The 72089-nt window shown below is 32.6% G+C and overlaps 4 protein-coding genes and 1 long non-coding RNA gene across 5 annotated transcripts; 1 reads left to right on the forward strand and 4 right to left on the reverse strand.

Annotated features, from left to right (window-relative positions):
• Positions 1–1100: 1100 nt before the first annotated feature.
• LOC140433514 (uncharacterized) lies at positions 1101–2502 on the reverse strand. The gene is made up of 3 exons (XR_011949998.1): positions 2373–2502; positions 1378–2185; positions 1101–1302 (listed from the first exon to the last, which is right to left on the reverse strand). It is a non-coding gene; the product is annotated as an uncharacterized lncRNA (long non-coding RNA).
• Positions 2503–7874: 5372 nt separating this feature from the next.
• LOC140433515 (charged multivesicular body protein 6-A-like) lies at positions 7875–14957 on the reverse strand. The gene is made up of 2 exons (XM_072521498.1): positions 14745–14957; positions 7875–8603 (listed from the first exon to the last, which is right to left on the reverse strand). Exon 2 carries the CDS (start codon positions 8593–8595, stop codon positions 7957–7959), a length of 639 nt encoding a protein of 212 aa, XP_072377599.1. The 5' UTR covers positions 8596–8603; positions 14745–14957; the 3' UTR covers positions 7875–7956.
• A 2629-nt stretch (positions 14958–17586) lies between these two features.
• LOC140435091 (large ribosomal subunit protein mL63) lies at positions 17587–18462 on the reverse strand. Its single transcript, XM_072523795.1, has 2 exons — positions 18210–18462; positions 17587–17791 (listed from the first exon to the last, which is right to left on the reverse strand). Exons 1-2 carry the CDS (start codon positions 18381–18383, stop codon positions 17648–17650), a joined length of 318 nt encoding a protein of 105 aa, XP_072379896.1. The 5' UTR covers positions 18384–18462; the 3' UTR covers positions 17587–17647.
• Positions 18463–18470: 8 nt separating this feature from the next.
• On the forward strand, positions 18471–25156 carry LOC140435090 (transient receptor potential cation channel subfamily A member 1-like). Its single transcript, XM_072523794.1, has 2 exons — positions 18471–19364; positions 22233–25156. Exon 2 carries the CDS (start codon positions 22251–22253, stop codon positions 23838–23840), a length of 1590 nt encoding a protein of 529 aa, XP_072379895.1. The 5' UTR covers positions 18471–19364; positions 22233–22250; the 3' UTR covers positions 23841–25156.
• Positions 25157–31536: 6380 nt separating this feature from the next.
• LOC140433516 (phenoloxidase-activating factor 2-like) lies at positions 31537–43987 on the reverse strand. The gene is made up of 4 exons (XM_072521499.1): positions 43727–43987; positions 35472–35696; positions 32942–33089; positions 31537–32308 (listed from the first exon to the last, which is right to left on the reverse strand). The coding sequence occupies exons 1-4, from the start codon at positions 43897–43899 to the stop codon at positions 31772–31774; spliced, it is 1083 nt and encodes a 360-aa protein (XP_072377600.1). The 5' UTR covers positions 43900–43987; the 3' UTR covers positions 31537–31771.
• Between the last annotated feature and the right edge of the window lie 28102 nt (positions 43988–72089).

The raw sequence follows: 72089 nt of genomic DNA on the forward strand, positions 1-72089 counted from the left end.
GTGCCATAACAAGGTTTGCAGTTTCTTCTGATTTGTCAACTTCATTTATATCAATGATCATTTTATCTATAAAGTATCCTAATATGTTATATGAATATGAGATTAGGTAAGTACAAAATGTTATTACAAAAAAAAATAATAAGTTTTATTATGCACTATTGTAAAGAAAAACATAATAAAATTGTAAGTTTACCCACCTGACAAAACTTCTTTGACTTCTTTGCAAATACTTATGTATACATATATTCCACATAATGCTACAGTCTACACATGTACATGTATAACAGTGAATACACACACCACATTCACTACATTCAAGCTTGCATGTACATTCTGACTGGAACTCTTCCACAACATAAATTTCATTACTTGAAGCTGATGGCAATATCCAACCAACATCTATTGCATCAACTTTACTTATATCCAGCATTTCACTTGTTTTATGTCTTTGCCTTAATTCAGATAATTTAGTGCTCACTTTCCCTTTATGAACTACAAGTCTTTCAAAAATTTTGTCTCGCACAAACTTTAGACAAAGCCATCAGTGCCATATTAATCTTTTAACATATTTTTCATTAAGATATATGTGTTTAATGGTCCTATGCATCCTCTCTTATGCATGTTAGTATTAAGACCACTATAGAGTCTAAAGCAATATGCCCAATGTTCTGCTTTATTTACATAATGTTGTTGAAAATAGTCAGCAAATTCTATAGATTCTGGGCTTCCTTGGCAAAAGTCCAAAAATTTTTGCATCAAGATATTAAAAGTGGCTATATCTCTTTCTTGCAACAACATTCTAAGCATTTGATAAATGAGAATCTAAAAAATATGTGTTTTAAGTCATATTTAAACACATTTAAGTATCTTTACCTTTTTTTTGTAAATTTTCTGCAAAGCCCTATCTACATGCCAGGAGCAATAAAGTCTGAAATAATATTAAAAACTTAATAAAAATTATAAAATTGCAAATTAAGTATACCTAAATTCAGCAAGATGCATCACTTGTAAGCAAGCATTATAATAGGCTTCAGCCATGGACGTATAAACACAGTCTGTGTTTATACGTCCATGGCTTCAGCCATATCTGAGATGAAGACTCGAAGCTTAATTTTTTTCCCAATTTGTTCTTCAGCACATGAAAAAAAGATTTTCATTATTTCAGCATCATTCCTATTAGAAATTAGAAATGCACTTGGATAGCCTTCTCTAAGATTATCAAGTACAAGTATTGTATGAAGGTCAAATCCATATCCATTTAGCCCATGGGTTCCATCCATACAAATACAATCATCACCAAACCTTAAAAAATAAATTATAAAGATATAGGTAGAAGTACAGTTTACAAATATGTCAAGATACTTAAAAAAAACAAACCTTAATAATAATTCCTTTTGTCCTTCAGTCATTACCATTAGCAAACAATTTTCTTGCTTCAGTTGAGGGTACTCATTGGATAAACATTCTTGTGGCTTATAAAATAGAATGGATCCACTAACTTGAAGCTCATTTACCCAAGCATCAACGCTGATGGCATCACTTGCATGACGAATAGCGCAGATGTTTAGGTTAAATGCTTTTTCAATATTGTACAGGTTACTTGTAGTACTTCGTCTAATATAGACTCCAATGGTATTTTGGATGCAATATTTTGACGATCTGATGTTGACAGAAAAAGATGCCCCATATCTTCTTGTAATTTATGTCCAACATGAGTATTACAAAATTGTACTGTACATTTAGTAGCCTTAACTGTCACTAGCCATTTTGTTACTCCCTTGTGTTTTAAGAGATCTAATATTTTTCCCTCTTGTTCTAATATTTCCTGATCTATGACATGTATATTTTATTTTTTTGTAGTTTATACTCTTCTTAAAACCATGCATATTTACAAATAAGGAGAAAGTTTGCTTTTCAGTAGTCATTTTCCACTCCTGAAATTCCTCAAATGTTTGAAATATAAGTGTTTAAATAGCAACTGTCAAGGAATGTTCTGTTTGGTAATGGGTAATCAGATATTTTGAGGATGGTCCTGTAAATTGACACAATGGACACTTTAGTTCCTTTTTGATTACTGCATGCTGTGATCTTTGGTGCATAATTAATTTTTTTAACATGTCAAACTCAGCATTACATTGTTTGCAATTAAATTTTTTCTTAGCAGGAACTAAGTCTCGCAATTTCTCTAAAAATTAAACAAAATAAGTAAGTAGGACAGATATATGATAAGGTAGTTTATGGCCTGATACACTGCAACCTTTACAGATCTATTGGGAACTGTTTGGCCTGTCTCTGTCTTGGCATATTTCTCCACCACTCAAGAGACTTGTAATTAAGTAGGAGTATATAGCAAAAAAATATTTGTATTCTACCTGCATGTTTTTGTTGTACATGCATTCTTAAACTACCAAGCTTTACAAATGTAGCCCTACATTCTTCGCATATAAAAGTTCCATGTCCACCTTTAACTTTTGGCGCCAATATATCAATTTTTTCTAAAAGAATATATAACTTGTAAAAACTTAATGTCTAATTATGTTATTGGCACTGTGTTCTTTCTTACCTAGAAAAGTTATTATCAAAGAATATAGACGCTTAGCGTCTATATAAGCGTCTATATTCTTTGTTATTATGTTATTATATTAATAAATATTATGAAAAATAACAAAAAACTAAAATCCCTAAAGACCTACTCCAAAAATAAATGAATTTGACATTTGATACAAAACATTCGCACAGAAAATCTGGACACCAAATCCTTAAAGTGTGCTTGCGCGAAGCGGGTGTACCCACGGTTCCGGAATGTGAACAACATTCTGCAGTTCGTTGTATAATTTTCTTACCCCGATTTAGGTTTTCACCATGAAAATTTTGGAAATATTTTTCTATCGTCATTACTTGGTCTACCCATTCCGATGATGCATTTATGAGTCCACGAAATGATAAATGTTGTACACAGGATGATACAGAATCATTGTGAACATTTATATTTTGTTCCTAATAAGTATGTCTTCCTAGATTTGGGAATTGATTTTTATATTTAAATGCTATGAAACCAGTAATATATATCAACCCATCTGTTTCGGCTTCTTTTGTTATATTAGCTATTTGTGACACGTCTGAACTACTGCTACTTTTGCACACAATTTTAGTGACAATATTAATTACTAGAGCCAATAACCTGTTTTGTTCTTCCAAAATGTTCATTCCATAAGGTTGTTTAAATGTAGTTGTAGCAGATGTAAAGGAATTCATTAAATCAAACCAACTATTAATAAACTCCCCAAGTTTTTGTGCTGCGATTTTTTATCTCTGGCTGCATCTTAAAAATAATGTTTTAAGGCTGTTGCAGCTGTATGAGATAGTAATTCTGCAGCAGGTGCAACGTTTTGTCTCCGCATTTTTTTTACCTCTAAATGATCTGAAGTTAGCTTGTATATGGAACTGATTTCTGTTGTTGCAGCTTCAATTAGTTCTTTTAACAAATCTTTTGTCAATACACTTCCATCTTAAAGTTCAAATCCTGTGTCGATTAACCAGTTTCTTGTTCATTTTAGGAGATGGGGAGCATCAGCAAACATGTAGATATTTGATTTTGTGACTGGATATGTAAAATGTGTGATGTTAACTGAAATATTCAATTTTTTCCAAAATCCTTGATTGCCTCCCCCGCAATCAGACACGCATGCAACTACATTATATTTTACATTGTGCAACTCAGTAATTATTGTAGATAAAATATTATCAGTCATACTTGTATCAAAGCCAATGTAGACTGGTTGCTTTCATTTATCACTACTTGCATGTACCTATGGGCCCCATAGTATGGGGACCAACTGCTTCATTCTCTTTTTGGTCATTCATACTGGGCACAGACTTTCATTTCATCATATGACAAGACGGTTACTCTTTGTAGTTCAGTTTTTGATTTTACAGCAATATACTTACATCACCTGAAGTACATCTCGTAGGAGACCAAATCTGAGATTAATGTGTGCAGCCCATTTTTGCAAAATTGATATTCCAGGTAATGGGTATTTCTTAGATATAGGTAACATCTTTTACTAAAATATCTTATTGTGAATTCTTTTAAAATTTCTTCTGACGGCCAACATGCTCTTTTTTCACAATAATTTCAATTTCGTTTTTACTAAACATGTGACCAAAGTGTTTTAAAATCTTTTGCTCACTATCAATAGTGAGATTCTTTAATTATTTTATTTAATTTTACAATCCTCGTTCTGGTAGTACACAAATCTTGTTAATTTGTTCTAATTTCTCTTTTAGCTTTTTGTTTTCTTTAAGTAAGTCCTCGTATTTTCGTTTCGAAATATCTACCTCCGATTCTTTACTTGTACCGGATATATAAGACAAATCAATGGTTACAAGATTTGTTTTTTCCCTTTTATGTGAATGCACCCCTAATTAGTCTTCAATGATAGCTGTTTGTCTAATTGCTACAAAATCCTAGTTCCCATTATTCGATCATACAATTCATCCACAAAATCATCCTTCTTGAAATGATTACTACTTACTCTAGCAGTTTTTATTTTACTGCTTTTATACTTTCACAATATTTTTTCTAATTTTGTATTTTTGGGAAACGTGAAAAATGCTATTTGTTGATCAGAATCAGCAGATTTCTTGTTTTTATAAAAATTATTTTATCAGGAGACCACACTACAACCTGTGTCTGGCATTCTAAAATTTGATTAATATTATTATAACGTAAGAATATCTTATCATTATAAACAGATATTCTTATGTAAGGTACTCTACAAGAGATACGATGTACAACTACAATAAATAACTTTTTTTTGATAATTCAAAATAAGTTTTTACAGGAAACAACCCCAAAATTTCAAATACAAAAATATAAAGTAAACTAAGATATTTAAGAAACGATAAATAATAAAGCAAATAATAAACTCAAAGATCATTACTACGAACAAACTGATAGTCTACGAACCGTTGAGTGTACCTAGATCCTTGTCTAAAAAATGAGGTTCAGACATCTAAGTATATAATACCATCGAATTATTATTATTCGAAAAATCTATACAATTAAAGGATTTTATTTTGATTTACTGCAACACTTTTGGGAAAAAAGGAAGTTTTCTTTTTATGATAAAACACACCCCCATTTACGCTTAACGACTTTCAATTTAAAGATGCTCTATGCAGAATCCTACAGACTAGACTGCAGATATACCGAACTCCATCTTAGTATAAAATTGGATGGTGTTGAGTAATCACTTAGGCAAAATGCATGTGGAGCGTCTATAACCGCTATTACACCAAAAAATGTTAAAATGATCCATAGCTTCTTAGTACACGACCGTCGGTCGACCACCTACAAGATGGACTGACGATTTAAGAAGACTCAATAAAAACTGGATAAGAGCGGCGCAAGATAGACGGGGTTGGAAACATGAGGAAGAGGCCTATGTTCAGCAGTGGACTCTTGAGGCTGGATGATGATGATGACACGACCGACTTGTAATTCTTAGTCAAACAATTGAACACACTTACTGGTTTTTGTTACCATGTGATGCGGTTTATTAGTCAAATTGAAATTAATTTAAGAAGGCTATATCTTATAGATTAATGTTCGTTGGAACCCGAAATACCTGAATCCTAGCAAACAGCGCAAGTTCTATCACTCTTAAAAATGCGACTAGAAGTATCAGTCTATTTAATGCAATGTATAAAATATACTCAAAATTTACTAATAATAGATTAGATTATTAATAGGGTCCTCAAGAAGGCAAATCTATTAACTATAATCGTTTGATTATAAAACTAGTTAATGTAGAACGAAATGAATTTGACATAGAAAGGCCTTCTTGATAAAGTACTCGACCACATCGTTAAACGCTTACTTGCGACTGAAACATGAAAAAATTGTCTGCAAGATGGGTACCTTCTTCTTCTTAGAGTGCCATATCCCTACGGAACGTCGGCGACTACCATGCTTATAATATTTTTATACTGATCACTGCCGCAAATTCCTCAACCAAGAGAGTTTCTTCCGTCCTATCCATTTCTTTCCTTCGATTTTACCGTTGAGAATTAGCCTAAGGAACTCATATCTTGGTCCTCTGATTATATGTCCAAGATATTCTAGTTTACGCCTCTTAATAATATTTAACAGAGTTCGTTGATGTCCCATTCTTCGAAGAACTTCTTCGTTTCTAGTTCTGCTAGTCCATGGAATTTTTAGTATCCTTCGATACAACCACATCTCAAACGCCTCGATTGTATTCATGATATCGGCGTTTAAAGTCCAAGTTTCACATCCATACAAAAGTACAGATCACACGTAACATCTTGTAAACTTTTCACGGATTTCCAAATTTAATGAGTTATTGGATAATAGAGGCTTGAATTTTTGAAATGAGTTTCTTGCCTGTTCAATTCTACATCGAATTTCGAAGGATGGATCTAGATTTTGGGTAATCCAACATCCAAGGTATTTGAATCTCTGAACTCTCTGCAGCGGTTGTTGGTTTAATATCAGTTGGGTTGCGCCGATATCCACTTTACTGGTCACCATGTATTTAGTTTTATCGATATTTATCGACAGTCCCCAATTTGTGCATTCCATGTCAACTCTATTGATTAGCTCCTGCAGATCGTCGATGTTTTCAGCTAGAATCACAGTATCGTCGGCGTACCGTATATTGTTAATTATTTCTCCTCCTATGATAATTCCTTTTTGATCTTTTAAAGCTTCCCTAAATAGATTCTCAGAATACACGTTAAAGAGGGCGGGAGATAGTATACAGCCTTGTCTTACGCCTCGTTCAATACTGATTGGCTTTGATTCTCTGTTGTTGGTATTAATAATGGCTGTTTGGTTCCAGTAAAGTTTGGCAATAAGTTTGATGTCTTTCTCATCTAGTTGGATGCTCTGCAAGGCGGTAATTAGTCTGGTATGCTGAACGCGATCAAATGCCTTTTCAAAATCAATGAAGCACATATATACGGGTTTTCTTACCTCCCAACATCGTTGAAGGAGTGTTTGCATAGAAAATAGTGCTTCTCTAGTTCCAAGGCATCTCCGGAACCCGAACTGCTCTTGACTAATTATTTCTTCGCACTTGTTGTTAATTCGGTTTAGAAGAATATGCAACAGTATTTTAACGGCATGGCTCATTAAACTAATGAGTCTACAATCGCTACATTTCTTAACGTTTGGTTTCTTAGGTAGAGGAATAAAGATCGATTTTAGCCAGTCCGATGGAATTTCACTGGTATCATATATTTGATTGAAAAGTACAGTGAGTTCTTTTATATTGTCATTTGAGAGTAATTTTAGCCATTCGCTGTATATTTGATCTGGTCCACTGGCTTTGTTGTTTTTGGCTTGGTGTATGGCTTTTTCCACTTCAGCGTTTAAGATTGATGGTCCTGTATTTGCACTTAAGTTAGGTAGTGATCCTCGATCATCCTTGAGGGGTACCAGGGTAGCACAAAATAGACGCACACAAGCGAACTCGAAAATAGATTTGCAATCGTCTTATAGACAACACAAAGATAATTGTTTTGCAAAAGATTGTTGACAATATATCTATCAGTACGAGGTAGAGACCAAAATCAAGAACATATCAAAGTTCACCATGACCAAAAAATTAAACTTTCTTTAAATATTTAAATCTAACTGATTTTTTTTTACACACTAAATAAAACTAGCTTTGGTGACACTGCTTACATTTAATTAATGTTACCACTGTTAAAAAACCTCCCAAAAAGAAATTTTTTGTGTTTAATTACCACTTCGTGCCTATATCTTAGCCATATAAGATTTCTCAATATGTATATCCAGTTTGATCTTCCTACTACCTTTGACCTATCATAATAAAACAAGTAAATATATGTTTTGTTTATTTTACTAATAAATAACTTAAGAAATTTACATACACGCTTGAAAAATACCAATAAAGTAACAATTCGTTAGGCCATCACTGCTACACGTTCCTCCCGTTTCTCCTTTTGTTTTGGTTTTTCTTTATTAGCTATCTCCTCTTCATCTTCCTCTTCTTCCTCATTGACTTCTACTCTAGGTTCTTCTGAAGGCACGGCAGGCATCTCTTGCTCAATCAGACCAGCCAATTCTTCTTCTACAGCTGCCTCATCTTCATCTGTTAATTGGCCACTAAGAAGTTCGTTAATCTCATTCTGTTTGTCAATCCCTTCTCTTGTTTCATCTAATATACGTTCAATATCTTCAATTTTAAGGGAATCATTAATTTGTTTCAAAGCTTCATTGCCTGCCTTTAGACCACTCACTACTTGAGTTTCTAACTGGGCAAATTCTATATCACTAGCCATCTTATCGAGATTATCAAGTTGTACATCTAGCTTGGACAACAGTTGTTCTTGATACCTCTTCTTCTTAAGTAAAAGTTTTGCCCTGTCTCTTTGGCCATTGTTAAGTAACTTCTTAGCTATATCTTTATCTTTACCAAGTGAGAGTTCAACTCTCTTTTGATATTGTCTCAATTTATCTCTTTGTTGTTTGAGCTGTAACACTGCTTTATCATGTTCTGTCACTCTGGAGGGAGGCTTTTTTTTACCAAAAAGGATACCCATTTTATTACCTAGAACAAAAAATAGGTATTTATTATTTATTTAAATGTTTAAAATACTGAGACTATAATATTTTTTATGAAAACTGCAAGAAAGGTAATTAGGATTTTAAATATGTACCAATCTCCTCTCCTCTTGAAGTCTCCTGTAAACAATGTTATTTTCTTTCTTGCGTTATTTGTTTTTAATGGATTTTAAATGGAACTTTTAGATGCCGGGAAATTATTATGAGGCATTGATGAAATAAACAAGGATAAGTTATTATTTTATATCATCTACATTATCAACGTCTACTAAAACCCATCTAATTGATATGGATGTACAGTTAACGGACATCCACATTCCACATACGAACATACAACTTCGCGCATGCGGCGTGAGCCGACTTTACCCGAAGAGGTGAACAGTGGTGTGATTACTTATACTTTTTACATAATTAAACGATTTATCAAAATTTGAAATGGGAAATTTATATTTAATATGTACAAACATATTAAAGACTTATTTATATTTAATACCTTCAAGAAACTTCTTCTTCTTTCTTGTATGTAGGCGTTAAAGCCTGTTTCTTCTTCAATATTAGCCTCCTAAATTGTTTAAATTATCGCACCATTTTTTCTTGGTCTGCCAATACTTTTTCGTCCATTTGGTGACTTATCTCGTGCTATTCGTACTATTCTATCCTCTGCCATTCTAATGTGTTCGTTCCACTCCTGTTTCCGTTTTGTCACCCATCCATCTATATCTTCTATACTGCATGCTCTTCTTATGCTTTCGCTTCTCTCCTATCCAACAGACTTTTCACTGATATTCGTCGAAGTATTTTCATCTCTGTTGTTTCTAGTAGTCGTCTCGTTTTATATGTGTCATGTCTTGTCTCCGCCGTGTATGTTAATATAGGTCTAATTGCTGCTTTATAGATTCTTGTTTTTGTGTCTTGTCTTAGGTGTTTGTTCTTCCAGATTTTGTCATTAAGAGATCTCGCCGCTTTACTTGCCTTTAAATTTTGTTCTTGTACGTCTTCTTCAACATCTCCGTAACTAGTTATATCTATTCCCAAAGATCTAAACGTTGCTTCCTGCTTTATTATTTTCACATCAATTTCGATTTTACAACGTAGTGGGTATTTAGATGTCATACATTTTTTTTTCTGCTGATATTATCGTATTGTATTTCTTGGCTGTTGTATTGAAGATGTGTGTTAATCTTTGGAGCTCGTTTTCTGTCTCGGCGATTAATGCGGCGTCGTCTGCATGACATAACATTTGGATTTCTTTGTTCCCCATTCTGTAACCATGACCTGTTGAGTTTACCGAAAGTACAAGCTGAATATAGCCGCAAATGTCAACCAAGAATTAAAATACTTCGGTTTGGCAGTGTTGGGATGTTTTTAGAATGCATCTGTTGTATGTTTCAAATATAAAGAGAGAAAGCTTTTAAAAAGTACATATCGATGGACTACATTTGTTCGTCAAATACTCAACGGACTTGTCAAGCAAATCGAATAGAGTATAATGTTTTAAATTACCACAGTAAAGTTCATGTAACCTTCTGGCTCAGGTCTAGTGTTAGTTAGGTCCCTAGTCGGCATCGTTCCCTCAGAAATACGGCGGCGACACAGTTAAATTAGAAATTTTTTCCATCGAGATAGCGAAACAATTTTTATAGGATATTAATCAATCATTTATCATTTAGTATTGAAATTTTGTCAAGTTGCTCTATCAAACATGTCTAAACACAATTATCACTGTAGGAAAACTTCGGCTATTCGTTTTTTGTCCGTATCAAGATTATCCTATTATCCTTAGTGAACACCCTATTTTTTAAACGTTTAAATTGGATACTGTAAAAACGTACAGCACAGTGTTATATGAACACGGCGTTGCGGACTATACCGTCAAAAATGTTTCCATTTACGGTTACTCCAAATCATTTTGATGAGATTAACATACAATAATATAAGAGGATTTATTAACATTTTGTTTTGTTTGTTAGACCGGTTCCGTGAATAAAAAACATAGCGTTATTATCATCATCAATCTGTATGCGTCCACTGCTGGACATAGGTCTCCCTCAGCTCTTTCCATCTGTTTCTGTCACAATCCATCTAGTTGGTGGACGTCCTCAGCTCCGTATTGCTTCTTGCCTTGGTCTCCACTCTAAAATACGTTTTGTTCATCGATTGTCTGATAATCTGGGGACGTGTCCTGCCCAATTCCATTTTAACGACGCGATCTTTTTGATAGCGTCTATTGTTTTTGTTCTACGATGTATTTCTTCGTTTTGGGATTCGGTCTCTCGGAGAGACACCCAACATCTGGCGCTCCATAGAAGTCTGAGTCACGCGAATCTTATTAACTACCTTTTTTCTGAGTGTTAATGTTTCCGCTCCATAATTGAGTATAGGTAACACACATTGGTCAAAGATTTTCCTTTTGAGGCATATGGGTAGATCCGATTTAAATACATAATTTTATTTACCAAACGCTGCCCAGGCTAATCCTATGCGATGTGGGAGCTGACATGTCTGGTTATCTCTGCCCAACCGAATTTCATGTCCTTAGTACTTATACGATGTAGTCTGCACAATACCCCTTCCATCAACAGTAATATTTCGATTTAACAGCAGATTAGTCATTATAGCACCAGCGTTATTATAGCGTTATTATAGCAACGGAGAATAATTTATTAGAAATATCAGTGTACAGTTTCATGTTAAAAAGCCAAACCAGTCAAATTTGAAAAAAAAATCAATAGAAACATAAGAAATAGACTATCGAGCCATTATCAAGGAGGATAATCTACCTGTATTTGAGGAGGGTAAGAGGTAAGCAGATTTATGACGAAAAAATTGGATTACAAGCTTCAAAAGTGGTAAATTTTCCTTTTATGATGAAGACTGATAAGAAGGACATTTATGTGTTCTGCCTTCATATCTTTACTTCTTAACAGATGCGCAGCGATTGTTCCACACATTGTATTGCTCTTTTCATGCTGTCTCTCCATCTATCCCTATCCTGGATTGCACGCACCGCATTGATGAAGTTTGTGTTTAATTATTTTCCCACTTGTATCCGTCTATTGAGTTGGCGATGAATCCTGAGTTCTTTTCCCTCCGGTTTCGTTGCACTAATAATCTCTTCATATGAAGAACGTTAATATTTAAAAAAAAACGAACATCAAGAAGAAATGTATGTTTTTCTCCAAGATATATGAAGCATTTTTTTCATATATCACATCTCAAATGCACCGATTACTTTCCTATCTGTTGTTCAGATGGTCCATATTTCACAGTTATAGTTCAATATTGAGCAAACCAATGTTTGTATAAATTTGATCTTAGTGTTTTTCCATGTTTTCGTGAGGTGGAACATAACAATTCTACCCATCTATATATGCTGTCCAAATTCCTGTAGACAACTCTCATTGTTATTGCCGGTGCTACCTAAATAAGTAAAACTGTCCACTACTTCATACCCTAATCCTTCTTGATTTGTCATTGCTGCCTTAAAATCAGTGGCTTAGCAATACTTTTGGTTTTGTAACGGAAATGGAACCTAGATCGTTCAGCACCAAAGATAAATGCACTAAGGTTTGAGCTATCTACTCTGCAAGGCTAAGTATAAGTGAGTGAGTGAGTGATATGTTTTAATTATCACAGCAGACTGTTTATAACTGGTTAGTAAATTATTTGTAAATATTCGTGGTGGTTTATTTACAGAATAATAATAATTAAAATCTCAGTTATGATAGTTCAGTAATTGAATTGCTATATGCAGAAACAACACATGTTCAAAAAACGAATTTTTCAGGAAATGTAAAAACATTATATTGTAAGCAAAAATACATTTTCGGTAAATTTGATGGTTGAAAATGGCAAGTAAATGTATTTTTAATCCCGCACAATAATGGTTGTATTTTATAAATAAAATTTGTATTTTCAATGATACATTTTTTTAAGTTGACATATGAGCTTCTTGCATAGCATTGATAAAATTATAGATAAATTTTACTCACAAGCTGAATTTTATTCATAAACCGTACAAAAAACTCTCAACAGTTATCAAGTCAGTCTCAATTATTAGCAGTAGTAGGCCAAAGAAGTATTAAATAAAATTATTTTTATAATTCTCCAACAAAAACAGAACATTTTTTTATGTCTTCCAATTTTTTTTTAATTTGATAGGTACTGTTGTAGCTAAAATGTATGTTTGAAGGAGCCATTTATAAATTCGGAAGCAGTAACAATTCCTCTTTTTCCACCCTCATAAATAAACTGAAAATTTGCTGATATTGAAGTGTCTTTTTGCATTGCATGCTGTACTTCTGGAAGCAGTTTCTTCTGATATGCAGTTTTTCTTAAATAAAGTAGGCCGCCAATCTTTACAATTAATCAGACCTTCTGTTTATACTTCTTTTACCGAAAATTTTCTTATTGCTAATTATAATCATTTAGGTTATTTGATGGACTGTAAAAATTCTTTCAAATTTTCTGACGTTTCTCTTTACAGTTGCAAAATCCCTATCACAGGGGAGAAGGGAATCTCCTCTAACTGGAAAATAGTTTATAATTTTCAAAAATCTAGCACTGTTTGTTAGAGAAAGGATCATGCGATTTTTATTTTGTCCCCAGCAGTTGTCAGTATATAAATAAAGCTCGTTTATATTGTCTGAAATTTCCTTTAGGTAATCCGAAAGAAATGAACAAATTTCATTACCAGTTCTTGGTAATTAAACATTCTAGCAGTATTGTCTTTGATATTGTAGATACAGAATACAGAGACTGTTAATTATTGTTGATAATAAAAGAATTCCCCTAGAGGCATTTTTCGCAAGTGAATATTCTGCATAACGTCGAATGCTAGTGCTAATATGTTACCATTGTTGAAACCATCACTTTCATTTTTCAATTTGATTTTTTACCCAGACGCTTATGGACCATAAGTTCTGCCACTGTTGCTTGTTTAGCAGTTTCATTTAAATTGAGGTCTTTTATCTTATTATTCAATGTCTCACAAGTTGAACAGACAAATTTGAGTTCAACCAAATCTAATTGAAAAGTTTTCTCTAAAAAATCTTGTGTAATAAGGATCTTATTTTTAACCTAGGATGTTTCTTCTTAAATAAGTCAAATATTATTTTAAGATTTAACTGACTGTCAAGGTATTTAATTTCTTGAGTGGCATAATGACTGATTTTAACTGAAATGATTCAATATGCTGCTGAATGGCCACTTGAATATCTTCTCCTAATTTATTGACACTTAGATTAAGACGCAGACTTAGATGCAGATCTCTTGAAGATTTTCTGAGAACAGCAAGATCTCTTGTCGGTTCCAGTCTTCTAAGTTAATTTATGGTAATAGAAGGAACTGAAGTAAAGGCATTTAAACAAACTGCAGTTCTAACAGTGCTTTTATATACATAATAGTTAAAGACAGTGGACTGTATGTTGAAAACTTCTATTAGTCCTTGCAAAAATATGTATTGATTATCTTTACAATCCAAAGAATAAAAACGTCTGAAATTTTGTTGCATTCCTCCTTAGCAAATTTGTCAAACCATTTCGTTAACATACGCGAAATTATTATGTACTGATTTCCTCTTTTTGTGGGTAGTAACTTACGACACTATTTTACACTATTTTACTAACGAATCACTTCAAACGACAACACAAACCAGCCTATGTATAATGACTACATAGATTATGATTGAATTTCTCATAGAAATAACAGATTACACAGGTGTTGAAGCGCACGTACGTCTAATCTGTTACTCAGCAGAAACCGCACATGTCCAGGACTTGCCTGGTTTCATAAATATCTCGTTGACTACTATACAGGTTAAATATGGACATGTTATTTTACTATAATGCAACGTAATTACGTGTGTATACTCAAACACAGGATGTACGGAAAAATGGAAATCTGTTGTTTCTGCATATAGCAATTCAATTATATAGCAGGAGCTAGGCCTCTATATTCCTTGATATTAGTTATAAACATACTATTATTTATGGAATAACAAAGAAACCGATTTATGTAACAAGCTTTCTCAATACCGAACAAAAATATCCTGTGCTTCAAACCAGTAATTAATATTGATTAACAAATTATAAGGTAAATATAACAATTTATAAATAATGATACTTACTTTAGTAAAATATAAAATTTCTCTTGATTTGTGTTATTCAAAAAATTGATACCATCCTTATATTATAGTTTTCCTATTATCACACGTTATACGCTAAGTGTTTTCTTATATCTTTTAGAGCTAGCTTTTAATCAGATCTCTTAATAAGTCTAAAGTAAACATACACATCATCCATTACCATTCTATAACCTAGCTTTTTAAGTTTTTATCTGTCACGCTATGATGTCCTGTGTCAATCTAATAGGCTTATCACAGAATAACAAACGTCTTATACATCTGATCTCCGTGGTACAATGAATGTACCATGTACATGTACCATGTCTGATCTCTGATGATTATAAATTAAATTACTTGTGTTGTTGTATGTCATATGTCACCAACATGGTCAAAATGTCGAAAGCGAATAAATGTGATTTTAAACAAGAAAAATATAATCTGGTCTCTAGTCTCTAAACCTACACAACAAAATTAAGAATTTCAGATTGCGGCCTTTAAAAATATGCCTAGATTTTTAAATTAGATTCTAATACCTTACTTTTGCATATGTACATACACTTGGCAGCTATAAAATATCAATAATAAATATGGCATTTGTGTTGGTTACTCTTAATTAAAATTGTTCACCACAATGGATATCAGCTTGTTTATTAAACTTGTTCGCCTCAATGGATAAATTGTTTATGGACCCAAATAATTTAAAGACAAACTTCTACAACATGTGTAGTTATGTGCAATGCTTCCTTCAAACTCTGCCTTCCTATTTTTATTCTTAGCCATTATTTTTACCTTATTTCGTATTATTTGTATACTTATTGCGCTTTACATACACTTTTCACTAATGGATTAGAAATGATATCCTATTTATTGATAAAAAGGTAGTAGCAAAAAATAGTCAGCTTACATGAGGTATAATATAAAAGAAAGTTACTGTAATTTGTTAATAATGGTTATCACATGTGTAAACAAAATATTAAGGTACTGATACTGATAGCAACTGATAATATAATATATACTTTACACATGATAGTGATGACAATTATTTTCTGATACATTTATGCCATGTATGTTATGAAACTTTTATTACAATAAAAATCTTAAAAAACATTTGATTATTGCTTTAAACTTACAAGAAAACTAGTTTTCTTGCAGATTTAGTCTTTTTCATACCATTAGTGCATTTTTGCCAATTTATTATAATCATTAATCTTGTTTTAGTTTTCTGCCAATTTTTTGCCCTTTCAGAATTTTGATTGTCAAACTCTGCCTTTATGTAGGTATTTATATATTTTTGGCCCAATTGCATCTTATGAAAAAAAAAAAGAATAGGTATATAATATAAATAAGACTTAATATAAATTTTCATATTCACATGAAAAAAAAGGTCTATTGAATAATAAATACTGATTTACAAATGTGTGGTGTGCTAACAAGTACCCAAAATGGTCTCAATTTTCTTGAATAGGTACACCTTTTGCACCATTTTAAAACAACAACATTTTGGAACATCATTTACTTAACTTTTATTAATCTTTTTTAATCATACATCTTACTAGACTCGATTTGAAAATAGATGATAAAATAGTTTTGTATTAGCAGAAGATTAATTGTTTAAAGTAGAAGAATCATAAATATGGATACCTTCTGTTCTCAATTTGTACAAGATTGTATAAAAATAATATGGGCACCCTGGGAAACTTTGAATACAATACAAATGAGAAAACTTTAAGGGTTTAGACAGGAATGCATTCCTCAGTAGAGGAAGTGAGTTTACTTCACCCAAATAAATATGTCATTCACTTCAGATTAGATAGCATGCTCATCACTACATTTGATATTTCTCAAAGAAAGTATAATTGGTTCTATTTTTTTCTATGTATTGAGTTTCAAGAATATTTTTTCCTTTGCTGTGTTTTTTGTCAATTGGCAGATGAAATTTTTGATATTGAGTCATATAGCAGTTGAAGAATAGTATCAAGTTAAAATGTGGTCTCTATTCAATAGACTTAAGTTCAAAATGATAAGGTGATAATCACAACACTAACTCACAATCTTTTGCTAATTCATCTACAACATACTTCTTAAATTTTGGTCAATATAATTTACATAACTAAAATGTGGGACATTTGTAAACCCTTTTAAAACTAGACTATAACTATAGCACCCTTTACTAATAAGAAAAAGATTATTTGACTCAGTGAGCTGAAACTAGAAAAGACCAATGAGATCAAGTATCTAGGGGTAACACTGGATTCCAAACTCATTGGAGCACTAATATTAACAACATAACCAACAGGGCTATGTGACTCTTCTAGAACAGCAGATGAGTTAAATCTGGGTACTCAAACTAAAGGTAATCTGTTGGTTATACACATCAGTGACATGACAGTTACATATTGTTCAGTATTTTGATGAAAAAGATGATTTGCAATCTTGTGTGACCTATCTTATGGTCCTACAAAGACAAGCACCTCTAAATATGAGAGGAGCCTTGAAAAGTACAGAAACAGCACCTTAAGAGGCTACCACAGGTCTTCCCCCACTGGAATTATATATTTCAGCAGTAGCATTTATGACCATTCTGAGACTTGATTATGTGTAGAATAGTCACATAAATACTACTGGGGATTTAATATGGTTCACTGATGGATCTAAACCTGTACATGGTACTGGATCAGAAATTTTTGAGCACAAGTGTAATTTTAACAAATCTTACAGCCTAGGTCAATATACTAACTTAGGATTTTTACTAGAAACAGTAAACAGTAGTAAACTATTTTACACTATTTACATTTAGACAAAACAAAATACCATGGATTTAGGGTAGGAACAATACCAATACCAGTAAACTTTTAAGAATTTATTATAATATTCCTATTCTATCCTACAAAAGCAACAAATTACAACTAATCCCATCCTTCTTTAACTCTTAAATGTGCTAGGCGGGATTCTATTGTTACTTTTTCATAAAACGGTTTTTGTTTGGTTTTGGTCTTTATATAATTTGCCTCATTCTTACCAAGAGCTTGAGCATGACCAGAAGACTGTTCCTAAAAAATATATAAAACAATATTAATTAACATCTAGGTAAAACTATATAATAAATAAATGGAAGTCATAAAATGTTGAATCGGAAGATGTCCAGATATCTTATTAAAATTTTTGATGTTTCTGAGATAATCACCTTTCTCTTAATAAATATGATTCTTAACTTATTGCGATTCATTATAGTAATCTCTAAATTTAAGTATAATCTAGATGTTATTAAAATAAACTATTAGAGTTAACGATTCAATAAAACATAAAAAAAAATGCTGCTATGTCAGAGGAAAAAATCTTAAGAAGCTCGTAATAGAAATAGTCTTCATACCAACCAGCCAATTTAGACTGGTTTGAGTAGAACATTTGAAGCTTTTCTTCGTTTTCTACTTCAGATAATATTATTTTAGTTAATAATGATTGTCTTACGAGAGTTAAATATGGATGTCTTAAATAATACATGTTCTTCTCTTCCTCTTCAAGTTCTATTTTCAGTTTTAAAACATCTTTTATCGTTGGCTGCTTCCAAATACGATGTTTCCCGGTGTATATATTTCCATTGGGCATATGTTTTCTCCTGAACAAGGCGTAGAATAGCCTCATAATTTAAAATAGTTTTGACTTTACAAAATTCAAATCTTAATATTTAATTTTCAATAACCTAATAAATATTTAGGCTGTACTTAACCTAGAAATTATTATTATTTCTTCGTCTGTTCCGCTTCATCTGGCCTTTTATTATTATACAACAGGAATTACGATTAAGTTATTTACTTAGGCGATTTACTTCTTGTTCATGGCGATGTCCTGTGGGATAAGCACACAGACAAATGAGTATTTTTCACTATTTTAAAATTCAAAATATCATGAACAAACATGAATGTACCAAACAAATCTTAACTTTTTTCGAAAGGAAATTAGTGACACAGCGTAGACACTAGAGATATGTAAGAAATACTCTCTGTTACATATCTCTGGTAGACACAAAATAATAAACTAAACAATCATAGACACAATTTGTCTTTTTGCTCGATGGACACAATACAGTATGTATCATCGAGGTATGTATATACCATAGTACATAAAAAGAAATACTCTGATCATAGAGATACAATGTGACAATGTGCTGTAGTGCTGTGGCTGTGATCAATGATCAGAGTATATACGTGATTTAAACCAGATTTAAATGAAAAAGAAGAATAATATAATGTCCAAATCATTTTTAGCATAGCATTTAGGTTACATACATTTATTTTTACATTTAGTTTACACTTACCGTATAAAATGATTATGAAATATATTTAAAAGTGAATAAACTCAAACTGTTTTACATTATTTTGTGTTTTAGTTTGAAACTTATAATAATTATACTTACGGACTTACGAATTTATTTTTGTACATAGACAAGTGAAGTTTTGGAACAACGTACCAAAAACTTACCAAAACCTACTTAGTAGTTACAAAGAATATAGTAAGCGTCTATATTCTTTGGTAGTTAGTTAGTAAATAGTAACTAATATAAGAAAGATATAATCTCTACCAAAGATTTTAACATATTTATACCCTACTCATTGTCATTGTTAAGTAAGTGCCTTTTAAATGATGATAATTATAATACAATTCTGTAATTTGTTTTGTATTTCTGGTATTTATTTGAAAAATATACTTATAGTGTGTTATAAATAGCCTCAATAATTTTAAAATAGTTACTTCTCCTTCCTCAGCAGTTATTTTGTTGTGAGATAAAAATATTGCTGACTGCTTTAGTGGGGCTGTCTGTCTAAAAAATAGGTGTCTCAGAAAAAGGGCAACAACCATGTTTATAACATATTATTAAATATAATACACAGAGAACGAACTGAGTCAGATACTTTGTGTTTAAAAATTAACTAATTCTTATGTTACAATAACTAGCTAAATTGCTTTTTGGTGGAGTCTAGTGGTTAACAAAAAGGAGATTTTATTTATATTATACATTATTTATTGGAAATATTTACACAAGGTTAATTTTAGTAATTAGGTACTAATTCACTTTTGTGTAACTATCAGTTTGGAAGTATCACATGGTAAAACTCCTGCAAGATTCTGAAATTGCATTGTGTGGGTATCATGTGATACAATGCAGTTCATTTAAACAATCTACAGGGGGTGTTGTACTATATATATAGGAAAACTATAAGTGTATTGCCGCTAAAACTTTTGTTAAAGAAGATAATTTGTGGGTGTAAATTTATTAAAGTACATATTGGTTCATATAAGATTGTTTTTGGCGGCATGTATCATTCTCCTTCTAGTTCTGATGCAGCATTTTTAGAGAACTTAGAGCATATTTTTGAAGAATTATTTAAAAGTAATGTTAATTATATTTTACTTGGTGATTTTGATTTGGATTTTTTAAGTACAAGCTTCTACACCCAGAAAATTAAAGCAATCTTTTACCAATGTGGCATTAAGCGATTAGTAACTGAACCTACTAGAATTACAAATGTTAGTGAAACCTTAATTGATTATGTTCTTGTTAATAATGATCTGGTTAGTTGTTTGTTTATTGGATTTATTCAACTTTCCAGTTGAGTGATCCTTCAATAATATCAGTAAGTTTTAGTAATAGTTTTCAAAATTTTAATGTCTCTAGTAAATGTTACAGATATCTTAACAAAGAAAAAATATATCAAATCCAAATGAATTTATTTTTTTGTGATTGGGATTTAGATTCTACTAATGCCAATACTATTTACAATGACATTTTATCAGTCAGTCTATCATAAATAAAATACCACCTATTCAAACATCAGATCAAAAGTAAAAGTATATGGTTTGATAATGAAGTTAATAGTAAAATTAAAATTAGTTACAAATTATACAAAGTTTTTTAAAACTGCTAACATAAGTGATAGAAATGCCAAATGCTGGCTTTTTAAAAGGGCAATAAATGTGGTAATTAATAATATCTTAAAAGCAAAAGAACAATATTATTTTGATAAAATCGATAGGTACAAAAATAACTAGACTTATGTGAAAAAAATGCTAAAAACACTAATTGACAATACTTAATTGTCAAAATTCATTTATTCCATTAAATTTAAGGTTCAGAATCAGTTATGCATTCTGAGTGACAAAGTTGAAATGGTGCGTTAGTTTGGTGAGTATTTTGTCTCTAGTATTTGGCAAATTGTTGAAACTACTGACTTTAAAAAATTAAGGAGTTATGATAATCAGAATTTGTGTCCCAGTATTCATGAATTTAGGTTACTATCACTGAGTGACTTGGCAGTCTTTGTTAAGTTGTTAAATAATAGGAATAACATTAATGAAATACTAAACTCCGACTACTAATGAAAAATTAAACTTACTAAAAGAGTTTTTTGTAACTTGTGGACTTCGTTGGCAACCATCATGGCAATTCGCACTTTCGATACCGCTGCTCTAAAGAGGTCATCAGAAGTGCAGTTAAACCAAGCTCTCAAATTGTTTAACCAGGAGATGCTCCTTCCACCCTTTATTCTTCCTTTTATTATTAATTGCAGTAAGTAATAACGCTCGCCCCTCATGACATGTCCCAGATATTGCAGTTTTCTGACTTTAATTGTGTTTAAAACCTCTTTATCTTTTCCTATTCTTCTCAACACCTCGACATTCGTGACTCTATCCACCCAACTTATTCTTAATATCCATCTGTAGGCCCATAACTCGACGGCAGCAACTTGTGGTCACATTATCTTAAATTTTATAAATACTTCCCTTAGATCATCCAAAATTCCAGATTTATTAAAAATCGGTACAATTGTTCTAATACCAAAAGTTATTAATACTATTAAGAAAATTGTCTTCCTGTTTTGCGAGACATGCCATTACATTTACTTTTATTATTCACTCACATTAACCTTTTCTATTTATTTTAAACGTTTTAACGTTTAGCATTCCTTTCCTCAGGTAACTATAGCTTCCTCTGTGGTTATTGTTAGTTGTTGCTCTGGAAACCATCAGGGTCTTTTAACACTAATGCCACAAATTGATCGCATTGCTCCTGTAGTGATCCTTTCCCAAGTTAACATGCTCCTTTTCTAACTTGGCTGCACCGTACTGAAGACGACCAATAGTCAAAAATACGTATATACGGTTGCCTTTCATCGATATACTTTGTTATAATGTTTATATACTATTTTGTTTTTTGTTTTCCTGTTTTGTGAGACATGCCATTGCATTTTACTTTTATTATTCACTTTGCAAAACCAGTTTTGCAAAGGTCGGTTAAGCAAAACCGGAATCAAGCCATTTTCTATAACAAGATTCCCACTCTTCTCAACATCTTGTTCAAACTTTTCTCTCTACTCTTCAAATTTAGTAGGCACTGACAGTATCCCCAGATACCGAAAAATTGTTCATGGATCTCAATTTTTTAGATGTTTCTGTTACTTCGGACTGTCACTAATTTTTTCTAATTGTTTTTAGGCAAGTAAGCAAGTAAAAATGGATAGCAGCGGATCGCTGTTGATGTTAGCAATACTACATGGTGACTATACCGAAGTTGTCAGATTGCTAGACAATGGTGCGGACTTGAGTTATATAGACTCGACAGGATATTCACCGTTACACAGAGCTGTAGAAAAGGGAGATTTAAAAATAGTAGAACTATTACTTAAAAGAAATGCCAATGTTAATGTCGATGTTAACGCCCATGTTGATGAACTTAATCAACTTGTACATGAGCCCCTACATATGGCAGCTGAGTGCGGTCATCTAGATGTGTTAATATTATTGATCGCATATGGTGCATCTTTAGAATCCAAATGTCCAAACGGATCACTACCAATACACTTAGCAGCACAAGAAGGTCATTTACATATAGTTAAATATTTTGTAGAAAATAAATTGTACCATGTTGATATTCACACTAACAACGTTCGGACGCCTTTAATGTGTGCTACCTTCGGTGGTCACACAGAAATTGTAAAGTTTTTGATCCAATGCAATGCCGATGTTAAGGAAACAGATGTATTTGATAGTACGGCTTTGCACTATGCATGCCAGGAAAATCATGAAGATATCTTGGAGATATTGATAAGAAAAGGTTCTAACCTCGATGCTAAAATGTACAATGGAGACACACCTCTACATATATGTGTTAGGAAGGGACACCTTAGCGCAGCAAGGCGCCTTATAGAAAGCGGAGCAAGATCTTTTCTAGAAGGAGGTGTTAGTGGAAACAGCCCAGTACATTTGGCAGCTCAGTACAATCGGAAAGAAATGCTGGAATATTTCTTCAAAATAGGCATTAGTGTTGATTTTCAAACGGTAGATGGCTACTCTTTGTTGCATGTCGCTGCTAGATTTGGCCAATCACAAATAGTTACGTTCTTACTTCAAAACGGAGCAAATATCGAGGGTAAAATTATTTCTAGAGGTATTACTGCCTTACATTTAGCTTCAAGTTCTAATCGCGTTGATGTTATAAAAGTTTTATTAAATAAAGGAGCTGATGTAATGGCAATAGATAAAAAAGGTCAAAAACCACTGGATGTAGTGTATGAACATTTTAATGCTGATCCAAATGAAATACGAAGATATGATATGAAATGTAGTACGCAGCTATTAGTAAAACACATGCTATTATTTTACAAAGATATAGAAGTGTCAACGCCTAGTAATTTTCCAAGTGGAACAAGCATAGACGAATTTAAACAGAAGTGCCTAGAAGAAATCGAACAATTGAAAACCTGTAAGATAGAAAATACCACGGTGTCTTTATATACTTTTTTACAAGCCTTACGTAATAAAAGTAAATTATTAAACTTTTTACGTAACCACCAATTACGAGAAGAAGTGAAAAATATTAAACAATATATTGACAAATATGCGATTTATTCCAGCCTTTTGCCAATGATCTTAGACGAAGTACAGAACGGTATAAAAAGACTACTGCTACTGGAAAAAGCTGCCACTGCAATGGAAATCATTGTTCCAAGTCTTATATTGGAGTGTAAAATAAACATCTTACAATTGCTAAATAATGAGGATCTTTCTAGACTCATTGAATCAGTAAAAGTCGAGTTTTATTAATCATATCTTATTTTTCTTCCACTTCGAGTGCCTTACTTAAAAATAAAACGTTGCTCATCGGTAGTAAGTACTTACCGGCATTACTCAAATATGTTAACTTACCTGCTATTAATAAAGATAAAAAATACTTTAATTGGGCACGAAATAAATAAACGTGACTCCTTTAACGCTTGATTGAAACTGAATACATGTTGGTGCTTCTGTATGGAGGTAACTATGACATACACATTTGTATGTGTATGTGCGGTCATATAAATCGTAGGAGATAGTGTGCTGGCCGGTATTACCCGATTGTATCCTATATATTATTATATGAATTAAATCAATAAATGTCCATCGTCGTATCGTATTTAAATCACTTAGTATCTCTTAGGAAGAATAATGTTTGCTCGTCCCTTAAGCCCGTGTCAGACGGTCAAATATTTGAACAAACTGACGTAATGACGTCATAATTACAATTTGTGCAAATTTTAAAAATCTATCTGTAACACGATCATTCAAATTTGATCAAATTGACATATGAAATTGATTGTATTTTCTGCTTCTTTTTTAGTTGCCTTATTTACGATTCAAATTTTTCTATCTCCAACGAAAAAATAATGTGGATTTTTCATATTATATAAACCACTTCTTTCTCGATATAAATCAATCATACAGAAACTTGTTCCTGACTCGATTTCAAGACTGATTTTAAGCTTTTATTTTTATTTTATAACAAAATAGGAAGACAAGTAAACCGCACAGTGTCAACCAAAGACAAAAAGAAAAATGAATTTTACCACGTTTTGTCTAAACTGTTGATTGTCATTTGTCTTTAACTATTTTGGGACCAATCAAAATGTAAGTTTGATCAAACTGACCTGGAAAAATAGAAGATCTTCTATTTTTAGAGCATTTTTTGGTTAAATCAAATTAGTTTAATCAAATATTTTACCATCTGACTGTCTGACATGGACTTTATTTTAGTGGTCTCTTTACTTTTAATGGTACTCTTTTTGTGGTAGCTTTAGTATTCATGAATATCAAGATGTTTCTCCATCCAAAATATTTTAAAATTTTTGTTATTTTTGTTACATTGCCGCTTTAATATATTTCTTACTTATAATCAAAGTTCTCTGTTATAAAAATAGTAGATATTAATTATTGTATAAAAATAGTATAAAAATAGTAGATATTATTGTTTATAGTAGATATTGTCGCAGCAGCATATGACAAATTGAAAACCAAGACTAACCTCTATATTTTAAGCAAATCGGTATGTCCTTATTGTATTTTCTTTCTTAATATATGTGAGTGTCTTAAAGCATAAATAAAATATTTTTATACCAAAAGTAATGATTTTTTATTATTTTTTTTCTTTTACACGACGAAACTGTCATTATCTAAAAGGTTCTCGAACCTTAGTGCTTTGGTCCTATTTTGCGCTAAGCCGTTTTCCTCGTTCCAAGACTTTCCTTGACCTGTTATCTGGTTCATACCCGATACTGTTATATCAACAACCTATGGTGGGTCTTTGCCTTTTCTACGATCAGCTTCCATTCCTTTCTATTCTTCGCCTTGGTTTTCCAGTTTCGTACTCTTAACACTAGTAGGTAAGTCGTCTTCCACCTGGTCCTTATATGGTCGTCTGAGTCTGCTCACTCCACCCGATCTTTGGTTATCAATGTGTTTCGACGGTTTCATCGAGTTCATTCTCTTTTGAGTGGCGTTGCCACCGGAACCTGTTTATTTAGATGGCCATTTATTTCATTTTGCTTGTGTTGTATTTTTTGCTGAATGTTCTATTTCGACGTTCCTTCCTTCGCTATCACTGTCCCTTCTTTTTCTTCTTTTCTTGTAGACACGACTCTGTCTGTTTTTCAATGTTCCTCCAGTAAGTTGTCGTTCCATCGTTTTCGTTGTCTTCCTACTGATCGTCTTCCTATTGGAGAATCGTTACTTGCGGTCTTTACTACTCTATTTGATGTCATTCGGCTTATATGATCGTTCCACCTTTCGTTCTACTTTTTTATTTTTTACCTAGTCGTTGATGTTCTCCACTTTGCATCTACGTCGTATATTTGTATTTCTAGCTCTGTCCCATATTGTTTTAACATTAATTTTAATTTTTAAGTGTTTTCATCTCTGCTGTTCCTAACGTTCATTTTGTCCTCTCTGTGCCAGATCGTATGTCTGTTTCTGCCGCGTATATCATTATTGTTCTGATGACTGTTTTGTAAATTATGCCTTTCATTTCTTTCCCGATATTTTTATTTCTCCATATTGTTTCATACAGGCAACCTGCGGCTCTGTTTACTCAATTCACTTGATCTTCCACTTTTGTTTCGAGCTTTCCTTAGATAGATAAGGTTATTAATTACTATTTAACTGGGAATAAGCCACAATTAAAGGTTAAAATTGTGGCTTATTCCCAGTTAAATAGTAATTAATTTAAAATGCCACAAGAAAATAGCTTCAGAACAATAGATAAGGTTATGCCTAGATATTTAAACTCATTTACTAGTACATTTGCTGTTATAACCATGCATTTTATCATTTTCGGGGAAATTAACATGTTAAATTTTCTGGCGGTTATATTAAATTGGTGCTGCATTCGTTGTAAATTATCTTCACTTTGAGAGAGTAGTTTTGCGTCGTCTGCTTAGCAGATTATTTTAAGTTGTTGTTCTCCTATTTGGTATCCTTTTTTAGTTCTTACTTTTTTATTATTTCATCCATAATCAGGTTGAATAGTAGAGGACTCAGAGAATCTTCCTGTCTTATAGGGTCAGTTAGTTCTTCTTCTACTTTTACTTTTATTGTGTTGTTTTGATAGATATTTTCGATCGTTTTGATTATTCCTAAAGGTATCTCTGTTGTGTATAATAAGTGGATAGTTTTTATTAATTTAATTTGACCCAGTCAAATGTCCGGATTTAAGGACATGTCAAAATTTGATCCGGACTTAAGGTCCACGAAACATAGATATGCCGGTTAGCTGTATTCTACTGATTTCTCTTGCACTTACCTCATTATAAATACAGCGTCGGTGTATGATCTTCCCGACCTAAAACCTTGTTGTTTTATTGCTTCCTTTACCTCTTCCTCCTCAATATTCATTTCTTCGTTTTCCGTCACCTCTAGTTTTGGTGGTTCATTATCGTCACCTTTAGAAAATAGGGATCGAAAGTAGTATGTCCATGTTTACTTCTGAATATGTTTTGTTTTTATTAGTTCGTTCATCTCTTTTCTTGGTCCTCTGATCATTCTCTATATTTCTTTATGTGTTCCATAGAAGTCGTGCTCCATCTGTTTTGGCAAGCTATGCCAGTGTTCCCTTTTTATTTGTCTAACAACAGTATTGGTTTTATTTCTGATTCGTTTATAATAGTGGTTATATGCCTATTGTGTTTGTTGTGTTCTGTATTTTAAAAAGACTTTCTTCTTTTCTTCACATTTTGTCTTCACTTCCCGTCTAAACCATGGGGTTTTTTTAATACGTTAGTGTTTGTTACTTTCCTCTCTCCAAGTGATTCCGTTGTTGCGTTAATTATGTTATTTTTGGGTTTTTCCCAGCTTTCTTCGATGTTATCGTTTTCTAACATTTCATTCTCTGCAATCTTCTCTAATATTTTTTTTCTGTATCACTCTTCCCAGGTATTTAAATTCTTCGCAATTTTTTATATCTATAATCCAGACCCAGATTCTGAGGTTAGTTCAGAATCTGGTTCAATACAACATCTGTGCAGCTTTTCCGTAAGATAAGATAAAGATTGCCATGATGATCGCCAACATTCGTAACGGATAGGCACATCAAGAAGAAGAATTATTATTTTTTCGTCCTAAATTCTAGGATATTCCGTTTTGTTAATGTTGATGATGAGTCCCCAATCGATGTCTTCCTCATTGTTTATTATGTACTTGTTCCCATCTCTGTGCATTTTCTCGTAAGTTGTTTATTGCTTCCTGAATATAGATTTTGAATAGAGTTGAAGATAACATCCTGGCCTCAAGCCTTCAGTGACTTTTTGCATTTATGCACTTGTTCGCTATAGCTTTGATGTATGCATAACTTAGGCCTATCTTTGTCAATATTTCAAACAATCTTTTTAAGGGTACGGTATCATAGCCTTCTCTAAGTCAACGAACACTAATTGAGTCAGTAAATTTCTGGCTGTTCTTTTCTCTATAATTTGTTAAACTAGAAATATATCATCAACACAAGATCTGCCAGCACGGAATTCACTCTGATCTTTTATTTCTTCATATTGGTTTTCTGTTCGTCGTTTTATTAATAGACCGTATAATTTTGCAGAGAATAATTATTTAGAGACCCCAAAAAAGATGCAAAAAAGTTTACCACTTTTATCCCCTGGCTTCCCCGTAAAACCCCTCTCACAGGGGGGTAAAAACGTAACAAAATCGAGTTACCAAAAATCTGTACATCGTAGAAATAAATATTTGAAATAAAAAATGTAGCTGAGATAATTTCAAACAAAAATGTTTATAAGGATTTTTGTGTAAAATGAGCCGTTCTCTTAGAAACAACGCTTGAAGCGACCGTCGATTTTGCATGTCAGTTACGAGCGTGAAATCAATGTTCAATAAAATTTGTATCAGCTCGACGGTAAAAATTCGATACCTTTTGATCCAAATGTCTTATCGACAAAAATAAAGATGGTTTTTAAAGGCAAATAGTGCATCTTTCGTATGCAGTTTTTGTATTTTGCCGAGAATAAACTAAAATTTTTATAAAGGTGTTAAATAAATGAACGTGGCGAGATTTTTGCCATTTTTTACGATTCTCGCCAGATCAATAAAATTGATCACTTTCATTGACCAGTCGTAGTAAAATATCCATTTTTAGAGATCAGTATTTAAAACCTATGACACGAAATTTCAATTTTAAGTTGTGGTAACAAATATGAGGCATTTCAAATACGAATAAAAACGCAGAATTTAATGTTTTACATTACAAACAATCACACGTCACAATAAATGAATTTAAAAAAGGTTTTGGGTGTAGTTTCTTGCAGAAGTTTTATTCTTTTAAAAACCGGTGTTCTCGAATTGAGGACCGCTACCTGAACAGCCAAAATAAGTGCACCGAAATGAGTAAGGAAATATTTAATAAGTAATAAAATATTATTTTAGATTTAGTTTATTTTGAGCTGTCTTGAAACGTAGTCAAAATGAGTGAAATTAAAATGATCTTAAGTGAAAAGGGAAACTCGTTACTTGTGTTGGATGATTATAAGTATCGTGAAAAAAAAGTGCTTAAAAGTGGTGAAAAGTTTTGGACATGTACGATAATTAAATGTAACGCAAAATTGTTTACGCTAGGTGTAGATAATACAATTTTCCGAAAAGAAACAGTGCACAATCATGGAAATGATATAAAGAAATTAAATAGACAAATTTTGAGTACGGCAAGCAAACGGAAAGCCATACAAGATATCACAGGGCGGCCAACAAAAATTATCCATTCTGTAATAAGGGAAAACAGTGATGCTATGAATTCTTTGACAAGAAAAGACATTATCTACGTAAGAAATAATATGTATTACAAGAGACGTCAAATCCAACCGCGTTTACTAACCTGTATTTCCGATGCGTTAGATATTTTACAAACATTAAATTTAACAACAACAATAAAAAATGAACCGTTTCTCTTGGCTACTGATCATATTAACAATATTGTGGTATTTTCGTGTGACACTAATTTAAAATTTATGTGTAATTGTGACAAAGTGTATCTTGATGGAACTTTTCGATATTGTACGAAATATTTTTTACAATTGTTCACACTTCATGTTGTAAAAAACGGACAGTATATACCTGTGGCCTATTAGCTTATTACCGAATAAACTTTGGTCAACATATGAAAAACTTTTTGTTATTCTTAAAGAAAAGTGTCGCAATTCTAATTTAATATTTGCTCCAAAAATTATTGTAGCTGATTATGAATTAGCTACTCATAAAGCAACTTCTGCACAATGGCCCACCACAAAGGTCGTTGGATGCAGGTTTCATCTTTGCCAAGCTTGGTACAGGAAAATACAGAGTTTAGGCTTCGCTAAAGAATATCAAGATGGAAAAAGTGAAAGTGGAAAGTGGCTTAGGTGTCTTTTTGGATCTTTTTTAAAACCAGAGGAGTTTGGAAAATGTTTTGCTTTGGATTTGGCTGAATTTCAGCCAAATCATCTGCATAAAGCTGCGGTAGATTTTGCGGACTATTTAATAGACAATTATGTTGGTGAAAATTCTTTATTTCCACCAACACTTTGGGCTGAAGCAGCTGTAACTACAGAAAATTCTACAAATGCATGCGAGTCCTTTCACTCTCGATTTAATTTAAATTTCTATTCGATGCACCCTTCGTTGTATTTATTTGTAAACGTTTTGAACAATTTTCAAACAGATACTTACATTTGTATTCAAAGCGTTAAGGAGCCTGTTAAATGTACGAACAAAATTGTTAGGCGAAGATTAAACATGTTAACTTCTAAAATGTCGGAATATAATAACGGTTTGTTGAGACGAATAGATTTTGTAAAATTTGATTCATGTTTTCATAAAGTATAAATATTAAATGTAAATATGTGTATAATACCTCTTTTATTTTTATAAATATTACTTAAATGTAAATATGTGTAACGCTTTTATGTTTAAAATATTGTTTCTTAAATAGGCAATAAATATCTATGATTATTGGGATTTGTACTTTTAATAATATTTTATACCTTCTTGAAGTCTTGGTCCTCAATTCGTGCGATTTTTTCAGGTATAAAAGTAAACCCTTACTTAAAATTTCATTTTGGTCCTCAATTCGTGTCTGCCCTTTAAAAACGTATTAGTGTAATTGAAAAAAATTTTTAAATGCTTTGAATCGTTTGTTGTGTGTAAGTTCAAATCCAGCGTTTTTTAAGCATATTTCAAATATCTCATATTTGTTGCCAAAACTTAAAACTAAAATTTCATGCTATAGGTTTTAAAGGTTAGGCTCTAGTAATAGAAACTTCATAGTCGCCAGTCAATAAAAGGGATAGATTTTATTGATCTCGTGAGAATCATAAAAAATGGCAAATATCTCTCCACGTTGAATTATTTAACACATATATAAAATCTGAGTTTATTTACGACAAAATACAAAAACTGCATACGAAAGCTGAACTCTTTACCTTTAAAACGCATCTTGATTTTTGCCAATAAGTCACTTGAATCAAAAGATATCGAATTTTTACCGTCGATCTGATACAAATTTTATTGAACATTAATTTCGCGCGCGTAACTGACATGTAAAATCGACGATCACTTCAAGCGTAGTTTCTGAGAGAACGGTTCATTCTACACAAAAAATGCTTATAAACATTTTTATTTAAAATTATCTCAGCTACACTTTTTATTTAAAACATTTTTTTCTACGTTGTACAGATTCTTGATAAATCGATTTTACCCCTCTGCGAGCGTGATTTTAGAGGGAAGCCCGGGGGTAAAAGTAGTTAACCTTTTTGCTTTTTTTTTGAGCTCCCAAAATTAATATTCTCGGCAAAAATCAGCTTGTCCTTATAATTTTTAGAGATTCAGTGGCATTTTTGTCTCTGACGACTGGAGTAAACTTCCCCATTTATAAAATCATTTATTTTTTATCGGAGCACTGAAGTTATGTTGGGAGTACAAGCAGTTTTTAAAAGATGATGTAGACTTTTAATTAATGTTCAAATTATTTATTAATATTCAAATACATATTATAAAAAATTTATTTTAGTATAATTGTAAATATTCATTAAAACATAAATAATTAATTACTAGTAACAGATTATAAATTATTCGACTTTTTGAATACCTACTATATTAGTTATTGAAATGTATGTATTGATTAAATATTTAAACCTGATTCTGATAATTTGCAAGGTGTCAAGTTACGGCATTATTTATTATAACATTTATATTCATCTATATTTATATACAGTAGTATCAAAGCCATGTGCTTTTAAAACGGTATCAATCCAATCTACAAACATCATAACGTTAACATACACTCCCGGCGTATTTTGCAGCCCGCAAGTTAGGCCCCAAGACACGATCCCAACTTGATGATACTTCCCAGGTTTTCCGATAATAGGACACATTAGCGGACTTCCACCATCACCTTTACAAGTGTCTTTTCCAGATTCTCCCCCTGCACAAATAAAACTTTGGTGAAGGCTGAAAAATGGACCGAGTTTCTTATCTTGTAATGTCTTTACGCATCGGTTTCTGGGAACCAAAGGTAAGTCCATTTTTTTCAAAGTGGACTGATAGGTTCCTTTTTTATGTGAGTTTTTACCCCAGCCTGAAACCACGCAGCTCTTACTGTCTATTTGTGCCCCTCGAAAAGGTAAGCATATCAATCCAATATTTTCGCTTAATTTGAAGGGGGATTTCAAGATGATGATTGCTATATCATTTCGAAGCGATCCTGGATGAAATTGCGGGTGAATTATAATCTGAAACAAATATGTTTTATTTAATATAGAATTATAACTATCAAATATGTTTATAAATAAGTAATCCCACAAGATCAACGCAAAGAAATAACAAATTATCAAAGAAGATCCTGAAACACTCACAAGGGAATCGAAGAGAACAACAATACATAGAGGAGAAGGTGGTAATATGGAACCTGTTAGTCGTAATAGTTACGTACGTAGTTTTACCTCATATCCCCAAGTTTATCTCGATCTTCAAGAAGTTTTATTTACAAAGTATTTTGTCTCATATAGTGGTCGGTCATATAATTCTGGATTCGTTCTCACAAATATGACAAGAACAGTTTCATACCAAATACTAAGTTTCAATACATTATTCTGTGCATAAAAATGATTAATAATAAAATGTTGTTAACATTTGACTATTTAATTGGCATAGTTATTGTCATTTTTTCTGTAAGTAGCAAACCTATAAAGGGAAAAAACCCAAAATAGTTCGAAAATATTTACAAAAATACTCTGTGTTTCAGAAGGTTAAATCAGTTTAACATGCAACTATTTTAACGTCTGCATGTTTCAATTTTTTAACTCTAAAGTAACTTTTTATTTAAATAATACATTTTTTTACATTAACTCTGTTTTTAAACATACCTTTTTTGCATGCTGGTCTTGATGTGGCACAGGCTCAGAGCTCGATTCCCAGTTCCATTCTCCTGCTCTAATCTTATAAACTCCTTGTTTGCTTACACAATGAGCAGCTGTCACTGCAACTTGCGGATGTATCAAAGATGCACCACATCTGAAACAAAAGATTGATATTTTTTATTTTTTTTTGTGCTTAACATGAATATTGAAGTCATTCAGACTAAAAACGGCAACAAAAAGGGATGTAGTACGTAAAATAAGTTACATTTTATTCCATGATTAGCTAAATAAACAAAAATATAAATATATAGAATGAAAGAAAGGTGGCATAATAATGTTGTATATTCTTATAATGTTTATGGGATTGCTTCCATCATGAGTTTCATATAGTAGAACTCTAGGGGTAGTTTACCCCTGCCTGGGGTTGATTAACTCGAACTCACTAGATACTCATAATTACTTTATTGTATCTCTAAGTACAATAATAGAGAGGGTACCCAGTTGACGGATGACAACACTAGCTTCGACTGTTCACTCTTAATTATTAATTCTTAATAATATTGATTTACTCTCGTTATTTTTCGGGTATTTATCTCACGTACGTTTGTTTATATAATAATGTTTTACTAATATAATTTATACACAATATCAACCAAGCTTTTAATTACATTGCAAATTTCACTGGGTCAGCGCGTGTTCTAGTTACACCGATATTTTCAATGTCATAAACAAACAATGGCATTTAGCAATTAGCAATAGCACATAGCAATTATTAATATTATTAAAAGGATTTTAAATTTTTAAACTGAATTGGGTTACTTAGATCTGATGCTTATTTAAATCCCGTTACAGTTTGCCGGATAGCTCAAACGGTAGAGTATCTGACTATCACGCTAAAGAATCGAAACCTGGCGCTGGAGAAAATAAAAGTTTCTAAAGGTCCCAGAGCAACTCAGTTTAAATTAAATAACTACCTGGTGTAAAGCCAGAGGTAATACTACGCGGTTAAAGCTTAATACTGGCTCTGATACTTTGCTTTTATACCGTAGGCCCAAGAAATAGCAAATTATCCTGCTATACTCCTAAACTGCACCGGGGATGTAAAGGTAGAGCATTAATATTCTACAGAGCCATCAAAAAAGTAATAACAGATAGAGTAAACTTTAAAATAAACGTCTTATTCTTCTTCTTTCTCATTTTTTTCCCTTTTCAGGGATCGCTGTTCCTTACTCGTCGTCGCCACTCATTTCTGTTTCTCGAGTCTTCTTCATTTAAACCTTTCACTCTCAAGTCCTCTGCCATACAGTCCTTCCATCAACATCTAACACCTCTATCCATCGCCCTACATAGTTTTCATTTCTACGGCTGACATGACTAAACCATTGCAGTCTTTGTTATCAAATCTTTTTTGAGACTGTCGTCACCCCGACTATTTCCCTAATCAGGTCGTTCCTATTGCCTTCTAGTATTACACAACATCCACCGTACAACATTTCCGCTTCAGCTACCTCCAACTTATTTCCCTAAATCTTTTTTGCAGGCCACACTTCACCGCCGTACACCAACGCAGGTCTCACTACACTGTTGTATATCTTTCCTTACAGCCCTTTCCGATTTTTGGATCACAATGTATCCTACTCATTCGCTTTTAGTTAAACCAACCCGCCTGTGTTCAATTTCTCGATCTAGTGTTCCATTTTCCGTTATGTAGGACCCAAGGTATTTATATTCTTCTACTCTTCTTAGTTTTCTTTCTTCAAGCAATTCTATGTCCCCGACCATTCCTTTGAAATAAACGTCAGACGACAATACAAGTGATGGAGTTTAAATATCTAGGCATCACATTATCTAGTTACGGAAAGCTCGAAACAGAAGTGGAAGATCAATTGAATAGGGCAAATGGAGAAATAAAAATATCAGAAAAGAAATAAAAGTCAAAATTTACAAAACAGTCAACGGCCAATAATAAAATATGCGGCAGAAACACGATCCGATACAGAAAGAACAAAAATAATGCCTTACAGCAGAAATAAAAACCCTTGGAAAAATGATGGTAAGATACTATTAGACAGAGCTAGAAGTACGGATATACTACGTACTTGCAAGGTAGAAAACATCAAGAACTGGGTAAAAAATAGAAGAATAGAACGAAACGATCATATATGTCGAACGACAACAAATAGAGTAGTAAAGATGGCGAGAGACGGTTCCCCAATAGGAAGACGATCAGTGTTAAGACCACGAAAACGAAGGACTGACAACTTGTTGGGGGCACATTGAAAAACAAACGGAGTCATGTCTACACAAAACGAAGAAGAAGAAAAATGTGAGTATAATTGATGGGTTATAAACTCTATAAATATAATTCTAAAGAGATCTCCGAGACAAACTCTTCACATCATATTTCTGTATGGTTTGGAACTTTGGATTTTAACCATATGACTTTTTATATTTTTAAAACCTATTTTGCAAAATAATAAAATAGTCTCTATTCCCAAAATGCCATATTCTATACTTAACATGTATATAATCTTACCTATATGTTTTTCCTTCCAAAATTCCTAACATCCAAGGAAATTCGGCAAATTCAGCTTCATTATTTTCTCCAAGAATTCTGAATCCAAAAACTTCTTCCTCAAATTGTCTTGCAGTCAAAATGTCGTTACTAGAAAGTTTCCTGTTTCCGCATTCGACTGGACAACAAACGTCAAAATCGTTGGTACAAGGAGCCTCATAATCGTTGCTGGCTTCCCTTTCTTTTCTGAAAATGTAAAAGATTACATTATTGTATAGTATAAAGTATTACAAAAAGTTTTTAATATAAATTAGATACGGACTTTATAATTTTAGAAATGATAAATTAAAATAGATAAGAAAATGAACCATTAGCAACAAATAATAAACAAAACATTAAAACAAATAAAAAATAACAAGTCTGGTCCTCGAGGTATATCCGTAGAAATCTTAAAATATGCACTTGATATATTATTATATATTAACTCCGCCTGCAGTTTTGTTGGGTAGATCGAGTAGCTCGAGAGTACTGGTAGACTTTAAAACCATACAGCTCATAGATACAGGATTATGCCTCGGAACAGGAATGATTTCATTACGAGGACTAACGCGAGAAAGAGGACAACGAATTTATTGAAAACGAGAAATATACTTCGCATCGGTACTTGGAACGTCAAGTCTCTAAACACAAGAGAGCAGGAAATTACAGAAGAGCTTGTAGAAAAAATATATAGACATAATTGCACTACAAGAGACGAAGAAAAAAGAAAAGGGTCAAATTATGCTAGATGACTATCTGATGATTTAAAGTGGTGTTGCGAAAGAAACCAGAGCCAAAGAAGGAGTCGCCCTCTTAGTACACAGGAAATTTTTACACCAAGTACAAGAGTAAATATACATCTCAAAAAAAAGTAAGTGTAAAAGTTAAACTGAAAATCTCTACTAACACCTTCAGACTGTAATACGAGACCCCAAATGATGAATATATAATCATTATGGGTGATTTAATAACCGTGTTGGCAATGATATAGTTCCAGGAATAAAACAGCGATATAATGAAAATATCGGAAATGAAATCGGAGACCTTCTGACGGACCTCTGCAGGATAAATGAGATACTTATTAATAACACATTTTTCCCTCACAAAGAACAATAAAAATACACTTTTGAAAACAGTAGAGGACAAAAAGCTATGAGAGACTATATTCTGTCGAATAGAGAGTTACAGCCCTCTCAAATCTTGGATGTAAGAGCACTAATATCAACAGAAATAAGAAGCGATCATAAATTGGAATTGTGCAAAATCCGAATGAAAAAAATGTATATGTGATAACAAAATACCAGAATATACCACGATATATTCTTAAAAGATAAAAGACGAAAGCTTACAGGATGAATCCACAAGATACCTATTCCAAAAAAGAATAACCTAATAAAGCAGAAACATATATATCACAAAAAGTAATGGAGTCGAAGAAAGCTGGGCAAAAATTAAGTTTAATATCTTAGCCTCGGCCAAGGAAGTTCTTGGTGAAAGAAATATAAATAAAATTAAATCTTTCCCAGGGATAAGAACTCCATGGGTTTGTACAGAAGTGAAGGAAAAATGTAAAAAAAGCTTACCTGAAAAACATGTTAACCAAAACACAAGAGGCATACCATAATTACAAGACAATTAGAAACGAAACATATGCACTTGTAAGAAAAATAAAAAATTATGACTGGGAATGGTTTTTGAAAGAAATGGAACATGATTTTTACCCGCAAAAGGAAATATGGCGGTTTATAAAAGGACAAAGAATGGTGGTAAAGGAACTAGAAACACCAGAAATTCCCACAAATGAAGAACTTAATATAAATGTACACGAAGTTTGGAAAATACTTGAAAACCTGAAAAACAGAAAAGCAACAGGTAAAGACGGGATACCAAACGAATTACTGAAATATTGTGGAGCAGCAATGACATAACTATATTAACAACATTAATAAAATTATAAAACACAATAAAATACCGAAAGAATGGAGAACGAGCGAACTAATTCTACTATTCAAAAAAGGAGATAAAAAGCCAGAAAACTACAGAGGTATAAACTTGTTAAATATTACGCTAAAACTTACAACTAAAATTTCATAAGTGCTAATAAATCAGAGGATAAGTGTAGCAGATGAATTACAGGGTTTTCGTAGTGGAAGATGGTGTACAGACGCAATATTCGTTATAAAGCAAACTACTGAGAAATTGCCAGAGTATAATAGACCAGAATTTCTGTGTCTAATTGACATAAAGAAAGCGTTTGACAGAGTAAGACTCAAATATGAAATCCCTATTCTGTATAATAGATAAATTTCCCTAAATATTATAAAAACGATCGAAAACATCTATCAAAACAACAAAATGGAAGTCAGAATAGATGGACAACTTACAGAACCTATAGAAATAGGCAGCGGAATAAGACAAGGGAATTCATTGAGCCCCATACCCTTTGGGAAATAAAGAAATAAAAATACGCTGTTACGCAGACGATGCAATATTGATAACCCAAAATGAAGATAGTCTGCAAAGAGTGGTCCATAGATTTAACATAAGAGCAAAAGAATTTAATATGACAATCTCATCTCAGAAAACTAAAACAATAGTAGTCAGCAAAGAACCAACCAGATGTAAAATAGAAATTGATGGCATTAGTAATGGAAATAAAATACCTGGGAATTACACTGTCTAGCAAGGAAGTGAGAGATCAAGTACAAAAAGCAAATAGACTGGCAGAATACCCTATTAACCCTACGTGGCGAAACAGACACATTAACACTAAGATTAAGTCAAGAATTTATAAAGCCAGTGTAAGACCAATAATGACATATGCCTCACAAACAAGCCCCGACACAGCCACAACGCAAAGGCTACTGGAAACGGCAGAGATGAGAGTAGTGAGAAGAATTATAGGAAATATGCTGAGAGATCGAAAGAGAAGTGAAGACATTAGAAGAAAATGTAACGTCCAGTGTATAAATGAATGGACACAAAATAGAAAAAAAGAATGGAATAACCACATAAGCAGAATGGAGGAGACTCGTGTCGTTAAAATAGCAAGAGATAAGTCACCAATCGGCAGAAGAAGTATCGGACAACCGTGCAAAAGATGGAGTGACAACCTTCCACAGAGGTATTAATCCGCAAGTGAACAAGCAGAATTGCCTATAAAAAGAGGAAGAAGAAGAAGATATATTATTAGAGAATTTTACTTATAAACTAAAGAAAATAACTCTACGTACTTTTGTATGGTACCCAACTATATGTGGTTGTTTATATGTCTAACAAAGATATACGATAATCAATTAAAATAGTTTGGAATAAAATAATAAAAGGGAAAATCAGAGTGGTTGGCTCTATACCATAGTTTAACTTACTTAAAACTTACAATGAAGTAAAAAACGTCTGATGTCTAAGGGTATCTATTCATTATAAAATTTAAACTATCCAAAAGGATTAAAAAGTTCAGACTATCATCAGTGAAAACATCCTAATAGACATTAAAACTAGCCACCTAACAAAGTCTAAACCTTTAGATTACAGTGGCGTAGATACCAGTCCTCCCAGATATAATAAATAACGTATTCTTCCTTTCAAATAGGTCGGGAACATTAATAAAAAAATTAAATATTTAAAAATTACTAAAAACATCGATGTTTTTGTACTTTCCTTGTTTATAACTTTAAAACGATTCATTTTGGTGCAAAGTCGTAGTGAAACAAAATAGCGACAATTAAATTTTCTATAAGATACGTCGGGTTAAAAAGTTTTAATTTATTACCGTTGATGCAAAATAGACAGAAAGACGACAGATCGAATAAGATGATTATACACTGGAGACCATATAGTTACAAACGAAAAAGAGGAAGGCCACAAATGAGATGGTCAGATGACTTGAAGAAACACGCAGGCCCGAAGTGAATACAAACTAGAGAGATACACTGAGAGAGAGAAACTGCCTACAATAGAGAGACGTGGAAGAAGGAAGAGGAGGTCTATGTCCAAAATTGGATAGCAAGGGCTTTATAGATAGATAGATAGATGCAAAATAGTAATAAATACAAAAAAGAGGGGGAAACAAGCCTTTTTTTTCAATGCCTTTCAATCACTTAGAACCTTCATAATTCGTCTTTTATGTTTATAAAGAAAATATTTATAATATCTGTTTAGAAAATAGAAAATGTTTATAATAGAATAAAATAGCCCACCAGATTTCATTAAAATCGATTTAAAGGATTTCGCATAATAATTTTGCAATATCTAAATTAAATTTTTTACCATCTTGCACAACAAAAACTAGATAGAAGTTTGCCAATTTTTTTACTCAAAAAAAAAAACACCTTACACATCTAATGTACTTTAAGGATTTAAAATCGGATTATTTTGGCGGCCTCAGGAATGTTTAAAAATTATAAAAAAAAATTTGACACAGGTAGAGTATCTCGACAACTATTAGCTCAAAATAAATTCAGAAAACGACGTTAGAAAAGATTTGGCAAGACGCTTCTTTTAAAAGAAAAAAAGTTTAATTACAATCAGTGGTTCCTAAGATACAACTGGTCAAAGTTGACCGGAATTTGCGACGAAGTTATAAAAAATAGGATGATAATCATTAAACCATTACTTTTTTCTTCGGAGCTCTTTTACTCCAGTCGTCAGAGAGAAAAATGCCACTGAATCTCTAAAAATCATACGAACAAGCTAAATTTTGCCAAGAATATTAATTTTTGGGACCCCAAAAAAGATGAAAAAAAGTTGTATACCACTTTTATTCTCGGGCTTCATCCAAAAACCTCCCTCGGTAGTGGGGCAAAAACGCAAAAAAATCGATTTACCAAGAATCTGTACGCCGTAGAAAAAAATGTTTCAAATAAAAAATGTAGCTGAAAGAATTTCAAACAAAAATGTTAATTAGCACTTTTTGTGTAGGATGAACCCTTCCCTCACAAATAACGCATGAAGCGACCGTCGATTTTGATTGTCAGTTACGCGCGAAGTCAATGTTCAATAAAATTTGTATCAGCTCGACGGTAAAAATTCGATATATTTTGATTCAATTGTCCTATCGACAAAAATCTAGATGCGTTTTAAAGGTAAAGAGTTCAGCTTTTGTATGTAATTTTTGTATTTTACCGCAAATAAACTCAGTTTTTATAAAGGTATTAAATAAATAAACGTGGCGCGATTTTTGCCATTTTTTAAATTCTCATGAGATCAATACAATCCATTGACTGGCCACTATGAAGTTTCGATTACTAGAGCCTAACCTTTAAAACATATAGCATAGAATTTTAGTTTTAAGTTTTGGCAACAAATGTGAGGCATTTGAAATATGCTTTAAAAACCCTGGATTTAAACTTTCACATAACAAACGATCTAACCCGTTTAAAACTTTATTTTTTTTTAATTATACTAGTAATTATTTCAAATGAACCAACCTTTTGCTATATACTACACCCAAAATCGCCTTCTTGGAGGCACTTCCCGTGACGTGCGATCGTTTGTAATGTAAAACATTAAATTCCGCATTTTTTATTTATATTTTAAATGCTTCATATTTGTTACTACAAATCAAGATTGAAATTCCATGTCATAGGTTTTAAGGACTGATCTCTAAAAATGGAAATTTTCCTACGACTGGTCAATTAAAGTGATCAATTTTATTGATCTCACGAAAATCGTAAAAAACACCTTTATAAAAACGAAGTTTATCCACGGCAAAAAAAAACTGCATACGAAAGCTGCACTCTTTAGCTTTAAAACTATTCTTGATTTTTGTCGATGGGATACTTAAATCAAAAGATACCGAATTTTTACCGTCGAGCTGATACATATTTTATTGAACATTGATTTCGCACGCGTAACTGACATTCAAAATCAACGGTCGCTTCAAGCGTTGTTTGTGAGAGAACGATGCATTCTACACAAAAAGTGCTAATAAACATTTTTGTTTAAAATGATCTCAGCTACATTTTTTATTTAAAACATTTTTTTCTACTCTTACAGATTCTTGGTAAATCAATTTTTTTGCGTTTTTACCCCTCCACGAGAGGGGTTTTACTGGGAAAGCCCAAAGGTAAAAGTTGTAAACTTTTTTGCATCTTTTTTAAGATCCTAAAATTAATACTCTCGGCAAAATTCAGCTTGTTCGTATGATTTTTAGGGCTCAACTCTCTGACGACTGGACTATTTCCCGATAAAAAATGTTTATATCTTCAAGATATTTATAATAAGCCCAATTTTTAAAATATGCGGCATGATATTCTCAAAGCTTTTAACCTCGGCTTGCCCCTAAAACCAGAGGGAGCTTACCTCCCTCGTAAGGGAAAAAAACGGACAAAATCGATTTACCAAGAATCTGTGCGTCCTAGAAAAATATATTTCAAATAAAAAATGTAGCTGAGATAATTTTGAACAAAATTGTTCATTCAGAAAAACATTGAACCGTTCTCCCAGTAACTAACCGTTCTCCTTTTGATAAGAGTGTCCTATCGTCAAAAATTAAAAAACGTTGTAAAGATGAAGACTGCAGCTTATGCAACTTTTGTATTTTGTAAAAATTACCGCCAGTTTCTATAAAAGTGTTAAATAAATAAACATGCGCGATTTTTGCCATTTTTTAAAATTCTCATGAGACCATTAAAAATTATCACTTCCATTAACCGGTCATTATCGAATTTTTATTGTTAAAGTCTAATCTTCAAAACATATCGCATAAAATTCAGGTTTTGATTTTTGGCAACAAATGTAAGGCATTTAAAATATGTCTAAAAAATGCACAACTGAAACTTTTACATTACAAACGATTCTACATCAGTAAATACTCCCACGAAGACGATGTTGGATGAAATGTGTAGTTTAGTAAAGAACAGAAGCAGTTTTAAATGTTTTAGATTGTTTGTAATGTTATAAATATCTTGAAGATATAAAAATGTTTATCAAGAAAGAGCTCTGAAAGAAAAAAGTAATGCAGAATGACGGTATTACGGCTTATTATGAACGGCTTGTGGAATGCAATTTTAGATTCCCTTGCCGAGTAATTCATCCAGCTGTTTGTTTCGCAAATTTTAGGAAACACAGTGGTTAAGATTTGAATTCGGTTTCGCTAAGTAGAAATCGTTTGATTTCTCTTTTTGTTAAAAAAGTAATGGTTTAAAGATTATATCCTATTGTTTATACCTTCGTCGCATGTGCCGGCCAACTTTGGCCAGTAGTATTTGACGAACCACTGCTTGTAATTAAACTTTTTTCTTTTAAAAGGAGCGTGTTGCTAAGTCTTTTCTAACACCGTTTTCTAAATTTAATTAAGCTAATCAGTAGGCTAATAGTTACCGAGATATTATATTTGTTTATATTCCAAAGACTTTATAATTTTAAAACATTTCTGCTGAGACTGCTCAAATAGTCCGATTTTAATTCCATATAGTACGTTAGATGGGTAAAGTATTTTTTTTATAATAAAAGAACCAAATTTTATTAAAGATTTTAATAAAATTTGTTCGACTGTTTTGTTATATTATAAAGATTTTTATAAAGGAAAGTAGAAGTAAATGGATGTTTTTAGTATGCATTTCCAGCAATCTATCGCTAAGCGTGTACGGTTGCGGCGATACAGGCGCGCGGCGCTTAGAAATCTTTGTTTAAAGTTAAAACCATGTTTTAAGCAAGATATAAGTATTTATTTCGATAAGATACACCTCAAAAATGTCACTCGGAGCTATTCGGTATATTGTTTTTTTTGTTATAAGTTATTTGTTAATAACAATTTCCGACCCACTTGGAAAAAAAAATATAATTGAACTTGACAAAATATATAGAATTGAATAAAAAAGGTTTCTTGCGGTAGAAATGCAGAAAAAATTTAGTCGGTATATTCCGTTTCTAAGCGTCATTATAGGGAAAAACCGCTCGCTTATAACTTTCGTCTGAAAATAATCTAAGTTGTCAAAAAAGTAGTTTTAAAATGAAAAAAGCAATTTTTCATAATTTTTTTAAACATTGTTATAAATAAACAGGTCCCTGTGGAAAAGTTTTTGCTGTAATATTCATGCATCATATCATATTAGCATCTGGCACCATAATTTACCGATTAAAAAAAGTTTTAGCATGTGGGTATGGAATCTATCTTTTTCGGCAAAAGACACCCGTTATTAATAATTCAGAAAAACATTTTCGGAATAAAACTTGAGCATACTATTTTTACTAGTCTATTGGGACAATCGGTATACATAATTTTTAAAATTTACCTTATATCCATGACCTCCCCACCATCTTCAACCAGTCCGCTATAGTCTTCTTTACATTGCCAGTAAGGTACACAAACACAATGTTGATTTTCTTGCTCGTCAACAGAACTAGTTACAACTTTTTGCAAAAAAATTAGTGGCACAATTACCAATAAATTTAAAACACAAACCATTTTTGTAGCAAAATGATTACAAGCGATCGTCTCAAATATTTATAAAACACTGAACAAGGTATTAAAAACTCAAAATGATTGATAAGAATTGGGAACATTGCAGGTAAAAAGGGGGTGGGACCAATGAAGGGAAAATCCATTTACTATTGTTCTAGTTGAGTAACTGTAATTAGTGCTAATATAATAGTGGCCTTAAAATAGAAATCTACTTTCTAGGGAAAGCTACATAGGAACTCGGATTTACATAAATTATTCTATTAAAAGATTAACCAAAAACTAATAAATTTTTGAAAAATTTATTTTTTGATATAAATATAACCTGTATTCAGTATATTTCTAGCATACTTGTACAGTTCTTGTCTAATTATTGTATCTTATTATATTTTTATCTTTTGTATCATTTGTTCTATAGGTTACTTCAATTATAACTTTTTGTATTGTGTCCAGTAATTTATTTATAAATCTTCTTCTATTTTCTTTTTCTTCTGCTGGTCTTCCCTGTTTTTTTTTCTATGCTGTGGTACATAGTTTAATGCCGTTTTTAGCAAGCGTTCTTCCCACATTCTTATGACCTACTCGTACGACAGTAGATGCAAAGAATATAGACGCATATGCGTCTGTATTCTTTGGTAGATACTTCGTTTCTATGCTAGACCAGTAAAGAAAAAAAAGGTTATTGAAGGTTTTAAAAGATATATGAGGGACAGCTAATGAACAATTCTTTAAAGTTTTTTTCCACTTAGTCTCAGTTTAGGTCTGTTCTCTTCTCATTATGTGTCCATACCATCTAATTCTTTGTACTTTTAATACTCTATCTATATTCTCTTGACCCATCCATTCTTGTATTTCGTGATTCATCCATTGTCTTGCATTCTCTTCGTTTTCCCTCTTTAGTCCCAATATTTTTCTGATAATCTTCCTCTCAAAAACTTTCAATTACTCTTCTTCTCTTGCTGCTAATGTAAATATTGCTGCAGCATATACTACTATTAATTGGTTGTATGGTCGTTTAGATTTTCATTTTTGTGTTTTGGCTTACCTTCTTGTCCTTCTTATCTCTAAATATTTCTATGAAACGCTGTATTTCCCGCTTGAATTCTTCTTTTTATATCTACACTTTAATTTCCTCTGTTAACTAGTACTCCCAAATATTTGAATGTTTCAACATCTTCAAAACTGTGTGCATCTATTATCAGTTCTGTCATTTGTTTCTTCTTTTTCTTGCTGACGTTCATGTATTTTGTTTTATTTTCATTTATTTCCAGTCCTCTCCGTTTTGCTTTGATTTATATTTCTTGGAAGGTTTTCTTTAATGTCGTTTTATCTATTGCTACTATGGTTATATCGTCCGCATATCCTATTATTTGTAATGCATTCTTGTTTATAGTTCCTGCGTTTGACAGCTTTTTTATTATCTTGTCTAGTCATAAAACAAATAGTACCGTTGAGCGGCCATCTCCTTGTCTTACTCCCTTGATCTTTGTGTTTTTCTCGTTCCTCTTCTTTGCTTGTGCTAAACCATTTCAATCTTGTTTTTTCTATTACAATAATAGCAAACTACAAAAAATACAAATATTACAAAGTATACTTAAGATTACAAAATTTATTCTAACAAGGAGAAAACATATACTTATATCCTTACAATTTTAAGTTTTCAGATTAAAAAATATAAACATACAATGTTAACATAAGAATAAGTACAATATCCAGTTAGTTTTCATCAAACTGTTTTTAAAACTATTTAAATTAGTAACTTCTACTATGTCATCACTTAATCTTTTCCATTTATTAAAAACTTGGTTAACCAAAAAGTTTTGTCTTACAGTAGTTTTAAAAGACTCCTTTTTCAATTTATAGTTATGACCTCTTAGTCTAGCACCTTCGTTATTATTAAAACACTTTGATGTTCCCCAAAAATGGCCCACTAAGAATTCTATTAATAGATATAAGGCCTCTTTCTCGTCTATGAGTTAATGGAAATAACTTTAGCTTTCTTAGTCGGATTTCATAGTTTAATTTTCCATAATTAAAAGGTAGCTTAGTAGCTCTTCGTTGTCATCATCATCATCACTGGCTCGACAACCCTTTTTGGGTCTTGGCCTGTTCTAGGATTCTTCTCCATTCCGATCTGTTTCGTGCTTTTTTTCTCCAGTTTTTTATTTTTAAGGTTGTTATATCATTTTCTATTTGTTCTAAGTATCTCAGTTTCGGTCTTCCTCTTGTTCTTTTTCCTACTGGCATCTGTTTGAATATTTTGTTTGGTATTTCGCCTTCTTCCATTCTTTCTACATGTCCTATCCAACGCAGCCGTCCTATTTTGATGAATGTTATAATATCCGGATCCTGGTATATTTTGTATAGTTCAGAGTTGTATCGTCTTCGCCATATTCCGTTTTCTTTTGTGCCCTTATATATGTGTCGCAAGATTTTTCTTTCGAAGGTGGCTAACAACGTTTCCTCTCTTTTAGTAAGTGTCCAGGTTTCTGAGCCATATGTGAGTACCGGTCTTATTAGAGTTTTATATATTTGGCATTTTGTCTTTCTTGCGACGTTATCTGATCTTAGGTGTCTAATTAAGCCATGGTAACATTTATTTGCAATAAATATTCGCCTCTTCACTTCCTCCGTAACGTTATTATCAGACGTGACTAGGGATCCCAAGTATATAAAGTTTTTTACCTCCTCTATGTTGTATTCTCCTATTGTTATATTTTGTGGCTGCCTTATTTCTGCGTTTTTTCTTACCTGCATATATTTTGTTTTGGTCTGATTGATTTTAAGACCACTATTTTGTGCAGCTCGTTCTATTTGGTTGTATGCCTCTATCATTTCTCTTCTTGATCTTGCGATTATGTCAACATCATCTACAAATGCTAGTATTTGCACGCTTTTATTAATGATTGTTCCTCGTGTATTGACTGTTGTGTCCCTCAGTATTTTCTCGAGCACGATGTTGAACAAGATGCATGATAGAGCGTCTCCCTGGCGTAGTCCCTTTTTCACATCTATTGTTTCCGTTAATTCATTTTGTATCCGGATTCTACTTTCTACTTTTAGAGATTCTTTTATCAGTTCTATTAGTTGTGTTGGTATATTAAATTCTTTCATTGCTTTTATTAAGAATTCTCGGTTTATATTGTCATATGCGCTTTCAAAGTCTATGAAGAGATGATGGGTGTCGATGTTATATTCACTTGTTTTTTCGAGGATCTGTCGCAGAACAAATATCTGGTCTATTGTTGACTTCTGTCTACAGAAGCCACTTTGGTATTTGCCAACTATTTTTTCAGCGTGTGGTCTAAGTCTTTCATAAATGACATTGGACATTATTTTGTATGCTGCATTTAGCAGCGTGATTCCACGGTAGTTTCCACATTCCAGCTCTTCGTTGTAGCCAGTCTAATAAATTAACGTCTCTTTGCAAATAGGGTAACCAAAATGACATTGCAAATTCTAGCTGAGGTCTTACATAACTTTGGTAGAGTTTAAAAACAAGTCTGGTGACATTCTATGAAAAGCTTTTGATATAAAGTATAAAGCAGAGTTCGCTTTACCAACTACTTTTGCTGTTTGAGTAGACCAACTCAATGTTTCTTTTTTTTGCGATGTAAACCCTGGGTAATCTAAATAAACTTGCCCAAGAGTCGCCAGACAATCTTCAAAAGATCTCCTGGTAGAAAGAAATCACAGTTTTCAAAGTTATTAAAGATGACACTGCCAACAAATGGACCTTCTAAAGACCAATTGACAAAAGAACTTGGATCCAGTGTATGGGTTTACCAACTTAATACAGAAGGCATAAGTAGAGAAAAATGCCAAATTCTGCACAGATTTTTAAAAGAAAACGATATTGACCTGATCGCAATACAAAAAACACATACAGAAAACGAAGTCCAATTGAGTTCAAGAGAAAAAATCCAGGATATGATTTATTTGGTGCTACCTACGATAGAGCCTACGGTGTAGCAACCTATGCACGTACAAACAGAAAATGCAGCCTGAATTTCCACTTATACCAAGAACAACATCTACGAGGTAACTGTAAAAATCGGCGATATTACAATAGCCAATATTTATTAACTATTTCTAATGTATTGTCCTCTTTACTTATATAAAAAATTAACAAAGATGTAGCCATACGCTAAATAAATAAATGTTTAATTGACCGTAATACCAAGATCATTAACTTCCTGTACCGACTTCAGAGGAACTCCATTCAAAAAATATGTTATATATGGATTATTATATCCACATTGATCGACACAACACTTAGAAACGTATTTATTGGAATAGTCCATTTCATGCTCCATTCTGATAGCTGGTTAAAGTCACTCTGAAGAGAATTAACTATATCTGGACAGTAATATAACTTTAAATCGTCCGCATATGAAACCGATTTTCACTGTCATCCACACGTTATATCAGATACGTACAGTAAAAACAGAATAGGCCCTAATATTGATCCCTAAGGGACACCACTGGCTACTGCACGTGGAACACTGCAGTAATTTTCCACTTTGGCCGAAAAGTTTTTTTAGAGAGGAAGTTTTCTAACCAAAATAACAACTCACCACGCTCGCCCGCTCACCGTGCCCAAATGCACGGGAAAAATCTATATAAATAATATTAATTGGCTTATATTGGTCCAAAGATAAAGTCCATTCATTAAGAGTGAGAAGTAGGTTGCTAGTTACAGAACGATTCGGCAAAATTCGGTTGAGAGACTATGGAATAACATTCTGCTGTAACCAAAAGGATACTAATTTATTATCTATTAATTTTTCTATTATTTTAACTGACGATGGTGGAACTGTTACCGGTCGATAATTACTCGAAAGGAGTTTATTTCCATTTTTATTTATCGGTGTTACTATACCAGAACAGTAATACAAATAAAACAAAACTACTCATACAAACCAGATCAAATAGACCGGCGCAACAACACTTTATTATTGACGATATAGAACATGTGAATAGATTCACATACATAGGAATAGATCTGGTCGCAAGCAATGAAGAAGAACCGGAAATAAATAGAAGGCTTATGCTGGTAAATAAAGCCTATTTCGCGATGGGCCACATATTCAAATCCCGAGACGTACACCGGAAAACAAAACTCCGGGTCTATAAAACAATAATCAGGCCCATAGTAAGTTATGGTTGTGAAACATGGGTGGTGACACAGAAATCTGCCAATGCGTTAGATGTGTTTGAAAGAAAAATATTACGTAGGATACTGGGCCCAATAAGTAAAAACAATAACTGGTGAATTAGGTATAATAGAGAAATATACGTGCAGTATAGCGAACCAACTCTAGCACAATACACTAAACTGCAGAGATTACGGTGGGCAGGACACGTGGTCCGCATGCATGAGAATAGAATCCCCAGAAAATTACTAAATGCAAGAATGCAGGGAAAAAGACCTGTTGGAAGACCTAAAAAGAGATGGGAAGACGAAGTCGATGAGGATGCCAGGAACTGCCTGGGAACGCGTTCATGGAAAAGAACAGCGGTAAATCTAAATGATTGGAGAAGCCTGTTGAAGGAGGCCAAGGCCCGATTTGGGCTGTAGTGCCATTGAATGGTGCCGCTAAAGTATCTGCATAATTATGATATAATAATAGTAATATAAAACCGATCCAGAAGAGGTGGTAGTCTTTAAAGAGTTTAATACCTCCTTAACCAATTCAGTAGAGATGTCAATTGTTGATAAACTTTCCATTATTCAACCAGTAGGAGGCACACCTGAAAATATAGCATTAGTGTCAACTGTAAATGCACTAAAAAATGTTTCGGCAAATAATTCACAAACCTCTTCTTTTAAACATATCTCACCATTAGATTTTTCTGATAACGATTTGGGCTTCTGGGATTTGGGTATCTAACAATAAAATAAATAACATTTATTTATTTTATTGTTAGATACTTTTAAAATGTAAAATGATCAATTGTTTATAAAAAATACTGGAAACAGACATTTTTGGAGTTTTTTGATTTCATAAAATATCTAAAAAACCGAGATGCTCCCCTTTGCGAGTAAGGTATAATCTTGCAGTGTATATTTTCATCTTTATTATAATATAAATTACCAGCTCGTTTTTTTAGTTATACAATCATGTTAGTCTAACAATCAGAATTAAACATATATTTCGTTTTTAGTAATTATAATGTACAATGTTCACGTGTATGTTCTGCTAAATGCTTTTAATTAATCTAAAATTATCCCACTTATTTTACCTACGTAGTTAAAATAAATCATTTTTCTCTTTAGTTACATTGTATGTAATTAAAAGGTACGTGTAGTTTTTATGTACTGATTGTTCAATTAAAATGCGTTTAAAATCTGTAAAAACTATTCTTTGTATCTGTCGTCTTAAAAGGAGTTTGGCGATGACTTCTGCAAAAGTCATCGCTATTTTGGGCTTTTCTTATTAAGATTTGGACGACTGGTCCTATCCATTCCTTGATGTTCCGAAGCCATGTCATTTATCGTCTATTATGGTAGAAGCCATAGTTAGAATTCAGTGTAGTCTAAGATAGGCAATGTATTTCTTACAAGAGAAGGCCGACCACGTTGCCCGTTTGCCCCGAGCGGCGCATCAGGACTGGATTTAAGAATCATAGCACTGGAATATACGCGCACACAACAATTCCCTATGGTTGTATAAAAAGCTATCATTATTGTTTCAACTAAAGCATGATTCAATCATCAATGTATAAATAAGAGAGTTACATATCAAACTAAACAATAACATGAAATGAAGAAAAAACTAATAGTAAAACAAATCAAAAACTCATTATCGATAGCTTATCTATATTTATCAATTTTCAAAAGCTTCCATTTTAAACACATTCTTTGGGAAATAAAGATCATTATGAAGTCATTAGGAGAAGCGAATCGGTTTTAATCCCCATTGTCCAGGCAAAGCAAACATGTCTCTTTGTCTACTTGGGTACTGGACATTAGACAAAAAACTTGTTGGCAAAAACTATAGGTAAAAGCTCAGTTCTATTTGTTCTATTAAATTTTCGCAAGCGGATGAAAGTACCTACATCATGGAGCCGTTGCCAGTATCTGTCGTGAATTTCAAACAGGGTATGACTCAGTATGCAAGTAAAACCTGTTGTTTTAAATGTATTAAATTATCATCTGAACTTAAAAAATGATGACAGCTTGACTATTACTGTGGAAAAAGTTTCGAAAATGTGCGGTGTGAGTGTTTGCAAAATTTATGACATCCGCGAAAAAGCCTAGCAAGGCGAACTAAAACCGGTACAAAAAAGAAAGAAAAGAGGGAGTAAAATCTTGAATAAGAAAAATTGTCCATTTTTTTTTTGGAAAACATACCACCAACCATCGACAGCATAATAAACAGAATAAAGGATGATGAGGACCTACAAGCTTTTCCAAAAACCACATTTTGTAGGCTACTAAATGACATGGGTTTTGAATATGGTAAAAGAGGTCGAGATTCTAACCTAATTTTAGAAAAAGGCGATAAAAACAGTATAAATCAATTTTTATATATCTAATAAACACTGCTAAAAGAGAAGAAGATACAATACGAAAATGGTATAGGTATATAGAAAATGGTTTATTTTTACAAGCACCAGGTAAGAACAGCACCTAATTATACCAAACTTTTGTTAGTAAATACAAACTAGATACTATTTTGTACATTTTGTTTTTGTAATTCATATATTCTTAATTTTAATATTATTTCATTATTTTACATTTTCATGGACCTTCTACTTGTGAGCAATAGTTACATGGAGTTACATGCTAATTTGTGATGATCTTGAAGAGCAAGATTGCAGAAATGCTAGAGTTTACACTTTATTATCTACAGATGGTACTTTAAGGCAGAGTATTTTAGGTATGGAACTTACAACAACCCATTACTAATGAATATAGAGGTATCTATATTTGTATATCAAAAGGAAGATCTCCAACACGATGGGAAGATTAAACGAAGATTGGTGGAAAAATCCCTTCATGAAGTTGCCAATCTTGTACAGAACTGCAGCCAATGGAGACAGCAAGCTAACAATATTTAGAATGTCTCCACCCACACCTTAACAAGGGCGCAAGAAATGAGGAGGATGAGGATATTTGTTGCCAATACTTTACCAAAGAAAATTATACAAATAAACAAGTGTCAGGATGTCTGTGTTTTATTTTGTTGTTTTTGGGACTTTGGTTTGTTAATGTAATGGAAAACAGATATAATCATAAAATATTAAATAAAAACTTTCCTGTACCATAATATATACTCTCTCTGTATCAGATATCTCTCTGTATACTATATTTTTGGAGGGAGAGAATATATTTTTTGGCATAGAATAACTTTTTATTTCTTATTTTATGACTATATTTACTTCTCATTAAAAGCATACTTTTTGAATTTTGACGCCTAAAATTCAGAGCATATTTTTTGAATTTGCCGCCTAAAAATCAGAACCTACGTTTTGAATTTGCCACCAAATGAAATTAGTTTCGGCCCGTCCGTATTTGGAAACTCTCTTCCAATACTTTCTATGGGAGTTACCTTACTAGGGGGTATATACTCTGAGTAAATACTATGTTTCTATCAGTGAACACGTTTCGAATGCTACAGTGAACCATCGATGAAGTCAAGCCCTTCCCCCTACACATAATATTTATTAATTATACTATATATCTATTTAGTAGACTGTAAATTGCATTAAACGAATAATGAAAAGTATGAACTACTAAGATAAATTTCAGTTTCACTAAATCGAAGTAGAGTCAATGCTTTTAGCATTTCTATTCAATGATTTCGTGCCGTGTTGCCATTAAGCGATTAAGCCATTTTTTAACTATTATAGTACCGTAATTTCGGGTGACTTTGACTCACTTTAGAAGTTTGAATGTAGATTTCAGTATTGTAAATACATAAAAGTATGTTTCTTAATTTATTTGTATTTGAGTCTTTAACTACTTTTTTTTACAAAAATTACACTAAAACACAACGAAGCGCTTACTATATTACAAAAAAGAAAAAAAATAAAAATGTGGTGTGCAAAGTCACCCGCTGGTGTCGGGTGACTTTGTCTCAAGCTACATTTTACATTAATTCTCTGTGATTATTAGTGTTTGGGCTTAAGGCAACCATACAAGATGAATAATAAATAAACATTTTATTAGTTAAAAAAATATTTATTTAAATTTCAAACAAAAAAAATAAAACTAAAATGAAACTCTAGGGTTACAAAGGACCCTAGGTTTACAAAGAACATCATTTTTAAACAAAAAATGAACAATAAAACAATTTACAAGCTTGTTTTTAAATCTGAAAAGAAATATCGGTTATGTCTAAGTTCCAATGGCTCTGTGAAATCAATATTACCCAGGTGGTAGGATTTTCTTACGGGGACTTCGGGCCATTGCCACAAACTTCTTTCACCAAGTACCATTACTTGCACTCAACCGTAACAGTTATTACTGCCTCTTACAAATCCATCGAACCTTCCTGAAAAGCTGTCGACGTAGTCGGATACAATTACGAAGTCTCCAACTCCAATGGAAAGCTTTTCTAGATCAGCATTATTCCTGTAGCTCTTATTAGATGCAGAATTAGACGTAGTATCTGCAGTGTGTCCAAAATCTTGTATTTTATTTAAACGTTGTGTTTTTTTTACCGTCTTATATTTAGTCACTTTACTACAGCCAGCTGCAGCAATGGTCGCTTGTCCAGACATATCTTGATCTAGGCTACTGTCAAGTACAACTTCGTTATTAACGTCTCCGAGGACCTCATTTTGTTGTAGATTTTCTTTCTCTGTTTCGCAAATCTGATTATTGGCTTGATTATTCGCCTGTTCAGTTTTCTTTCCAATCTTACTTTTTGCTGTCATTCTACTTTTTGTTTTTGATTTTCTTTTAGTGCCATTTTCGTTTACTGGCTTCTTCTTAGCAGCTTTTATTGCAACTGCGGCCTCTTGTTGGCTTTTAACATCTTCAGCACTTATACTTTTTCCTGCAGCAATTTCTATTTTTCTTTTTCTTTTAACAACTCCATCAGCTGTGGACTGTACTCCCCTTTTTTCTGCAAGAAAATTTAAAATAGCGTCACTTACTCTCGAAGGTACTTGCGTAGCATCAGTTTTATAATTTGGAATTCTAGTTAGTACTTCTTCTGCGTTTAGGGGAAAAATGCCACACTTTCTAAATCCACTTTCCAAATTTTTTCCGCCATTTATACTAATTATGTCAACCAGTTTTTTTAATAGGGTGGGAAAGGTACTTTTTGGGATTAGGTTGGTGTTAACATTCAGTGTTTTGTATTCTACCAAAATATTTCGCCAGGCTATTTTCATCGGTAGAAAGTAGGCGACATCTAATGGCTGTGTTAGGTGCTTAGAATTGACAGGAAGGCACACAAATTTAATATTTTCTGTTGCACAAAGCTGTAAAACTTTTATTGATATATGGGACGATAAATTGTCACCAATTAACACTTTAATGCTAGGAATGGGTTTCAATGTTGGCAATAAAAGAAAAGCGAACCAGTCTTCGAAACAAGCTGTGTCGAACCATCCGCGTTTCGATCTGTTGTACCGTGCTCCATTTAGACCATTTTCCACCCAAGTCAACCACAGTTTATTTGATTTATATACGACATATGGAGGTAGCATTTTTCCAGCCGCATTTCCACAAAACATTATTGATGTTGCCGATTTACTAAAATTCATCATTCTCTCAGGATATTTAGTTCTACGTTTTGTTAAAATTTTCTTTTTGCCGGGGTTGTCACTTAAATTTGTTTCATCATAGTTCCAAATGTTGTTAGCTGGAACATCGGCGAGTTCATTCTGCAATTGGTTAAAGTAGTCTTTTATAGTGATTTCACTGATTTCTGCTCGTGATCGTTTGATGTTGCTTGCAAAACGTTGCGTTAACAACGGATTTCGTTTAAGGAAAGCATTTAACCAGTCTTTTCCTGGCAAGTTATCTTTAAATTGCTTAATAGTTCGACCATCACGATCTAAATAATTTTTCACTAAATTTCGTAAATCTGTCTGATCCGATGGAAATCCGTATAAAGATAAGCTACAAATATAAGACGTGAAGGCATCCTCTTCAGCTTTTGTAAAAATTGTTTGACCACCACTATTGTTTTGTATGGATATTTTTTAATCTATTTTTTAAAGTACTTACTGGCACTCCGAATTCTATTGCAGCTTTTCTTTGAGATAGGATTCCATTTATGATAGCTTCTAGAGCTCTTTCTACTGTGTCTGCCGTGTAATTTCCATAATTTCTACTACCAGCAACACGTTTGTAATTTGAGGGCATCTAAAAAAAAGTCGTTAGTTCTATACAGTTAACAAACTCTGCAGTTGTTACAAGGCTAAATTGAAATTAAAACTCAGCATTTACTTACTTTAATTTAAATATAGAACCAACGAATGACCAAAATCCAACATTCAACAAACTGGACCAAAGTCACCCGAAAACCGTTAAATTCTGTACCACTTTTGCAAATAACAACCGACCTTATTAGCATCTACGTTTAGACTGAAATACGGGTAAGAATTCACAGATATTCAATGTGCAACTATGCAATTAATCTTACTCTTGGAAGTATTATTGGTTGCCAACCAATTTTTACAGTCAAGAAATCTTACGTAAAATCTTACGTGATTTATTAAAATTTTCCTAAAGTTAATATGGTACTGATGGTGCGGTATAATGAAATTTACATGATAATAATATATTATACATACTTATGCACTAGTTACTAAAATATCGTTTTCCCAAAATGAGCCAAAGTCACCCTGGCGGGCCAAAGTCACCCGAAATTACGGTACCAAAGATGGTAAAAAAATCAAATACCTGAACTGACCTTGAAAAATAGACTTTTAGTATGTGGAGTATAAAATTCCAAAAATAAATAGATATACCTTTATTAATTTTTTTTGTAAGACTATTTAAAGAAACGTATAAATTATATTGACATTAAAGGAACATTTTTACACACAGATTTAAATAAATTTACGACTGATAACTCCTGTCAATGGTTATTATAAGTTATTGAACGAGTTTAAGGAATTAAATTAAACGGTATAGAAACTTTGACGTCATAGCTGCATGAAATTAATAATCTCTCAGAAAAAAAAATCCCGAGCACATAATTTATCATAAGCTACATTTACCTTTGCTAAGGGTTAATGTAAGCCGTGACTTCACCAAAAAAAAACGGGTGTGGCAGTCCAGTTGGACTGCCGGCCGGTGGAAGTTACACTTCTTAACACGCATTCGCCGTTACAAATTTATTTGGGAGTCAATCTGCACAATCATTACATATGTAATTCTATAAGTAAGGCATATCAGAAAGAGAAACAGAATTAATAACAACTTACTAACAATGAAGGATTAAATCAATATTTTGATGAAAATGTATATTTTTATTTTCATATATGTATGAAAGGAGTTGAATGCAAATTTTTTTTACACATACTCTGCAGTAAAATTCATTGTTTATTTTGTTAATAATATAATAATACAATTGTGTTTTCATCTTGTTCAGCGTTCAGCATTTGTGTTTGGGCATAAAATGTTATGAGTATTATTGTAGATATGCTTTTCTCGATTTGAACTGTCTTTTAGCAAAGCAAGTTCCATATACGAGCTAGGCTTTTGCTTATATTTAGTACAAGTTTGTTTTTCGTTGTAAGAAAAGTCTTCTAATTTTATTTTAGAAAACGGTAAAATGATATTTAAAATACCAAAATTTAGACCTAAAATAATACAATATAAATTAAACTGCCATATTAATAAGTATTTAACAATGACAATAATATACATAAAAAAATACACTACAATACAGCGCAACATAATTCTATATAATAATACAATACAAATTAAAATGCAATATCCATAAGTATTTAAAAATGACAATAATGTAATAATATTAACGAAAAAGTCCTCCCCGACTGGGAATCGAACCCCGGTCTCCCGCATGACAGGCGGGGATACTGACTATTACACTACCGAGGACATAACATAAATGTATTTCAAAATTGACAGTTCTGGGTCATACAGTGATTTATTGAGATTATTACTTTGAAATAAAAAATAATAATATATAATTATGAACATTTAATAAATAATACAAAACATATCACATAAATAATAATATTAATAAATATTTTATTATATGTATAATGTTATATGTATATATATATATATATATATATATATATATATATCTTTATATAATATATTTAATATTAAATTATATATACAAAAGGAACAATTTTATATTCGAGAGAGGAAGAGAGAGAAAATATATCTTCTGTCTCTCTCTTACTCATTATCTTACATATGTAATGATTTCACAGATTCACTCCCATACAAATTTCTAACGTGGAGCGCGCGTATAGAAGTATAACTTCAAAAATCAATATCGTCTTTATTTCAATATATAGGATGTCGCCGAAAATAGTCGTTCTTTTAAGGTATTGATTTTGGAACAAAAAAGTCTGCTAATATTTTTTTCTAAACTTAACCGTTTCCAAAAAAAAAAATCAATTGTTTTTCATATACGTAAATTTTTATTTTCAGAAAATTAAATAATCTGGCAACGTCATACGCAGTGAAAGCACTTCTGAATAAAAACTCGTTTGTGACTGGATATTTAACATAATCCAACCCTTACTTATTTACTATTCAAGGTTGTTGAGGAAATGTAGGTAACATCTGCAAAATAATTATTTCTTGCTTTAATAATGTGGAGTTTGCTATTATCAGAATTAGTTAAGGTTTTTCATTAAATTTCGAAGTTTTACATAAATTGTTATTTTTACTTAAGTAAGTACTATGGTTTACTTCCTAAAAAGTAATTAATGCAACTAAGAAAAATTATTTGTAAGGTTTTTATGAAATGTAATGAAATATGACATAATTATAAACAAATTATTAAAATGTCAATTATTTACAATAAAAAACACTTTATCTTTTAACTGAACTAGTAAATAGATTAAGGATAAGATTGTATACGAAACAATCATCGTCATCATTGGTGCTACAGCCCTATAAAAGAGCCTCGACTTTCCCAAGTCTATTACGCTAGTCAGTTCTATCCATTGCCAACTGTTGCCAGTTTGCTGCGCCTATTTGTCTACCATCCTCATCTACACCATCCCTTCATCTGAGTTTTGGCCTACTCCTACTTCTACTTTACACAGGTTGTGATATAAGGATTCTTCTAGGAGGGTTGTTCTGCTGTGATCTTGCCAGATGTCCTGCCCATCTTAGTCTTCCTATTTTTATAAAAGATACTACGTCTTTACCACCAAATATATGTTTATATCTGTGATATATCTCGTAGTTGTACCTCCTTCTCCAAACAGCATTTTCACAACAAAACACAAACAAACAACAACAACTGAACTAGTATTATGTATTTATTCAGCTTTAAATGTGTTGAATGCCTATGGCTTTAACTGAATTACATAGTTCACAGTGAAAATTAAATACAACAGACAACGTTTAATAATTCTAATTTATTTTTTTACACTATTCTCGGACTATCAGTAATTTGTTTACTTGTGAACTAAAATTAAATTAGATACTTGTACTTACTTGAGAATAATTAATAAAAGAATTGTTTAAAGTGACCTCCACCTTGCATTGATACCACGAATTCAATTGTTAGTAATGCCATAGTTAACTAAATTATGTCGGATAGTTTCTGCAACATCAAAAATTCTTTCCCGTAATTTAGCTTCTGTTTCTGCTTCAAGAAGTACCGGCAAAACATTTTGTAAGAACTTATAGTAGACCTCTCTATTTAGTGTTCTGGGTAATTCGTATGGTTCTATCAAATGATTGTTAATTATTGCAGCCCTTAAATTTATGTTAAATTTTCGTTGAAAATTTGTCCTACGTATTAAATAATGGTTCTCGTCACCTCATACGTCGCAATTATAAAAGTTATACACACCGTTTCTCGTGAAACATGCTTCATCCGCACATAACACATTAGATGGATTCTGGTTTTTTGACGAGTGTATCTTGAAACTACTTACAAAATGTTGATTTTAGAGGAAGATTACCTTGTTGTATCTTGTACTCTTTGATAGTGGTATAGATGTAGAAGTTGTTCCCTAAATGTTATATGAACAACGTTTTTTGACATTCCAATGTACATAAATTCTCAACATAAATTTGGAAAGCTATCAAAGCTCAACATATCATGGTACTCACAAATCGAAAACATTTTCGCGATGACACTAAACACGATTGTTCCAAAATATCTGTTTACTAAAGTTGTGACTGCCTACGTTTAGATTTTCGTATTGCACGTAGTTGACAGATTTCTTTTTGCCTACCAAATATTATTGTCGTTTTTTGAGTATGAGTTGAGTATGACAGTTGAGTATGGGTAAATGAAAAGTAGAGTAAACAAACTTACTGATTATGGAGCACGGAATCCAAGATCCGGCAGGGGAGGAATAACTGTAGATCACAGGGCCTCCCAGGTCGTAAACCAGAGAAATCCCTATGCACTTAAGACATTGAAAATAGCAACTTGGAATATCAGTCTACACGCAAGTGTTAAATTAGCTAACGTACTGCTTGAAATGGAAAACCTCCAAATTGATGTTTTAGGTATAAGTGACGTACAGTGGCCAGGTTCATTCAAACAAATTACAAATAATGGAACTATGTATTATTCAGGTAATAACGAGGTCAATCATCGCTATGGTGTTGCTATCTTAGTTGCAAAAAAGGTCAATTACGCTGAGAAGTTTTACTCCTTATTCTGATAGGATCTTATCAATACAACTTCAGTCTAAAAAAGGTATAGTAAATTTTATTCAAGTTTATGCTCCTACGGCAGATAAAGATGACAACGATATCGAACTATTTTACCACGATTTGGAACAAGTCTTAAAATCAATGAAGAAACATCACACTACAATAGTAATGGGCGACTTCAATGCCAAAGTTGTCCAGGGAAGAGTGGATGGATATGTGGGGGAAAATAGTGTAGGAAATAAAAATGAACGTGGTGACCGTTTGATACAATTTTGCCAGACGGAAGAATTTGTAATAGCTAATACACTTTTCAAGCTACCAAAAAGAAGATTGTATACATGGAAATCTCCCGGTGATACAACGAATAGAATAATCCGAAATCAAATTGACTTTGTCCTCATTAGACAAAAATTTCGTGATTCTATACTGTCTGCTAAAACTTACCCTGGAGCAGACATCGGTTCAGACCATAACCCCATAGTAGTCACATTACGAATCAAATTGAAACTGGTTAAAAAACCCACACAAAGTAGAATTGATATTAAGAGATTAAGGGAACCACAAACAAAGGAACAAACTGTAAAAACTCTTACTGAAAATCTACGTAAAGCCCAAGAACTGAATAAAAGTAGTTATAACATTGATCAGAAATGGGAAAATATAAAAGTAGCAATAATTAAAACAGCAAATGAAAACTTAAAACCAAAGAAAAGAAAACATAAAAACTGGATGACTGAAGAAATACTACTATTAATGAATGAAAGAAAATTGTTCAAAACAAAAAATCCAATTAAATATAATGAAACTGATCGATTAATTAAAAAGAAAATAAAAGAAGCTAAGGAGAGAATTAACAGGAATGAGACAAACACTTCAAACTAGGCAACTAAGAGATGAAAGTGGTGCACTTATAACAGATATAAACCAAAAAATGCAGAGATGGACACAATATATAGCATAACTTTTTGAAGACAAAGAGAGAACAGAAGCACCAAAAGGATTTAAGGATGATACTGGGCCTGACATTATACGAGAAGAAATTGAATATGCAATGAAACAAGCTAAAGGTGGTAAATCTCCCGGGCCTGACGAAGTTCCCATAGAATTACGAGATGCACTGTTTGCAGTAAGTGTTCTTTCGCAGAGATGCTTAGATATAAATCAGGAAATATATGCCTGTTTCATTCATTTTGAGAAGGCATTTGACAGAGTGCAGCATAATCGGCTTAAAGAAATTTTATCAAATAAAAACATAGACAGTAGAGACATTAGAATCATATGTAACCTCTATTGGAACCAAACAGCAAAAGTGAAAGTTGAAAATGAACTGACCGAGGATATCCAGATTCGCCGTGAGGTCCGTCAAGGGTGTATTTTATCACCCTTGTTATTCAATTTATACAGTGAAGCCATCTCAGAATTAGCGGTTGCCGAGGTCAGTGAGGGCCTTATAATAAACGGTGAGCCACTTAATAACATAAGATATGCTGGCGACACCGTCCTTCTGGCAGGAACACTAGAAGAACTACAACTCCTTGCTGAATAACTAAATATATATTGTAACGATTATGGACTAAAAATAAATTTGAAGAAAACCAAGTTCATGGTATTTACAAAAGCACAAAACATCAAAGTTAAGCTAGTACTAGATAATACAGAAATTGAACAAATATCTTGGTACAAATACCTTGGAGCATGGATAACAGAAGATACTGATCAGACAAAAGAAATAAGATGCCGCTTTGAAATTTAGCCGAGCTATTTAGAGCTATTTAGAGAATGGCTGCGCTGGGGAGGATAATACTTAATATCGGTGGTCCCAAATCCGAAAGGAGAAGGGCGCTCCACGGTGTTGTGCAGTCTGTCGTCCTCTACGCGGCCCCAGTCTGGAGTGAGGCGGTAGAAATACCAACTTAAAAGAGGCTCATGGTACGCGTGGACAGAACTAGTCTGCTGCGGGTAGCATGTGCCTACAGAACTGTGTCAGCTGCCGCTTTGTGGGTTATCACCGGCTGTGTTCCTTTACATGTACTGGCAGGTGAAAGGGCAAGAAATATGAGATAAGACTGGCTGAAAGATTAGTTTCAATTGATCAGAGGCAACAGGAGTGGGAGGCAACACGTGATGTGGCGGAGTGGACGTAGTCACTAATCCTGAACCTTCGAAGCTAGGTGGACTGTGGGCATAGGCAGCTGGATTATTATCTAACGCAAATGCTCACAGGCCATGGCTGCTTTCGCAGCTACCTTTTCAGGTTTAGGAGGGCTCAGTCCAATCAGTGCCTTTACTGTGGTTTTTCGGATACTGTGACACACACGATGTTGGAGTGTGAGCGTTGGGCGGATGAAAGAGAGAAGTTTGTAAGAGAGTGTAACTGCAGAATGTTTGATTCCGTGAGAGAAATGGTGGAGAAAATGATGAGGGATGAGTGGTGGTGGACACGGATCCACAAATTTATCAGGAAGCTGCTCTCTTCAAAAGAACGAGAGGAGAGGGAACTCGCAACAGAATTCTAAAACAAGCGAGTATCACCTTGGTGGGGTTCGGACTGTCGCAGGCCGAAATAAGAGTAAATGAAAGACAGACGACGCAAGAGAGATGGCAGCCTCGCTAAAGCAGGGGGTTGAAAGTCCTTGGTGTTTCGTGTGGGTGTAGTTTCCTCGATGAATGTGTCGGAGAAAGAATGGGAATCGGGCGATAGCAGGGCAGGGCAGGCAAATTCCTTGGGTATCTCGCCCTGGTACAGCTTCGCTAGGGTATTAGGAATCCAACACTACCTGTGTGAGTCACAGGTGTTTGTATGCAGATTTTCCTTCTTCTCTTTAAATATGTAAAAAAAAGATCATGTGACGCTTAATAGCATCTTATAGCCGAAAACGTTCTGTGATGTAGTCCGAAAGGTATTCTTTTAAAATAAATATACCCTTTATAAATGATTTTTTAAATCAAATTTTTATAAAAGATACATTAAAAAAAGGCAAATCAAAAATTTATAACTGTATCTCCAAAATAATATATCCGTACTCCCCTTATAGAACGAATAAAATCTTCTAACTTTGATATGGATAAGCTAAATCGATCTCTACAAGTCAGTGTAAATTTTCCTCCAAGGATAATCCAACCACTTACCATTGATTTAACCCTCACAAAATACCCCAAATCAACTACAAATCCGATTTTCATTAAACACTTGTACTCCGAAGTGATCTCATTATCCTAATCATCTCCAAATTTTCAGTGATGCCTCTAAAGCTCATGACGGACATGCTGCTGCATACTACTGTAAATACACTACTCACACTATATCCATACCTACAAATTGCTGCATCCTCACAGGCGAGACCACAGCCATTTTGGAAGCCTTAATTTTCTTAAAAACGCGTAGTGAGAATAAATGTGTCATTATCACTGACTCATTAAATGCTCTATTAGGTGTAAAACAAATATACCCTACAAATCTAATATTTCGGGCTATAAAAAATGAGATAAATGTAATTCAATCAACTCGAAAAGAAGTAGCATTTATCTGGGTACCGTCGCATGTAGGAATAGCTGGAAATGAGAAAGTGGACAACCTAACAAACACAAGTCTAATAAACTCATAATACACAACCAAAACAATAAATTACCCATATTCCGATCTCAAAAACCTAATTAAAGACCACTGTATGAACATATGGCAAGACTACTGGAAAGATTCAGGAACCAAACTATATGAGATTTATCCCCTTGTGAAGACCATCTTGAATAATCCATCCAATAGAAGAGATCAAGTAATAATTAACCGACTAAGAATTGGACACACTGCACTGACCCATAGATTCTTAATCAACAAAGAACCTTCTCCAACCTGCAGAAACTGTTCTCTCCCATTGACGGTGAAGCATATTCTGACTGACTGCCAGTACCACGAAGAAACAAGAAGAAAATATGGAATCTCAGATGACATCAAAACCACTTTAACCATAAACACTGACCATGTAATAAATTATTTAAAAGTTTTACGTTTATATACATCTATTTAATGTAAATAAAATGAACTTTTGTGTACGTTACTCCACTAATAACCCTTCGTGGTTGATGTGGATTATATGTTTTTTCTAAATAAAAAAAAAAAAAATATATCCGTAAAATAAAAGTGAACTTGAACTAACACTAAAACTTCCGTTTTAAACAGATATCTTCTGTTTGAATAATGAGGCTATGAAACCTTGTTGGATCAGTTGAGTTTATTTCCAGTTTAGTCCGAATAAGTGAATCCCCTTTAAGAACCAGACGTATTTTTGGAGTTTGACCTTAAGCTTGTGAGAATTTCATTCATTAGATTAAATCTTTAATATTTATTGCATATTAATTCAGTTTTTTTTAGAATTCATTTAAAATTATATAAACACGTGAACATGGTATGATGATATGACGATACCGTAGTATGAATTACTTAAAAAATATATATTATTATTTAATTTCATATTTCAACTATTCTTATGTGACAAATTATTGCATATATATATTAAATATACAGTTTTAGCGGCACTTCAGGGCGAGATAATGGAATTGGGGAGGTAGTAACTTTGTATCAGGTTGACACCGAACACTGGTCTTCACAAGTTCACAGGGCTTAACGGAAGCGATTATAACTATTTTAAGTGGAGCCTGAGCATCTCTCTAGTCAAGACCGTAATAGGAATTGATCCTGAATCTGGAAGTTAAATTTCAGCAGTTTCTATTGGCTTGTATACAGCGACGGAGAAAGCAAGTGGAAAATACTCCCAAAATATTATAATCCCAAGAAAGTTACTATGGCAGCACAAAACTTAAACTTGGTCCCTAGTTCCCTGCAGGACTTGTGACCAAGTAATGCTAAGAATCTCCAGTAAACAAGCAAATAAAAATAGCACCGTTGAACATTCAAAGCATCTTCTAATCAAAAAAACTTCAGTCAATGTTTGTAAAGAAATGGAGAGACTAATGTTGGGTATCCTAGGGTTGAGTGAACTCAGATAAATTACACACAAATCGCAAAACGCTCTACTACTCTGGTAAATAACTTTGAATACCCTACTGGTATGCGTGTCTTGTTGAGCAATGAAATCAATATATCAGTCATCAACTTCGTACCACTTTCTGATACGAAAATAAATAATTTTAAATTGCTACATTAGATATATACACTTAGATTGTCTGGGTGGAGTATAATTTTAAAAAACGTTTTACACAGGATTTTTTGTCCATTTTTTCTATTCACTACAATAAACATCTCAAGACTTTTTTTTTCAAATTTTTTGCTGTAACCTCACACACGTAAGTGTTTTATCTTATTTTGTAAATTATACAATCTCACCATATATATAATTTTACTAATTTAAAATTTTATTGTTCTGTTTTTTTATTATATTTGTTTTTGTTTTATACTTTTTGTAATTTCTGACTGATTTTTTTAGCTTTGTCCATAAAATTGTTCAATAGTTTTCAGTGACAATAAAGCACATTTCTATTCTATTCAATTATATTCTATTCCATTCTATATATATATATATATATATATATATATATATATATATAGTAAACTCTTAAATATTGGGGAAATCTGCAAGAAATACTCTAATGTGTATCAATTGTTTCGCCGAACGTTTTCGCCAAAGAGAATTAATTTGGCTTCTTCAGGGCTGAAAGAGAATAAATTATAATTAGCTACCATATATTATCTATTAAAACATTATTGATCTTACCGTAACTTAGAATTGTAGAGTTAGAATATTAAAATATATATATATATATATATATATATATATATATATATATTCTCATTCGCGCCTATCTAAGTTCTATTAAAAGTTTGGGATTAAATTTATTAAGAATATTATTATTTGACTTTAGAGAAAGACAAGCATTCAAACAAAACTCTATAAAAGCTCTGCATTAATAGTGCGTTTTTATAAATAAAGTGAACAGTAAAAACAGAACTTGATAAAGTGTTTACGAGGTTAAGATCAATCTCTAAAAATACTTTAGGTGGTTAATAGGGGATTCACTTTCAGCCCGCCTGTAACTGAACTCAAACCAATGACGTCAGTAGACGTTTTCGCGCCGATTTAAAAATATCCTCGAAGAGGCTTAATGCCATTCTGGTATTATGAGTTGTTTTAGTTTATTTTGATTTGATCGATTATGTGGAACGTAATATATATTCATAATCGATCCCTTTCATTCCTGGTGGAATGTTTGTCACTCTTACTCTTTGATTCGCTTATCGCGCTAAATCACTCCGCATTCTTGTGTACTGTCAAAGTTTGTTGTATGTTGTAACACCTATATATTATTAGGTTATAAATACAATTTTGGTACAACTTTTGGATTATTGGTATTAAAAGTCCTTGAATGCCTTATTTTTTATTGCACGTCGTGTACTGTTTCCAACGCATTGTTGATTTTAATCTGTTCTATTATTTCCTTTTATGTTTAGTGATTTATTACTTTTCTTTTGTGATTGACTGTTCAAATCGTTTTCAAATAGTCATTCTGGTTTAAAGATTATTTTCCAACTAATAGTTTGACGCAGGCGTACTAAGTATAAATAAATAGGGTCTCTTATTCTTAACCGATAAATATTATATTGTAAATATTTTCACTAAGTTATATTGAACTGATTAGTAATTTGGTTATTGTCCAATTCCAACGTTTGGTGTATTTAAATTGATTATTCTTTATTGAATACATGTTTGGACTAAATATCCAAAATGGTACTTATACGTGATATAGATCACGACATTGTTTGATTGACCATACAACACAATGGCAATCGCTGTGACATGTTACACGTTTCCACCTCTATATTCATTTCACAGTTGTCGTCATTGTCACATTGACATTAAAATTTCAAACGAAGTTTTGAAAGAATAAACAAATAATTAATGAAATGCCTATTACGTTGTATACCGTCCAAGAAAAAGTGCAACTTTTAACATGTTACTTTCAGGGACATTCGATACGCGAAGTAATTGATTTATTTATTGTTGCCTCCGAAAATAGACCCCCATCAAGTGTTACAACAGTTAAAAATCCCATTAAACATTTTCAAACTTCGGGATGTGTAAACAGTTGTAAACAGTGTCATGAAGGTAATGAACCACGTGTTAGACCGGTCGATGAGGAGCGTCAAAACAGGGATATTGATATTTGTGCTTTCGTGGAAGCTAGTGAACCCTGCAATAGTGTACAAATTGCTAGGGAAGTTAACGTGAATGCTCGAACTGTCCAGCGAGTTCTCAAAAGGAATGAGTATCACTGTTTTAAGATACAACCAACACAAGAACTGTTTCCGGAAGATAACTTTAGGCGGATGGAGTTTTGTGAAATTATTTTAGATAAACAGAATGAAAATGTACACTTTTTAAAAAATATTTGATTTTGTGACGAATCTTCATTTTTATTACATAAAAAACACAATCCATCCGTTTCATGGTATTATTCTCGGAAAAATAAGCACCTCAGTGTTAAAATAAGCAACGCAGCATCCGCAAAAGTTAAATGTTTGGACTGGTATGTTAGGCGGCCATATTGTCGGTCCATTTTTATCGATGGAAACCTAAACGGGCCCAAATATTTACAACTTTTACAGAATGAGATCATTCCGGCAGTTCGAGGCCTTCCCGTTAATTTTCAGGAGGTTTATTTCCAACAGGATAGGTGTTCGGCTCAGAACTCTAGAGCAACTATTGACTTCCTCAATCAAACGTTTCCTTATCGACTGATAAGTACACGTGGTGCAATTAAATGGCCCGCAAGATCCTGTGACTTAACGCCTAACTTTTTGAAAGGGCCACTTACCTAGTCGCATTAAGGGCAAAAATACCTTACTTCTCTGCAAACATTACACCAAAATGTGAGGAGAAATCTGTATGACAGATTTGATTACTGTTTAGCACAAGGAGGTGGAATATTTGAGCCCTTAATTCATCAATCTGCTTTCCTAATTTTTATTTTTTGTTAGGTACATTTTACGAAGTTTATAGGTTCTTAGTTAGGTAATATTTTTTATGTTTAAGTTTGGAAGAATTTTTTTGTTTTTTTTTATTTAAAACTACAAACGATTCTTATTCTGATTTTTTTCTTCTTTCTTGTCTTATTGTTATAAGCTTTGTCCATAAAATTTGTACAATTTTCAGTGGCAATAAAGCATATTACTTATTTACTTATTTATTTGTACTGCTATTAAGGCTAAAAAATGACCAAAAAATTAGTTTTAAAGCTTTATAATAAATATATATTAGAGATGGGATTGCAATAAATCTTAATTCCTATGGTCAACAAAACAATGTCGTTATCTGACTATGATTAAATAATGAACTTATGAAGTAAAAAAAATATATTTCAGGAATCTTCTGAAAGTTCTTCTCCTGATGAAGAGGTGTTTGACATTGAAGAATTGTCCTAGGATGAAGATTTGTTACAAATTCTAGATGAACGTACATGGCCTAAAAATTAGAATTATCTTGAAGAAACCGTGTCAAATTACAACGATTGTGAATTTATTGAACACTTTAGTGTTAGTCGTGTTGTTTCTGAAGATATTGCGAACCACTTCAGATATTCACAATATTTTCATTACCAAGCGGGAGGCAATGGAAAGCTTGGAGAATATAAACAAACATTAATATATTTATGGTTCTTTGGCCACCAGATTGCATCTTTCAGAGATGTAACTGATAGACTCGATATTGCTCTCAGCACTCTTTTTGAATTAATTAGAAAATTAACATATTTACTGAGCAATGGGTATGGCCCCTCAAGCAATTAAATAGTCATCAGGTGAAGAGAAAATAGAAATTGAGGGAAACTTTAGGCAAAACAATTTTCCGAGTATTATTGGAGTAATTGATGGGAGCTACATAAAAATAGACAAATCAACAGATGATCCAGAGTATTGGATCCATTTTTACTACTCTGGGTTATTATCTACCACACTAATAGGTAGATTTAATTAAAACTCAATTAAATATTAAGTAAGTAATATGAGGACGTAATATACAAGCGATCTAATAAAACTAGTGATTTGTGAATATTTCTTCAAAGGTCACAGTTATTTTTAAAGCAGTATAATATATTTTTAACTCAAATTATTGCTAATGTAATACATTCTAAAATATAAATAATCTACTTAATTGGGACTAATGCTTAGATGACAAGTTTATCATTAAAATTTCTATTCAATATTTGAATTTTATGGTTGTCTATAATATTTTTTATTTTTATTTGCAGATTGATTTTTATTCGAAATTAATTTTTAATATTTACTTCCGATAAAAATAGAATTCAAAGTTATTTTTAACTAAAATAACTTAATTTATTTTATTTTAGTTTTTAAGACATATACAAAAATTAAAATTAGAACAGTACTAAAAAAGGCCAATTAATTTCTATAAGAAAAATATGTGTGACAAGAGAACACAGTTTTACCCAAGCCCTCCACACAGTCATAGAATTTGCCTCTAAACAAGTTAATTGCCATAATAAAGAGGCAATCCTTCGATTTCTAGACAATATTGTCTATCCCCTCTATCAAGAACCTCAAGAACTCATAATGTCTTCCCCGGAACATATGTCTTAGATAACTAGTTTTGTGCTACTTGATAATGTTAAGAAGTTTTATATCATGGCCAATTTTACCCAATGCTTGCTTGTTAGAGACATGGTCTTTCCATGGTATTTCAGGAGTCTTCTAAACACCTACATCTTGAAGCTATCCATAGCACTTACGTTCATTGTCCATGGTTCTGTATGTTAGAGAATATAATATTATTATACATATAGTTTCACGATCAATTTTTATTTGGGATTAGGTACTCCAAAGTAGGTATTTAGAAACCCCTTTAGTCAAATTTTTAGGTCTGTAGGTGTCCTCTGGGGTCCCATATCGCAAAAATGTGTTTTTTTGGAAAAAAAATTCCTGAGCGATTCTTTGCATTAAAAAATTCACGAATATACATTTTAATGCCTAAAACCCCCTGATTTTTTTTCAGATGTTTTGTATCAAAATTTAGCTCAGGAAAAATATGTGATTTTTTCAAAAAAATTTTAGGTTATGTTGGTAATTTTTGGTAAACCTTTAAATCAATATTTTTCGTGTATTTTTCTGTTCTTTTAAATGGCTTCAAGTATGATGCTTAGGAATATCACAATCTAGTTTCTTCTTTATATCTAAATAATTTGTTGTAGACATAACTTGTCGTTTGAACCTTCTTTGACCTTCAGTCAATTTTCAACATATTATTCAATATAATGCTATGAAAAGCAATTTTTACAAAACTTAATTTTGGAGACTCTTTGATACAAATGTCTTCTTTCAATATGTTTTTTAATTCAACAATTTTTCGATAATTTAAAAATCTTATTTTCTAATGACATATGTCAATTGTCATAATGGTATATAAACAAAAACTGAAAAATCATGTTATTTTTTAATAAAAACTAAAGTTAACACCTCAAAAATATTAAAACTAAAAATTACTGAATGTCTCACTTATCCTTTCAATGTGGTAACACTGGGACGCAACAATTAACATTATTTTACGTTAAGACTGTCAAAGTTTAATTCAAATTTTAAAAGCGAACTTTGGTGCTTAGTTAACCCTTGCATTACAGGGGGCGGCAAAATCATTTTAATGGTTCTTTTTAACACATGCGATATCTGGGACAACTGAAAAAAAGAACCTGTTTTCACATTTAGCATTTTTTCTTAAAAACGATATTTCAAAATCATTTTCTTTTATTTGAGACAAGACTTTGCCTACATAATATGTCTTTTGCTTAAAGTTAAATTCAACAAGCATATAATTCCCATTATTGGGACAGCGATCAAGATCTTCGAAACTAATTGGTTCGGGATCTTCACCAATAAAATCCTCTCCTCCGCTGGAATATTGTAATTTCATCTCATTTTCAACTTGCTCATCAGAATCACTATCTAATACGCGCCTAGTTACTTTCTTCTGTTTTGGTGTTTTTTCTTTAGATTTAATGAGTTCCATTTTTTGCGGGGTATCCGTAGTTATCATCGTCTTTCCTTTGCGCACAAAGCACTCTGTTTTCATCCAACCTATTTTTGAAGCTAATCCCAAAGTTCCAGGGGGCGACCCATTTATCATAAAATCTTTAATGTGTACTCTCGGGAATACCAGAGCAGAAGGAATAGCTGCTCCAGATGCTCCAACAATACAGCATGTTGTTACGAGCGTTCCACGTTCGCCACTTCTAGTAGTAGTCTATACCACTAACCTGTCGTATACCTCTTTCTGCAAACACTTTTTGGGACTTTTGAACGGTAACGGTTCCTTCTTCTTCACGTGCCATCTCCGCGACGGAGGTTGGCAATCATCATGGCTATTCTGATCTTAGATGCTGTTGCTCTGAATAGTTCAATTGATGTGCATCCTTACCATTCCCTCAAGTTACGCAACCATGAAATTCTTCTTCTACCCACACTTCTCTTGCCCTGGATTTTTCCTTGTATAATCAATTGAAGTAGGTTGTATCTCTCATTACGCATAACATGTCCCTGCCCCAGGTATTGCAGCTTTCGTGTGTTGATGGTTTCCAATACTTCCATTCTTTTGTTGATTCTTCTCATGACTTCGTTGTTTGTTACATGCTCGGTCCATGATATTGTTACTTAAAAATATGAGTCATATTAAAAACCTGTAAACATGTTGTTTATTCACTAATATGTTGTAGATTCTACGAGACCCTTCGATCAGCTGGCAGAAATCTACCTGAAACGGAAGCTTTCAGAAACCGGTCGAACGATGACCCGGATTTACTTTCTAGTATAATCAGAGGGATTCGCCTGAATTCTGGACCGGTTGTATTTTCATACATAATAACGGAGCTTTCATTGAAGGAGAACAGTCAAAAAAGAAGCTCGCGATCGCGTTTAAATTGTAACGTCCGATAGATAAATTATGTAATTATTAGTCAAATAAATTGTTGTACAGTGGTTTAATAAATTGATATAAATTATCGTGTTTTAGTAAATTAAAATAAGAACAATAAATTAGAATTAATAATAAAAACGTAACAATATCTTCAGGTAACGGTTCCTGTCTCATCTAAATTATAGATGCGACTACTATCTCCAAACACCGGAAACGCTTTAAGACAATTTCAAGTTTACTGAAAAACATTTCAACGTTAAATTTATCAAAACCGCTTATCATTGCAAGACCTTCTGGTTCCGGAGGGATAAATTGTTGAAATGACGTTTCTGAAATTCATTCATCCAGGCAAGTGAAGCAATTTTTGATGCATGTCAGTTTGCTGGAACCACTATATTATTGATAGACCATAAAATGTTTTAGAACATATAATTATATATTCGCACAAGTCGTTTTCCTGTTCGATA

Source organism: Diabrotica undecimpunctata, chromosome 2, assembly GCF_040954645.1.
Source record: "Diabrotica undecimpunctata isolate CICGRU chromosome 2, icDiaUnde3, whole genome shotgun sequence".
Taxonomy (NCBI): domain Eukaryota; kingdom Metazoa; phylum Arthropoda; class Insecta; order Coleoptera; family Chrysomelidae; genus Diabrotica; species Diabrotica undecimpunctata.

Excerpts from the sequence above, each read along its gene's own strand:
- LOC140435090 (XM_072523794.1), top strand. The coding sequence starts at position 22,251 with ATGGATAGCAGCGGATCGCTGTTGATGTTAGCAATACTACATGGTGAC.
- LOC140433515 (XM_072521498.1), bottom strand. The coding sequence starts at position 8,595 with ATGGGTATCCTTTTTGGTAAAAAAAAGCCTCCCTCCAGAGTGACAGAA.
- LOC140435091 (XM_072523795.1), bottom strand. The coding sequence starts at position 18,383 with ATGAGGCTATTCTACGCCTTGTTCAGGAGAAAACATATGCCCAATGGA. Across the intron at positions 17,792-18,209 it reads GACATCCATATTTAACTCTC|GAACAGTCTTCTGGTCATGC; the intron begins GTAAGACAATCA and ends TATATTTTTTAG.
- LOC140433516 (XM_072521499.1), bottom strand. The coding sequence starts at position 43,899 with ATGGTTTGTGTTTTAAATTTATTGGTAATTGTGCCACTAATTTTTTTG. Across the intron at positions 35,697-43,726 it reads GGGGAGGTCATGGATATAAG|AAAAGAAAGGGAAGCCAGCA; the intron begins GTAAATTTTAAA and ends TTACATTTTCAG. Across the intron at positions 33,090-35,471 it reads TTGGAAGGAAAAACATATAG|ATGTGGTGCATCTTTGATAC; the intron begins GTAAGATTATAT and ends CTTTTGTTTCAG.